Below are 66,879 nucleotides of genomic sequence, written 5' to 3' on the forward strand. Positions count from 1 at the left end.
GTGGGCTGGAAGAGGCACGAAGAGCCATCTCTCCCGGCATGCCAACTGTCACCTCTTGCTATTCTGAGTTCCGGTGTGACCAGCTAGCTGATCTTCACATGCCCATGCATGCCAGAAACCGGACAACCGGACGACCAGCACGTATGCGTATGCTGGAAACCAGAAGCTCAGCTTCCTGGTACACACATGTGCACAGGGGAGCTGCTCTTTTGGTTTCTGGTGCTCCCTCATGCGTGTGTGTGCGCTCCCGTTTCGGCACATGGTACCGAAAAGGTTCGCCACCAGTGCTTTAAGACGAGATCCAGAATCCTATTTTGGCTTGAAAACTAGTTTGGAATAAATGGGAAGAGGGCACATTATTCATTTGTTTTTGCATAAGGTGAAAGGAAAGAATCCCTGCTGATGAGATTTTTCATTTCAAAAAAGATTAAAGGAGAGAGGAAAAAAAAAAGAGACCTGATGCTAAAAGACAGGAACTGAAAATTAGAAGATGAATTGAGCCTTAGAGAGAAGCTGGAGATAAAATCCAGAAGTCTAACCCAAAAGGACAATGATGGGTGTTGATATACAAAGCATTAAAAATGCAATCATGAGCCCAATTCCAATCCGTTTTCTTTCATTTTTGAACAGCTCATAAGGGTATCTAACTTAATCTCAAAAAATCTCTCAAAAAGACAAAGGTTGAATCAATAGATTTACATCAGAGCTTAGTTAAGTTCCAAGCTCGGACACAGTGACGTCTCGCGGGGAGAAAAGACTAAAATACAGACTAACCGAGATGAATCTGGGTTGCTCCTGCATTGAATCTTCAGCTCTTCCTCCCTGATGTTTCTCTGGAAGATGCTGAATTTTCCTTCTTTTTCAGAATCTGGGCCTTCGAGGGATGAAATTTGCCGTCTTCTTTCTGGAAGAAACTACACAAGGAGTTTTCCTGGCATGGAGAACTGCATTGGCTAAAGTTTCATCAGGTCTGTGAATAGCGAGGAAAATTGTACTTATTTTAGAACGAGCATGGCTCTTTGTGTTTCCTGTGGTCTCTGCTGTAATATATAGAGGATTCTGCTGAAAGAGCCAGAGGAAGCCCAAATTCGTCATCAGAGAGGAACCAGCAGAGATTATGGGAAGTGGAGGACTATGTTTCATTACTTCAATCTCAACTTTAATCTACACTCCCAACACTTGAGGCGGGTTACCTGACACTCCCCAGATTTAACGAAAAAGGACAATGGTGTGTGTGTGTGTGAGAGAGGGGGGGGGAGAATAGGTTTTCCTCCTACTTGGATAACTTCTCTATCAATAAAGTGATTTTTAGGGGGCCCTTGTGTGTGTTAAAAAAATCAAGTGTTTGAACACAACCACTGAAGCATCTTCCTTTTAAGAAAAACCTGTGTTTCAACATTGCAGAGTTGTGGCTACTGCGGTAGTTTCAGTATTTTTAACTCCCCCTCCTCCCTCCCCACAGGATCCTTTGAGGTTGTACTTCTTCCTATGTCTTCCGTTGCTCTATTCTCAAGAAAGGGATTAAAAAGAGGAAGGAGGAATCACTCAGACTTTCACCTGAATTAACTAACTGAAACAACACTCTTAACTAAGCCCCTGAAATGATGGTGGCTTCGTTTATACCTACCTCGGTTGAAGCACTAAAGACATGCTGATCTTTATGCACGTTTTCCCAAAAAGGTACTACGTATTGCAGACCTTTTTAGAGAGAGTCTACATGAAGAAAATAATCCAGTTATGTTCTATGTCGGGGGGGGGGAGGTCAAACTCAAGGCCCCAGGGCAGATCCGGTCCACGGGGTGCTTAGATTTGGCCTGCAGGACTGCCCTGGAAACAATGAAGGAACAGCCCATAGTGCCTCCTCCAGTGAAAACGGGATCCCAAGGCCATGTTTTTGTCTGCGACAGCCTCTTGCAACCCTCTGCCATCGAAAACAAAGCTCAGGGACACAACATCAAATGTCAACTTAAAAAGAAAACAATCTTTACTACAAACTTTCTCAACCTGATTCTCGCTAGACATTCAGGGTGGTTACAACATTCAGGATTCCCTAGCAGTGGCAGCTGTGTGAGAATCCTGGGAGTTGTAGTCCCAAAGCACCTGGAGGACCTAAACTGGTGTAGGATGTTTAGGGCATTTGTGAGAGGCCAGAATTAACCAGCATACAGATCAAAGAGGTGCTCTCTTTGTATAATTGACATTAAATATAAAATTCTTTAATGCTATTTTTTTAAATCTTAACTGTCCCACAACTGCATTTCACATTGTTAAATCAATCAGAGAATCCAATTAATTGTTGTTGTTAGTTGCGAAGTCGTGTCCGACCTATCGGGACCCCATGGATAACGTTCCTCCAGGCCTTCCTGTCCTCTACCATCCTCTGGAGTCCATTGAAGCTCACGCTGACTGCTTGGAAGACTCCCTCTAGCCACCTCATTCTCTGTTGTCCCCTTCTTCTTTTGCCCTCCATCGTTCCCAGCATTCGGCTCTTCTCCAGTGAGTCCTTCCTTCTTATTAGGTGGCCAAAGTATTTGAGTTTCCTCTTCAGGATCTGGCCTTCTGAAGAGCAGTCAGGGTTGACCTCCTCTAGGACTGACCCACTCAGCCTTCCTTACGGTCCAACTTTCACAGCCATACATTGCAACTGAGAGAACCATAGCACTGACTATGCAAACTTCTTTTTCAGGTGTGCGTTGCTCCCAGTTCAGCCCGGATTGGGTGAACTGGTAGTGGCAGTACATATATCCATAAAAGCTAGTGATAATCAACAAATGCCCCATCACAGACCCCACATATTAAAACCTAGCAGCCATTGCATTTCTGTAAAATATAATGTAAGAGAAACACAGCAGCAGCATTATCAAAAAGAGACATCTCTGTATTTCACTTTGAGGAATAAGAATAATAAAGCAGTGCAATCAAACCCTCATGCTCTCATATACGTGTAAAGCATATTTAGGGAGCTACAAGGTGACTGGCTAGGATGTTGCAGTTTATGGGAGAAAAGAGCTACCCCTCAGGCAGCACAAATCGATCCAAGGATCACTGTAGAGCCAATGTGAATCATTTCCATCAATAGATAGTTAGCTTTTCACGGTACATAAGGAAATTGGAATATTCTGGGCCACAAGTTGTGTTGCTTATTTCCTCTGACCAAGCCAGTTCTTCAATGGTGACGTATCCCTTAAAAAGTAAAAATAAAAACGTAAGAACATAAAAAGCAAAGCAAAAGAAAATCAACGGTAAGAACTTCCTTGCTGGACCAAACCAATTTATCTTTTTTTAAAAAATCAAGGTTTTCTCTCTTTTCTAAAGACTCCAATTTGTATAGCTATTCAAGTTGGATAAAAACCAGAATCTTTTCTGGCTTGAAAACTGATTTGGAACAAAATGGAAGAGGGCACTTACTTATTTATTTTTCGTTCGTTTGATGTGAAGAAAGAAGTCCTGTTCATAGTCCCCCCCCCCCTCCCAAACAAAGAAAGGAAAATGAGATCAGGGCAGCTAAAACTGTTTCCGGGGAAAAAAGAGGAACAGAAAATTAGAAGATGAATTGAGTCTTAGAGAAGCTGGAGATAAAATCCAGATATCCAATCAAAAAGGACAATGATGGGTGTTGATATACAAAGCATTAAAAATGCAATTCTAGGCCCAATTCCAATCTGTTTTCTTTCATTTTTGAACAGCTCATAAGGTTCCGTAACTTAATCTCAAGAAATCTCTCAAAAGGCAAATGTTGAATCAATAGATATAGATCAGAGCTTACTTAAGTTCCAAGCTCGGACACAGTGAAGCCTCGCAGGGAGAAAAGACTAAAACACAGAATAACCGAGATGAATCTGGGTTGCTCCTGTATTGTATCTTCAACAATTCCTCCCTGATGTTTCTCTGGAAGATGCTGAATTTTCCTTCTTTTTCAGAATCTGGGCCTTCAAGGGATGAAATTTGCCGTCCTCTTTCCGGAAGAAACTACACAAGGAGTTTTCCTGGCATGGAGAACTGCATTGGCTAAATCTTCCTCAGGAAAATAATAGATCTGTAGATGGCGAGGAAAATTGTACTTATCAGGGGTGGGCTTCAAAAATTTCAGTAACGGGTTCTCTGCCTGATTGGTGGGTGGGCGTGGCCATGGTGGGCATGGCCTAGTTGGCCTCCTGGACCACGGGGGTTGGGGACATTTTTGCCCTCCCCGGGATCAGGAGGCTTTTCTTGACAAAAATGGCCTCCCCCAGGCTCCAGATGTCTTGTGGAGGCCAGAAAAGGCCCTATTTCCAGCCTTCAGAAGACCTCCGGAGCCTGGGGAGGATCCCAGCTCCTGATAAGCCCGTTTTCCCCCTCCCCGGGCCTCTACATGGGCCCTTGCATCCAAAATGGGCCATGTGGGGACTCCTGGGAGGGGCAGAGTGAGATGGGCGTGGCCATCCAGGAGTGAGATTCGGAGGTTCTCCAAACTGCACAGAACCTTAGCTAGAGTTTCTCCCCAACCCCTGCAAACCCCCAGCAGCCCCACCCCTGAACCAGTTGAAATTATGGGAAGTGGAGGGCTATGTTTCTTTAATCTCAACTTTAATCTGCCCTCCCAACACTTGATCTGGGTTACTTGACACTCCCCAGATTGATGGTAGCTAATCTCCCCTTTCTTGTAGGGTGTGTCAAATTTTCCAGCTTTCGATTTCCAAACATAAAGGGTGCTCAAAAGTTGTGCTATGCCTTGAGGATTGTAAAGATAATGTGGTTGCTTTAATATAATTTAGATGTGCTTGGTGAGTAACTTCACAAGCCTCACAACTGTTTAAACATTTTGTTTGTTTCCTCATTTAAAAGCCGATGATGCAAAAGGAACACAATATATTTATATATAACTTTTTCAGTCTTGTCCTAATGAAAGCACAAGCAAAGTCATGACAACAAGGTCAATGAGTAATCTGACATTATTTTAAAAGTCGCCGAAGACTTTTAATGTCTGGAACCTTTCATTACTTCTTTAAGGACTATGTTACTCTAGAGACTGAGATGTTAGGGGTTTTGGGGGCCTTCAAATTTCTTGGCAAATTTTCAGAAATAGTTGGCCGTTGCCCCCTTCCTGGGTCTGAGAGAGAAAGAGAGAGAGAAGACAACCCCAAAGTCATTCAGCAGGCTTCATGCCTAAGTCAGAATTAGCACTCACAGTCTCCTGATTATCAGATGCCTTAACCCAGTGGTGGGATTTAAATTTTTTTTACTACCAGTTCTGTGGGCGTGGCTTGGTGGGCATCGCAATGGAAGGATACTGTAAAATCTCCATTTCATCCCCACTTCACTAACCTGCTTTCCAGTTCCACTCTCCTGTGCAGGACAACAGCTGGGACGCCCATCAGCTAGGACTCGGAAGGCAGAGAATAGATGGAGGCAGGGCCAGCCAGAGGTTATATTTACCGGTTGTCCGAACTAATCAAAATTTCCGCTACCAGTTCACCAGAACCGGTCAGAACTGGCTGAATATCACCTCTGCTTTAACCTCTGCAGCAAAGTTGTTAAGATAGGCTTAAGATACAGAAGGATCTTGAGAAACTTGAACATTGGGCACTATTTAACAAAATGAAATTCAATGGTGAAAAAAGTAAGGTTCCACATTTAGGAAAAAAAAAAACCAAATACACAGGTACGGTACTGCTCAATAGTAGTAACTGGGAGAGGGATCTTGGAATCCTAGTGGACAATCATTTAAACATGAGCCAGCCGTGTGCAGCAGCTGCCAAAAAAGCCAACACAGTTCTAGGCTGCATCAACAGAGGGATAGAATCAAGATCAAGTGAAGTGTTAATACCACTTTATAATGCCTTGGTAAGGCCACACTTGGAATATTGCATCCAGCTTTGATCGCCATGTTGTAAAAAAGATGCTGAGACTCTAGAAAGGGTGCAGAGAAGAGCAACAAAGATGATGAGGGGACTAAAACCTATGAAGAACGGTTGCAGGAACTGGGTATGTCTAGTTTAATGAAAAGAAGGACTAGGGGAGACATGATAGCAGTGTTCCGATATCTCAGGGGTTGCCACAAAGAAGAGGGAGTCAAACTATTTTCCAAGGCACCTGAGGGTAGAACAAGAAGCAACGGATGGAAACTAATCAAGGAGAGAAGCAACTTAGAACTAAGGAGAAACTTCCTGACAGTTAGAACAATTAATCAGTGGAACAGCTTGCCTCCAGAAGTTGTGAATGCCCCAACACTGGAAGTCTTTGAGAAGATGTTGGATAGCCATTTGTCTGAAATGGTATAGGGTTTCCTGCCTAGGCAGGGGGTTGGACTAGAAGACCTCCAAGGTCCCTCAAACTCCGCTATTGTGTTGTATTGTACTCTGCATTGGTATTTCATTATTTTAAGATGCTCATTTTCCAGCAGAGATACCGCTGACACACTGCTTAAGATGTGTTTTGCAGGGCTGGGAAATGCACTTTTTGAATAGAAGAATCCAAAGTTTAGGAATCAGAAGTTCAGGAAGTTTAGGAATCACAAGACAATGCGAGCCTCTGACTGAATCGAAGCAAAACAAATGAAGAGACAAAAAGCAAATGAAGGGGTAACAAAATAAAGACGACAATGACAAATGGAAAGTAATGGGGCTGCCAGAAGCAAAACGAGCCACCAAATAAACAAGACATTGAAAGACGTCAAGTTTACTCACTGTTTCTAGGGCATTTAACTGAACTATCTGGTTTTTTTCCCCATGGGGTATATTGTGCAATATGTATGTGTGTATGTATGTATTTATTTATCTTCAATATATTTATATTCTGCCTTTCAAGCAGCGCATCTTCTTGGAGGTACAGGATGAAAAAAAAATACATTTGGCTGTACCTTAATGAAGGCACAGACACGGAGAGAATAATAAAAGTACAGTCACAAAAGACACAATACAATAGTGACAGCACTATTAAGCAATATCTGGCCCCAACAAAGTTGATCAAATTCTGATTCTTTTCCAATCCGCTATTTTTTTTAAAAGAAGGTGGCTAGACTGCAGCTTCTGAGAACTCTGGAAGAAATGAATCGCCTGGATCCCTTTCTATCTGGCTTCAGGCCTGGGCACAGTACCAAGATAGCATTATGTGGATGATGTGCCCATCTTGGTTCTCCCATAAGAGATCAATGCTCTCCAATGCCATTGATCGTGGCATTCCTCTAGATTGGCTTCGGAGGGCTGGGATTCAGAGGTGTGGCGTTAGGGTGGTTTTCCTTCCTCTGGTCATGATTCCAGCCAGTGTTAATTGGGGAGAGGTCTAGCCCTCCACCATTGCTTTGTAGGGTGCCTTAGGACTTGAGCCTCTTGCCACTCTTATTTAACAGCTCCATGAGGCCACTCGGTAGACCAGGCATCCTCAAACTATGGCCCATGAGCTGGATACAGCCTGCCAATGCAAGGTATCCAGCCTGCGGAGTGGTGAGATGAAAAGTAGCTACCAGCTTGTAAAACAACCTTTCAGATGTTTTTCACAGTCATGTGGTCCATTAAAAGTCTTTAAAAGTCTTTAAAAACAGCCTTTCAGATGCTTTTCACAGCCATGTGGTCCATTAAAAGTCTTTAAAAGTCTTTAAAAATAGCCTTTCAGATGCTTTTCACAGTCATGTGGTCCATTAAAAGTCTTTAAAAGTCTTTAAAAACAGCCTTTCAGATGTTTTTCACAGCCATGTGGTCCATTAAAAGTCTTTAAAAGTCTTTAAAAACAGCCTTTCAGATGCTTTTCACAGCCATGTGATCCATTAAATGTCTTTAAAAGTCTTTAAAAACAGCCTTTCAGATGTTTTTCACAGCCATGTGATCCATTAAAAGTCTTTAAAAGTCTTTAAAAACAGCCTTTCAGATGCTTTTTACAGCCATGTGGTCCATTAAAAGTCTTTAAAAGTCTTTAAAAACAGCCTTTCAGATGTTTTTCACAGCCATGTGATCAATTAAAAGTCTTTAAAAACAGCCTTTCAGATGTTTTTCACAGCCATGTGATCCAGGGCTGGTGGGTGAGTAGGAGAGGGGTGCCTTAAATAAATAGATTCCTTGGATTGAGCAAGTACAGCGAGGACAAAGGCAAAATGGACAGCTAAATTAGCCACGCCCACCCAGTCACATGACCACCTAGTCATGCCCACCTAGCCGGTCTGGCCCTCCAACAGTGTGAGGGACCGTGAATCGGCCCCCTGCTCAAAAAGTTTGAGGACCCCTGCAGTAGACTCGTAGCCAATATCTGCTCAAAGAATAGGCGATAGCCATGTCTCAGAGGACGAATGTTCCCAACAGCATTGTGCAACCTACAGTTACACACAAACACACGCATACAGTGCACATTCCTGACAATCCCATCCGAATCCCAGCAGAGAAGGGACACTTGCAGCTCCTCTGTAATTAAGAATGATGTAGAAGAGCCCTCTTGTGATGAAAGCTTTAATCGCCATCCCTTCTGTTTTTAGCAAACGTCTTAGAAAGCCCAATCAGCAGAAGAACTGGGTGCTACGATCGCAGCTCTAACAGCCAGACTAAACCCGAGGGCTGGATGTGTGTGTGTGTGTGTGTGTGTGTGTGTGTGTGTGTGTGTGTCTGTGTCTGTGTCTGTGTCTGTGTCTGTGTCTGCAATCAGTTGGTGAGTTTTGAGGAAGTCATAAGCAGGCTTATGAGCAAACAGTCTTCCTGGAAAAGCCAAGCAGTCAAAAGCTGACTCAAAGGTGCGCACAGACACAAGGACACATGTAATAGTAGTAGTGGTGGTGGTGGTAGTGAAGGAAGGGGAGGAGGATTATGAGGATTGGAATGGAACAGAAGGAACAGGACAGAACAGAACAGAATAGAATTCTTTATTGGCCCAGTGTGATTGGACACAGAAGGAATTTGTCTTCTGTGCATAAGCTCTCAGTGTACATAAAAGATATAAGTGATAAATCATGATCATAGTCATCAGAAAAATACATTCATCATGAATCATAAGATACAACACTTAGTGACAGTCACAGGATTCTAAATAAGCAATCAAAATCATACCAGGAAACTAAATAAAACAATATAAATCATTAAGATACAAGCAACAAGGTTATAGTCATAAGTAGAAAAGGAGATAGGTAATAGGATGGATGAGAAGAGTAATGTAGTAGTAGTAGTAGTAGTAGTAGTAGTAGTAGTAGTAGTAGTAGTAGTAGTAACAGCAGCAGCAGCAGCAATATTCTCAGTTTAGATTATAGTTCTCTCTGTTCCTGGTAGGTGCCCATCCTTATACTAACCAACAGTTTAGATCAGGGGTGTCCAAACTTGGGAACTTTAAGACTTGTAGACTTCAACTCCCAGAATTCCCCAGCAAGCCTGGCTGGGGAATTCTGGGAGTTGAAGTCCACAAGTCTTAAAGTTCCCAAGTTTGGACACCCCTGGTTTAGATGACCAATCTTAGTGATGTTGGAAGAAAAATCCAGTCCGGTTCCAAGCTGGGAAAAAAAGGCGCTGAAAATAAAATGGAGGCTGATTGGAAAGGTGGTTTCTGTTTATTCATGAGCAGAACCAACAGCAGAATGCAGCTCTGGGACACCTGACAAATTGGTTTGATGAGTACATGGATTTTTACAGGGCTTTGAGATGCTGCCAGGGGTTTTGTGCAATGTAGTGAACCTGGTGCCTTTTGCTTTTCCAATGGTGGTGGGTTAATCCTATCATGTCCCAAAGGTCCTGACCTTAGAATTTTTTTGGGGGGAGGATGCAAATTCTTAATCCCATCGCTGGAGGTGAAGGTGTTTTGTTTGTGAATTACCTGGCCTGGATTTCTTAACAGGCACAAAATAACCACCTCTAAAGACTTCAGGACCCAGATTGTCAGGGGCAATATTCTGTCTCTTTTAATAGCCCCCCAAATATTTCATTCTCTGGGGAGTGGGGCTGCCTACAGCGATGCCACTCAGTGTCTTATGACTTAGTCTTTGCATTTACAACCATCAAAGTAGCCCCATGGTCATGTGATCAAATTTTGGGTAGTTGGCAACCGTCGTCATGGTATTTACAAATGGTTGCGGCTGTCACGATTGCCATCTGCCAATCTTATCAATCGGCTTCGGATAAACAAAGTCAATGGGGAAAACTGGATTCGCTATTAACAACCGCATGATTTGCTTAACAACCATGGCAAAAAAAAAAAAGGTAGTCGAACGGGTGCAACTGCCTTACTCAGCAATAGAAATTCTTGGACCAATTGTGGTTGTAAGTCAAGGACTACCTATGAACCATGGTGGCGCAGTGGTTAGAGTGCAGTACTGCAGGCTACTTCTGCTGGCTGCCGGCTGACTGCAATTTGGCAGATCGAATCTCACCAGGCTCAAGGTTGACTCATTCTTCTAAGGTGGGCAAAACGAGGACCCAGATTGTTAGGGGCAAGAGGCTGTAAAACTGCTTAGAGAGGGCTGTAAAGCACTGCAAAGTGGTATATAAGTCTAAGCATTATTGCTATGGACAAATTTGATTGCTTACAGGTGAATGGATTGGTTGAAACCTGCTGAATGGTGTCAGCTTTGTGTGGTCATCAAAGGTTTCATAGCAACCATTCTTGTTGTGAATCATCTTCCTTGCTAGTGGCACTTCAGATTTTTTCAGAGGCTGCAGGAAATGGACTTTGGTGGAAGACATTTTTAAATGCATTAAGGGAGGGCGCTAAGTGGACAAGATGGGGAAAACTACCCAACCTTTCTTCAGATACAAAGAGTATTTGAATCTAGACGCTCTCAACTTTCAGAAAGAGCCCCATTCAAGCAATATTATTGTAGGCAGGTCGATCATATCACTCAATGCAGAAGCTTTTGAAAGTTTAATGAAAATAAGGACTAAGGATGATGTGATAGAAGTGTTCCAATATCTAAGGGGCTGCTGCAAAGAACAGGGGGTCAAGCAAGACAAGAAGCAATGGGTAGAAACGAATCAAGCAGAGATGCAACCTAGAACTAAGGGAAAAAAATTCTGACAGTTAGAACAATTAACCAGTGGAATGACTCACCTCCAGAAGTTGTGAAGCTGGACAATTATTTGTCTGAAATGGTAGAAGGTTTCCTGCTTGAGTAGGGGGCTGGACAAGAAGACCTCCAAGGTCCCTTCCAACTCCGTTATTCTGTTATTTTGAAAGGATCCCACATGGCAAAGAGAATAGAAATCTGCAGAAAGATTTGATCCATAGGAATCAGCATCCTTTTGCCTCTACCTGTCCTAACTGAAAGCCCTATCAATTGTGGAGCCAACCAGTGACAGGGAGCTGCAGCAGAGGGATGAAAGAGCCATATGCGCATTGATGGGTTTCAAAAAAATTTGGAACCTCTTCTGTAGGTGTGGCCTGCTTTGTGGGAGTGGCTTGCTGGCCATGTGACTGGGTGGGAGTGGCTTGCCAGCCATGTGATTGAGTGGGAGTGGCTTGCCGGCCATGTGACCTGGTGGGAGTGGCTTGGCAGTCATGTGACTGGGTGGGAGTGGCCAAGACGATGTCACTGAATTCTTTGCCCCAATGGATGATCTACAAAAAGAAGATACAAAAAAGGAAATTTATTATTTTGTGCACTTACTACTTAAATAAGATTGAAATAATTCCCTAAAAATAATTTTAAAAAAAGATATTCTATAAATAATAAAAAAATCCTTGAAAATCATTTAAAAATATTCTATACACAATAAATTAAAATAAAACCATTAAAAATATTGTATGCACAATAAATTAAAATAAAACCATTAAAATATTCTATACACAATAAATAAAATTTAAAACAACATTAAAAGCATAAAGGAAAAAAAATGTGTCACTCACCAGCAGGCAGAAACAGCAGCTGTCCGATGCGATGGATGCAAGCAGCAGGCAAGCAACCAGCTTTATGACCGGAAAAGATCTAGTATTATCGTTTTCTAGGGTTCCTGATGGATGCATTGCATCAGATGCAGTGGACTGTAGCATCTAACATTTTAGTTGAGCAAGGCACAACTTCCTAAACAGCTTGTGTGTTGTTATTTTTTTAGTGAAGCCAAGAGGAATGCAGCACTTGTGTTAGAAACAGAATCTACCTATCTGAGTCTGACACCAGTGAACTTTACTGGTTTTGTTCCTGTGGCAAGAAATAACACAAAGCAACTGTTGTCTAAAAATGATAAGGCTGGGTACTTACAAATGCAAATGGCAAGGAAGCCAAAGAGCATAAGGATTTAAATTGTATTCACAGAAAAGCTAAAAATTAGAATAAGCAAACCAGGATATAAAAGGAAAGGTAAAAGTGCTGCTGTTAGCAACGGGATGAGGGGAAGCAAAACACGGAGACACAGAAACAGCAATAAACAGATGGAGAAAATTATCTTTCTCTCTTTACATCACCAAACTATCTGCCAATATAAGTTTGCAAGTCAACTATCTGCCAATATGAGCCCGCCAGCAAAGGACCTCCCCGGACTTGCTTTGCTGAGCACCGGGAGATGGACGGTAGTTTGCCCAGCACGGCTGGTGCCTAGGAGATCCTAGGAGACTGGCCACGCTGCGTAAGCTCCCGTCGCCGTCCCCACCCCCACACCTGTGCTTTCTGGTGGCCAAGCATCTTAGGCAAGTCCGGGGACCTTGCAAAGGCCTTGTGAAGTCCCCGAACTTGCCGAACACGTCGGCTGTGCCGCGTAAGCTCCCGCTGCCGTCCCCACCCCTGCACCAATGCTTACTGGCGGCCAGGCATCTTAGGCAAGTCCAGGGACCTTGCAAAGGTCTTGTGAGATCCCCGAACTTGCCAACAATGCCAGCTGCCCCTCATAAGCTCTCGTGCCCGTGCTTGTTGGTGACCATACGGCCCCGCGCTATAAAAGAGCCCGGGATCCTTGCAAGGCCACAAAAGGTCAACAGACTCGCTTATAGTGCAGGGCTGCGGTAGGCTGCTCCAGCTGACCTGCCGCTGCCCCCCCCCTCGTTCTTAGTTGCAGCTTACCTTAGTTGCAGCAATAGAGAGCCAAGCATGAAAAAGGGTAAGTGGGTTTAGATAGGGCTCTTAGAGGCGGGCGAGGCAATTGGTGAGCCAGCCAATCAGTGAGAGGCGGGTGGGTTAAGCGTGGTGCAGACAGGTAGGGGGAGCAAGCGAGTGAGCAGCACCAGGATGGGTGGAGGTGAGCGAGCAAGGGACCGGTTCCACCGGTGGAACCGGTTCTAAATGGCACGGTTGATTTGTTGAACTTCTTCTACCGAACCAGTTAGAACCGGCAGGAACCCTGCACATGCGGCTCCAGAGCTGCAGGTTGCCGACCCCTGGAGTAGTTGGTGTGTTTAAACGACCTGTTTTAGGAACACTAGACTCATAAGACGCTGCAGAAGGAGTCTCCCATCTTTCTGAGTCACTGGTTTAATACACCTCTGAAACAACAAAAAATAAATCTACTTCTTAATGATTTCTCTGCTTCTGTACTTTTCCTAGAGAGCATCTTTTTTAGATTCTCTATCTCTGCTCTAGGGCCAAACAAAATGTGCAGCTTTGGAAGGCTGCAAAATAGGATTGCATGCTCTAATTACAAACAAGCACATTATTCCGGCATGAATTTCTTCTTAACTTTAAGCTTCCAGAGCTTTGATAAGGTTTGCAAAATATAATTTACACTCTGATTGAGTTTAGATACCTCTAGGCTAAGAAAAAAAAAACTTATACCAAGGCCTCTTAGCTGAGTGAAGCTTGGAACGCAAATAGCCCTAATTCTGTTTAACCCTTCTATAAATCTCTACCATATCACCTTCCGCTAGAGTGTGTGAGTGTGAGTGTATTTGTACACCCACACCCCAAAAGGTGTGAGCAGCATAAAAATCTAATAAATAAATAAATAAATAAATAAATTATATATATGTGTGTGTGTGTGTGTGTGTGTGTGTTGTATTTGTGCTGATAAATAAATAAAGGGAGACTAGTATAGATCTATTTCAAGCTATTTAGCTCTCATCAGCTAGCCATACCCTTACTGGGATTTGATGGGCTGTGTTACATATTAGGCAGATTTGTTAGCTACTAAGCCACAGGCTCTCCTCCTTATCAGCTGAGCCAGGGAAATAAGTATGTATTTGTGTTACAACCGCTGGTATGCCCAAATATGGGAGTAGTGAGCTCCCTCCCATATTTGGGCATACCAGGGGTTGTAACACAAATACATACGTGTATGTATGTATGTATGTATGTATGTATGTATGTATGTATGTATGTATGTATATTGCTCTGTGTGTGTCTGTGTGTGTATGAGCAATTTCAACCAAACTTGGTACGCAGATGACTTACTCTCTAGAAAGAAATACTGTGGGGGTAAGACACCCCTAACACCCCTCGGGGGGGGGGGTTGATCTGTTATGATACAGCCTGTTGTGCCTTCAAATGACTTCTACTGTACTGCCGCAAAATGGCTTCTACTGTAGAGTGCAATGCAGTTGCCATGGCAACGGTTTCACAGTACTCCACCAGGGGGCTCTGGTAAGGCAGAAAGCCCAACATTAGAAATTATGTTTGGTCCGGACATTTCCCCTCTATAAATAAATACCCGGACAATGCCGGTTTATAAACTAGTATATGATAATATATACTGTATATAAGGTTTCTGCTTTTTTAATTCACTGCATTGCTACGATTCATCTGCATTTTTACTCTTTTAATAATTTATTATTTATTTTTATTTATTTTATTTTAGGAAATTTCTATTGCGGCCTATTCACCCACGGCGACTCAAGGCGGCTTACAAGAATATAAGAGCCTCACATATAAAACAAGAAAACTAATGAAATGGAAGAATCATATAAATAAATTAATGTAATAGTATAAGAAAATAAGAAATTTGAACAATAAAGGGGAAAACGTGGAAGGGAGGGGTCTTGCCGAATTAATGCCTAAGGTTTTAATCTTTCACATAGATATCTGTGTATTACCCTCCCGCCCTCCCAAAAAAACCCACAAAGAAAAAAAGAAAATTAAATGATTTTCCTTGCAGCTTTCTTTGCTTCTAAGAAGCAATCAATTGCAGTCCGAAGGTCATCCAGACCTCTCAGACTTATTTAATAGCCTGATTTGCTTGAGGTCTGCTTACATGCATTACTCTAATCATTCCTGGCTTAAAAGTGATATCAAATTCCAGCTAAGGGAGAGAGAGAGAAAAAGACCAAGGAAGGAGCTGAGCTTACAGCTCTCAACCCTTTGCCTTTTGAAGTGTGGCTCTTTGCCATTGCTCATAGAATGCAAGAAGAACAAACAGGAATAGATTGCATTGGATGGGTTTTAATCATGATATTATTTCCTTCCTACAGCCCACCTTGCAACCTGGATGTTGCTACTGGCACAAACTCGATTTATTTATTGTTTCACTCTTCTCTGCCCGACTGCTCTGAACTCCATCGGGGAGGAAAAGCAAATCTACGAAAATAGATTGGTTATCATTGGCAGGGGGTTGGACTAGAAGACCTCCAAGGTCCCTGCCAACTCTGTTATTCTGTATTCGGTCAACATTGGAGCCTGTTGAAAAGACTCACTGATTACGAATGCATGACCTCTGCGCCAATGGTTTCTCTGGCAGGAAAGAGGTTTTAGCATTTCAAATGACAAAGCAGATGCCTTCGTCACAGGCGCAGCCAAAATCCAGTTCCAAATTCTGAACAACAGATGACTGAACAACTCAACGTACAATCCCTTCGTCTAGCAACTCTTTGAAGTTACAACGGCATTGAAAAAAGGATCCTCACACTTATGGCCATCGCAGTAGCCCCACAGTCAAAGTTGGAAGGGACCCTGGAGGTCTTCTAGTCCAACGCCCCCGCCCCCCGTGCTCAGGCAGGAAACTCTATACCAGGGGTGTCAAACTGGATTTTTTGGGAGGGCCACATCAGCATTTTAGTTGTCCTCCATGGGTTGACGGGAAGGGAGAAGGAGACAGGACAGACAGACTCCTGCAGCACCCTGCCGGCCAAAACGGGGCATGGGCGTGTGCGGGCAGCCCCTCATGTGGCCCGTTTTTACCCTGGATGGTCTCCTGCAGCACCCTGTGGCCAAAGAGGGTGTGTGGGGGGGCACAGGTTCCCTCCACATGGCCCATTTTTGCTCTGGACAGCCTCCTGCAACACCCTGCCCTGCAAACGGGCTGCGGGGGGGGAGGGGACAGAGGTGCCCGCCACATGGACTGTTTTGAGCCTGGATGGTCTCCTGCAGCATCCTGCCAGCAAAATGGGCCACGGGGGCGGGGCGGCCAGCCCCCAATGCATCCCGTTTTATCCTGGATGGCCTCTTGCACATACTGCCAGCCAAAATGGGTTGTTTTCGCTAGCAGAGGCACTTTGCTATTTCCTGGCCGGCCCCTTGGGCTGGATCTAAGTAACCCCGAGGGCCAGATACAAGCACCCCGCAGTCCGCATCCAGCCCGTGGGCCTTGAGTTTGACACCCCTACTCTTTACCATTTCAGACAAAATCCTTCCTGAACTACGGCATCTATGTTTGCAATGGAGTGAAATCGCGCCAACCTAAATGGCGCTATAATAATTGGATTCACGCATTTCAGCCCCGGCATTGTCTCTTTGGGCCTTGCTTGCTGCATGAAACATTTTCCTTTGCTCAAAAAAACAGACAAACAAATAACAGTGGAAAAATTAGCAACCCGGGTGTTTCTCTCCCCCCCCCCCCAACAGCACAATTTCTCTTCCTTTTGCAAACTCCCCACGAGTTTGTCTCCGGAGGGGGGCTCCCCAAAGGTTCCAACCAAGCACGGGTTCTCTTGAGATGGACCATTTTTTTAAACCTTAAATGCTCAACCTTCTGATTCGGCAGAGATTTCTTTGTCCAGAAGGATTCTCAGCAGTTGCTGGTCACACCTCTGTGACCATTAGACGCCTCCCCAAAATGCAGACATTGGGGGGGGGGGGGAAACTTCCACAGCGCTTAAAAAAAAAAAAGCATTTGCAACCACTGAATCTCCCTACTGATCTCCTACTCAATATTAATTTTTGAGCAAGGCTTTGTTTAGTCTTCCCCAGAGATGGAAAGGCTGAATCTGTAGACTTTGGCCAATGGTGTAGAACTCTAAACAACAATGAGCATCCTTTGTATCGACCTCCGCCCCCCCCCCGTCCCCCGTCTCTTGCAGACAAAAGCAAATAGTGCAGCTGTCAGAAAGGAGAAAATCTTTTTCTTCTGCTGCTAATCCCTTTCCCTATCCTATTGGGATGGAGCATTTCTGCTTAGGAAAGGGAAATGGCAAACAAGCAATTTAATCAGGGAGAGAGGCATCGTGGGGTGGGGTGGGGCTTTCGGTGGTGGGGAAAGGATTATTTGTTTATGGAAGAAAAGGTCAGCTAACTCTAAGAACCGTCTGGGACGATCCCCTATGCCAGGGGTGTCCAAACTTGGGAACTTTAAGACTTGTGGACGCAAAATGAAGCTAACTCTCAGAACTGTCTGGGACGATCCCCTAAGCCAGGGGTGTCCAAACTTGGGAACTTTAAGACTTGTGGACTTCAACTCCCAGAATTCTATGCTGGCTGGGGAATTCTGGGAGTTGAAGTCCACAAGTCTTAAAGTTCCCAAGTTTGGACACCCCTGCCCTATGCTCAGGATGGGCCGATCTGAACTTTTTGCTGCTAGATCAGAATGGATTTATTTGTGAGTGGTTGCTTGTCTTGGCTGCCTTTTTCTTGTTAGCAGTCAGGTGGGCACCTAGACAAGTCTCGCCTCTTTTTATCTGCACGTAGGTTGAGCTAAGAGGGAAACACTAGCCTGGTTATGTATTGGAGGAAAAAATTCAGGTCCAGTTCCAAGCTGGGAATAAAATGGAGGCTGATTGGGAAGGAAGATTGCGTTTATTGGTTGAACAGAACCAACACAAACACAGCCTGCAGTTCTAGGACAGTTGACAAAATGGAGTTGAGAGTGGGTGGGTTAAATAGATTCTGGATCCCTATGGGGTCACGTAGGGGTCGTGGCTGGCTCTATAGGCAAGAGGGGAAACGCAAATCCTAGGCGTTCGACTGAGCTAATCTTGTCAGCCTTTGGCTTGGCGCTTATCTGAAGTTTCTGTCTCACCCAGTCTTTCTGAATGGATTACCAAATCTGCATGTCTAAAAGCTGATTGGAAAGATGGTTTAATGATGAAGTAGAAGCACATGGTTGGTTCTGGTGCAGCTGACCACATGGAGTTGAGAGTGGGGGAAAGGTATTTATACCTTCCCTTGGCTTTGCATTTGAGCTTCCTGTTCCTGTGCAAGAACATGTATTCTATTGACTGTTGTCCGACTCCCATGGGACCACGTACAAATCCTAAGAGTTTGTCTGAGCTACATTGGGTTGATGTTTGGTCTGCTGATGCAATGAAGGGGCTTGTTGGGCAATTCCTATTGGGGCTGAGACTGGCTAATCCTACCTTTGTTCAGACCTTGCTGCAGGGAATTTGCTTATGAATGGCGCTAGCTATCTCTTAAGTGCTGACATCTGCTGTGTGTTATTAAGGAAGGTGGGGGCTGCTTTCCAAGAACATGTTTCTCCATTTCTCATCCAGGGAAATATAATATTCTTCTTTTTAAATATTTCTCAAAATATTTCATTCTTCTAGGAGAGGGATGGGTGCTAACTTTCTACACTGGTTAACATCATTACAACTAGTTGGCTAATGGAATGTCTGGGAGAAAACCACTGAGCTCACAAGAGTTCCCAGTTCAACCCTGACTGACAAACATTCTCCTCTATTAACCTGGTTATCTTGGTGATGGAGATGAAATCTGAAATTCTTTAGCTGTTCCCTTCATCTGGCAACTCTGCGCATGCGCACACTGGGAACAGGCTCCAGCTGTTCCTCTGCCTCACTGATGTCTGACTCTGAAGGCAGCTGATAACTGTCAGACAGCTCTGGCCCCCTCTCTGCCTCCGACACCAGATGGCCTTGGTCCCCTCTCTGCCTCCGACACAGAGCCTTCATCAGAGCCTTCCCCAGACTCCAAGACTGGCCCATGTTCCTCCCAACCTCCTCACTGTCTGAATCTGCTGCCAGCTCTGCAGGCTGCTGATGGGCCACAACAGTTACAAGTGTCCCAACCAAGCATCCAACTTTTAGCGGTCCTTCCCCCATCGTTTCCAACTCAAGGACGAGCAGCTTAGGAAAGCCGAAATCACGGATCGAAGGGAGCACCGTTTTCAATTTCTAGGTTTGTTTTTAGGGGCTTTTTTTTCCTTTTTCCTTTTCTAAGTGAAATTAGTTTCCTAATCCCACCAGAGGCTTAACACGTTTTTTTTTCACTGCTTCTTGCACAGTTTACAATCACCCATCCCTGCAAAGTTAACACGTTATTGAATTTCAGCCGCACTGTGGGGGAAAGGCAAGGGATGAGCACCACGTGACACGAAGTGAAAGGTGGACTCTCCCCAGTTTTAATTGGAGTGAGGGGGGGTGTAGAAACTGGATGCTTTCTGCGTGCACAAGGTGAGCCTTGAAGCTGAGTTACGGTCCACATTCAGATCTGCTGAGAGGAAGCAAGATTTCTCTAAATCCCGGGGTGTGCAAAGCAGTGTAGCAATAGCACTTAGGCTTATATACCGCTTCGCAGTGCTTTACAGCTCTCTCTCTAAGCGGTTTACAAAGTCAGCCTTTTGGTCCTCATTTTACCGACATCGGAAGGATGGAAGGCTGAGTCAACCTTGAGTTCAGGATCGAACGGTCAGCAGTCAGCAGAATTAGCCTGCAGTACTGCATTCTAACCACTGCACCACCGCGGCTCTCAGAATTGAATCCCGTGCTCCTGTAGTGGTTCATCTTGCTGAAACTAATAGACGGTCAGTCCTCGACTTACGACCGTTCATTCAGCAACTGTTCCAATAAGTGCTGAACGAAGAGACTTACAATCAGGACCTCGACATTAGGTCTACTGTAGCATCCCACAGTCACGTAAACAAAATTTGAGGGCTTGGCCATCGGCCCACCCTTATGACCAATCGCAGGGATGCCGTAAGTTGCCCCCTACCACCAAAGCAGGGATTGTGGTCGTTACGTGAGGAAATCGTGCGGGAGCCTCATTTAAGGACTGCCACGAGTTGCAACCATAACTCTGATCTCGTCTGTAGCTTCTCTTCTGTAGTGGGAATTCAAGGACTTCCTGCATAAGTAGAGTGGTTGATGCTGCTTCTTGCATTGCCTAGTCCAGGGGTGCCAAATTCAAGGTCATGGGATGCTTAGATCTGGCCTGGAAATAGCAAAGGACCAGCCTACAGTGCCTCTGCCAGAGAAAATGGAGTTTTTTTGGGGGGGGCTATGTGTTCCCCCTCCATGCTCCATTTTCACTGGCATGGGGCTGCAGGAGGCCATCACAGCTGAAAGTGGGGCATGTGGGGGGGGGGGCTGTGCGGCCGTTTTCACTGGTCAGGGTCTAGCAAAACAAATTGAAAACAAAAGGAAAGTTTCCCCTTTTGCATTTGAGCATGCAAGAAGGGACAGGAAAGGAGAAAGGGACAGAGAAAAGGCAAGGAAAAAGAAGGGAAGATGGGAAGAGAGCAAGGAAGGAAAAGTAAGGAAAGAGGGGAAGAAAGAAGGAAGGGGAATGAAGAGGGAAAGAAAAATAAGAAAAGGAGGTTATAGATGAGTGAAGGAGGATGTCTGGCGGGGGGGGGTGTTCCGGCTTCTTCTACTGCTGGTTCACTCAGGGATGCTCTTCGGATGTGCAAATGCTTGATGCACACATGAGCAGTAGGTAAAATATGCATCTGCACATGCGCAGAAGCAAAACCAAGATGGCAGCACCTATGGTGCTGCCGATAGAACCGGTTTGGGGGCGTGGCTGGCCGAACCGGTCCGAATCGGTAGGAACTCACCGATCTGGGTGATCCTGCTTTAGCACTTGGCCACCACAGGTGCCCCCGACATGAATCCTGTGTCACGGCCACCATGGCCACGTCCGCCCCGTCACCCCTGCACCACAGACCTCAGCCCTCCGAGGTAAAACACAACCCTGATGCCGCCTTCAATGAAATCGAGTTTGACACTCCAGACCTAATCCATTTGTTGCTGCAAGGCAGAAGTGGGTTTCGAATTTTTCTCCTACCGATTCGCTCGTGCACGCACAGAAGCGTCCAGGCAGGTGGGCGGAGTCTCTACTCTCTGCCGCCACTACTATTGGTCGTCCAATCTGGGCTGAACCAGGAGTAACCTACCTCTGCTCCAAGGATACTTTGGTCGGGTGTCTCATAAATTCAACAATTTGAAGACAGAGAGATCGGTCTTATTGCCTCTTGAACCTGGAGCAGGAATTATGCCCCCTGGATCATCCTTCCTGATCTTGATGGACAACAGAGCCTACCGTGCCACGATAAAGTGGCGTCGTAAAAAAACGGGGAAAAAGATCGTTCAGAGGAAATAAAATGCCACACAAACACAATAAAAGCCCAGCCCTTGATTTTCCGTCTTCCGCAGGATGGCTCCGAATTGCCCCCGAGGCAGCAGCAGGATTCTTCTTCTTCGCAGAACAGATTTGGCCCTGCAATTCAAACAAAAGCATTGCTAAAAGCAACAAGTGCTTTTAAAAAAAATAATGGTATTTTTTTAAAATAAAAAAGCCAGGGGTGGGAGGGAAGGCGGCTTGTACACATGATGATTATTCAGAGCGGTACAGGAAAGTGGCTGAGAAAGAAACAAAATTGGAGGAAGGTGGGCAATTTTTTGGAGGGGGGCAAAAAGCAGCTATTTGGGTTTTTAATGCTTTCACTCCTGGCATTACCGATCTCACAAAGAATTAGCATTGGGTAAATGGAAAGCTGTTAAACTCCCCCTCCCCCTTTGGCTGCTTTTCCTACAGTTATGCTGGGTTTTGATTTTTTTTTCCCTTTAGAAAGCCCTCATCCTGATACGAACCCAGCCGGGAGGACCTGCGAGAGGTCATAAAAGTCAAAATGGCAGCCACAGCCCCACCGAATTGAAGTTGCAGAGTTTAGCGGCATCATTAAGATTGTGTTGCTGCAATGTGCACAAGAAAAAAAAATTGGTTACAGAATTATAGCTGTCAACTTGCACCAATTTTTGGGAGATATCTCTGACAATTTTTGGAACATTATATTTAACTCACATCCTTATCGGCTTTTCACCCACGTAAGCTACAGAGGGACCCTAACCGTTTGAGAACATGTATTTTCTTAACAGGGATGTTATTATCCACTATTAATCTCAGTACTGTTTTTGTTTAATATACTGTAAACAGTGATGTCTATTGCTGGTCTATGACCGCAATGAACTTATATTCTACCCTGAGGCGTCATTTAAAAGGGGGGCTTTCATTATTTAGTTGTGGCTGCCAACTTGACTAGTTTTTTAACCCACCTGTGGGCATTCCTGCCCTCGGCCCTAAACTTGTGAATGTTGAATTCTATCTGTGTAGGGGATGTAATAAGTGCTTCTTCTTTTCTTAATCAAGCATTTGGGCAGGCAGAAGATGAGGAGGAGGATCAGGTGGAGCAAATATTGCATCCGATGCTTTTGTTTCGTGAGGCACCTGTACGAAAATAACTTTTTTGGCTAAGAAAATAGCAGCCTTTTTTTGTTTTTGGAGGATAAATGTAGTTAACTTCCTGCAAGATGTAATATTTCAGTAGTGTTTTTGATGGTCCCCTGCAGACAAATATTCCGGCTGGAAATTGTTAACACCACAAGGGAGCTAAATATAGGAAGCAAAAGAATAAGGCCAAATTACCGGAAGCTGTTTTTTAGGACTGTCATTACCCATTCCACCACTCGTCAGCTGGCGACTCATAATAATGATGTCGTAGGCAAAAGAAATTCTACAATCAAATGTCCCCCCCCCCAACGCTAGAATTAAACCCCAATACTATGGCAAGACAAGTCACACTGGACAAACTTTTGCCTGTGACAAAAGCCTAGAAAATCTAGTTGTATGTCTGGTCCAGGGGTGTCAAACTCAATTGTCTTGTGGGCGGCATCAGGGTTATGTTTGACCTCGGGGGCAGAGGTGGTATTCAGCAGGTTCTGACCAGTTCTAGTGAACCGGTAGGGGAAATTTTGAGTAGTTCGGAGAACTGGTAAATACCACCTCTGGCTGGCCCCACCCCCCTCTATTCTCTATCTCCCAAGTTCCAGCTGATCGGGAGGGAATGGGGATTTTGCAGTCACCTTCCCCTGCCACGCCCACCAAGCCACACCCACCAAGCCACACCACGCCCACAGAACTGGTAGTAAAAAAATGTTGAATCCCACCACTGTTGGAGGTTTTCAAAAAGAGATTGGACACCCATTTGTCTGAAATAGTATGGGGTCTCCTGCTTGAGCAGGGGGTTGGACTAAAAGATCTTCAAAGCCCCTTCCAACTCTGTTATTCCATTTATCCCCCCGCCCTTCTACAAAAAGTGGAGATGGGTTTATAGTACATGTGAAGGCTTGTTCTGCTGAAGAATAGTGTCTTAAAGAAAGAAAGCATGGTGGGATTCACACAGCGTGTCAAATTGTATATTGGGATTTAACCTTCAGAAAAACTGGGTTTCAAAGTCACAAGAAGCTGACACTGAACCATTATATGAATGAATATATCAAGGTATAATTCCAGACAGTGACTTTTATTGAGAGCTCAACGGGCATCTTCTGATGAGGAGTTCAGTGAAACTCAAAAGCTTGCACGCTCTAATAGAATACTTTATTAAAATATATCCCTTTAAGGGAAACATATCAGGCATGTCAAGGAGTAATAAAAGTATATTTTCCTCCCTGTCTGCAGATCCTTGAGCCATCTCATAATAGAGCTCAGCATTTTTTCTATCTTGTGCTAGTCAATTTCATTTTTTTTTTAAAAAAGTGGTTTCTTATCTCTGGCCACACCAAGGCCTCTTTCCAGAAGTCAGTTTATAAATATTATAATTTTAAACTTGCCAACGTTGAGGTCTGGAAGCTGAGTGAGAGCAATTGACATTTGCAGTTTCCTTTCCTTTCCTAACTTTTGGTTCCAGAATGCCCCAGGGAGCATGTCAGACGCCTCGCTTGCTTCTAAAGCAAAAGCCACCAAGATGACTTCAAACCAGGTGGGTGCCAGAATCTGCTCCCTCTAGTGGGTCAGTTGACTTGCTCTCCATCTCAGGGCTGTCCTTAGAGTTGGCAAATTGGGAGTGGGAGACAGAGTGTTGCAATCACGCCCAACCCTTGACTGAACCGAAGAAGGGAGCAATCCCTCCCTTTGACTGGACAGCCAGGCCAGTTTCCTTAAGCCTGGTGCAACCTTGGTTCCCATTTCTTTTTTTAAATTATACATATATGCAGCAGAGGTGGAATTCAGCCAGTTCTGACAGATTGTGGAGAACCAGTTGTGGAAATGCTGAGTAGTTCGGAGAACTGGCAAATAGGCTGGCCACGCCCCCCCTACCTCCCAGCTGATCTTCTTTTGTTGCCCTGAACTGGAGAGGGAATCTGGAAAGCAGGTTAGTGGGGTGGGGAGGGAATGGGAATTTTGCAGTAACCTTCCCCCAGGAATGAGGAGGGAATGGGGATTCTGCAGTATCCTCCCCCTGCCACGCCCACAAAGCCACGCCCAGCCAGAACCAGTAGTATAATTTTTTGAATCCCACCACTGATATGCAGAAAAAGACACACTTAAACACACACACACACACACACACACACATGCAAACAGGCCACAAGTGATAGATAGTTAGGTAGGTTAGGTAGGTTAGGTAGGTTAGGTAGGTTAGGTAGGTTAGGTAGGTTAGGTAGGTTAGGTAGGTTAGGTAGGTTAGGTAGGTTAGGTAGGTTAGGTAGGTTAGGTAGGTTAGGTAGGTAAGTAGGTCGGTGGATGGATGGATGGATGGATGGATGGATGGATGGACGGACGGACGGACGGACGGATGGAGAGACAGACAGACAGACAGACAGATAGAGAGACAGACAGACAGGATAGATAGATAGATAGATAGATAGATAGATAGATAGATAGATAGATAGATAGATAGATAGATAGATAGATAGATGATAGATAGATAGATGATAGATAGATAGATAGATAGATAGATAGATAGATAGATAGATAGATAGATAGATAGATATGCAAAAAAAAAACACAATTAGTTCACTGCTACATAGAGTATATATTGTATCAGCCCAGTGCAACAAAATCACACAGAGACACATCTGCCCATACGCAAACAAGCTACAATCAGCCCAGTGCAACGTACACACACACACACACAGAGCACACACTCACAGGGGCTGAGAGACAGACACCCACACATGCAAACAAGCTACCTCTCAAGGAACAGCTAATCTGCTTTCATTCATCTGTTCTTTCACACCGCATCCCAGAGTTTCAGCTTGATGGACAGCCCCATCCACACCACCTCTTCCTCCTCCACCTCCTCTTCTCTCCTGGAGCCCAGGTACTCCCTGTCTGGGTCTGGACCGAGCAGCGTTTCCCCTGCCTGAGCAGCCGTGGAAAACCCCCCTTTCTCTTCTTCTCCTGTTGCCGATGGCCGGGAAGGGGGACAGCTGGAAACCTTTCCTCCTCTTCATCCGGGAGAGGCAGCAAATGCCAGCGAAGTAAGGTGAGTGGAGTCCCACAAGGGTTGCCTTGTTTACACCCACCCACCCCCTTCCTGGGAGAAATAATAAGAATAAAGTGGGAAGAATAAGAAAGGGCTTTCTAAGATGACTCCCCCACTCCCAGGTTATGTCCCTTTCTGCTTAAGTATTATAGATGATGATTGTGATTATTTTGAGCTGTCCTGTAGACAAGCATTAAGCAAAAAAGCCTTCTTGAAGTATTATTACTATTATACATGCAAAACTTTTTAAAGCAATGGCTCTCTCTCATGATGGTTTTTACCCACCCCAAAAGGAAGGGGGTGTAACATTCAGCTTATCTACCCAACTCCGGATTCAATCCACCTGTTCGTGGAATTGCACACCTGCTCCTTCGGTTGGGTGTGTTTTAATGCACCCTGGAAGACACGGCTCTTCCCCCCCCCCCCAATTAATTGGTTATAAGGGGCAGTAATGCATCCGTCCATCAGAGACAGGTGGTAAAGAATTGAACCAGGGAAAAGGGGGAAAAGAACTCGGTGGACGGATTCACACAACATGCTAAGACAAGCTTGAAGGAAGCCCTGGGTAGAAACCTAGGCATTTTGTCTTTGTGTGTGGAATGAATCAATGGACAGCTCATTAAAATACGTAACAGTTTGTTTGATCCTGGCACCAGGGTTTTACTTGTTGTGTGAACACAGCCACAAAGAGCATTCTAGGTTTTACTCAAGTCTATTGTAACTCGCATTTTGGTTGTTTCCAGATTGGCAGACAGTGTCTGGTCTGATCAAAAGGGGGGTTCTCTAATTTTGAGGAGTCACAAAAGACAGTGGGAGCCTTGAATGCATATTTGGGGCACACTCGGGGAATGATGTCCAGAGTGGATGTGGTCAACCACAAAAACCCCCTTTATTAAGAAGCCAAAAGAAAAAAAAAGTTCTGAACTTTTGCTCCCTTTTTTATTTTATTTTCTAAGAATACCCCGGAGATCGAAGGGGGCCTTGGGAGAATAACTAGAAAAATGATTTATCCCTCAGGCTGTTCGGAGCACACTAGTTTGCCATTTATTTTTTAAAATTAAAATCATCTTTTAAAAACAAATAAAATTAGAGCCAGCAGGGAACTTGGCTGATGCTTAGAAACATCTTGGCACATTGTCTTCCCTCTGGATGTCACACTGGGATTCAGAAACCACAACGCTCGACAGCAAGTCCAAGTTCTCTCTTCCGCCCGACTTTCTGCGCGCGAGAGAAAGAGGAAGATGCGACGTATTAAGTAGATTACTCCTGGATTTCGGCTTCCCTGTGCAGTTCTGATCCATCTTGGTTCATTTTCACTGAATTTTAATTTGAGATCTTTGCGGTTTTCGTGTTTTGTTCTGCATTTTAACTGAATGATTGTAGGGCTCCTGCGGCCAGATGGGTGGCATATAAATTTAATAAATAAATGAATCTTCCATCGATGGCCAGACCTGCTGGATGCATTGACCTCCCCTCGATCCATGGGGGGAGGACAACTCTCATAGTGAATGTGGGAGATCTAAATTTGGCACACTAGAGCTGTAACACATTTCCTCCATGAACAAAGAGTCATGTGAAGATCTGCACTCAGTGTACACACTCCCAACATCCTGGGGTGGGGGGAAAGGCGGAAAGGACTTCATGGCATTAGTGCTTTCGGCATTTGCCTTTGGGTAGCACGAGTTGCCGGTGGGCACAGCAGCAGCACAAAAGGGCGCAAGTGAGTCTTGGGGAGCCCAGACAAGTTGTGCGGTTGCCTTCAACTCTCCCTTTTCAGGGAATTCCTACTGGGTGTCTCACCTTGTTAAGCTGAAGTTTGTGGGAATAACCTCCATAGACTCGGCTGATCCACAAGGGAAGCCAATCCTACAACCAGCCGAGTTTTTGAGGGTGGAAAAATGCGAGAAACTGGCATTGGGATGGTTTGGAGTGTGGTGTGTGATGGTAACAGAATAATAGAGTTGGAAGGGACCTTGGAGGTCTTCTAGTCCAACCCCCTGCCTAGGCAGGAAACCCTATACCGTTTCAGACAAATGGCTATCCAACATCTTAAAAACTTCCAGTGTTAAGAGCATTCGCAACTTCTGGAGGCAAGTTGTTCCACTGATTAATTGTTCTCACTGTCAGGAAATCTCTCCTTAGTTCTAGGTTGCTTCTCTCCTTGATTAGTTTCCACTCATTGCTTCTTGTCCCACCCTCAAGGTGCTTTGGGGAATAGCTTGACTCCCTCTTCTTTGGGGCAACCCCTGGGATATCTGAACACTGCTGTCATCTCACCCCTAGTCCTTCTTTCTATTAAACTAGACAGAGCCAGTTCCTGCAACCGTTCTTCATAAGTTTTATAGCCTCCAGTCCCCTCATCATCTTTGTTGCTCTTCTCTGCACCCTTTCCAGAGCCTCAGCATCTTTTCTACATGGTGACAACCGAAACTGGAGAAGGGAGCCCTAAGTCGTCGTTTTCTTTTCTTGCATATCCACAGCAGAGTCCCAAATGCACTTTTTTTTTTTCAAGAGGCAACTGGACTTTCTGTGTTTTTTTTTCTTTGAAGACGTTTGAAGCTTCTCATCCAAGAAGCTTCTCCAGCTCTGACTTTGAAGAGGAGCTGAAGAAGCTTCTCGGAGGAGAAGCGAAACGTTTTCAAAGAAAAAAACAAAAAGTCCAGTTGCCTCTTGGAAAAAAAGCCCCTTTGGGACAACCACGATCTGGATGACTAAAGAATATCCATATTATAGTCCAAGTGTGAACATTTACCATTATAGAGCGGGGTGGGAGCGGCGCCCCCCCCCCCCACACACCTCGCCTCTCTTCTGCTCCGGGGGCAGCGCCGCTCCAATCCAGCGAGCCCCGCAGCGCCACCGGCCCGCCCGCTTGGCCTTGCCGGGCGTGGGTGCCGAAGCAGCTGGGCGCGCATCGATTAGCTCGGGGCTAATGGGCCTCGGCAGCTCCGCAGCACGTGCGCCGCCGCTCCCCCGCCGCCTCGGGGGCCCCCGAAAGCGCCGCCGGCGCGGCTCGCTCCATCCCGATGCCTAATTATTAACCAGCCGGGCCGAGCGCGGAGACAGGCAGGCGTGGCGGCGAGACTAATTCGCCCGGAGAGCTGAGCCGCGATGGGGGAGCAGTTATCCTTGCCTTCCCCCTGCCCTGGGCCGGCGAACGACGTAAGGGAGCGGATGGATGAGTGGCTGCCCGGCTGGTTTCACACGATACGCCGATCCCGAGTTCCCGAATTAAAACCGCACTGCAGGTTTGCAGCGATCGGTCGAAGGAGCTGGGTTCGCGCAAGGCGCGGAACGCCAAACCCATGTCTAGCCGACTGGGTTGTGTGAATGCACCCGCTCGAGTGTTTTAGCAGGCTGGGGGAGAGTCTTGTGGGAGTACAGCTCCCGGTCCTGTTGGATGCTGCCGTTCGAGCATCCTAATTCTGTTCTGCAGACAAACGCTTCATTCTACTGCCTCTTCTAAACACGCAAAATGTAAAGTGTTGCTCTATAAATAAATCTGGTATAAAAGTATTACTATATAAATGTCCTGAGTGAGAAATTTGCTTTTTCCTCTTCGAGTGCTCCAATTGCAGATCTTCATTCATTTTTTTTAGATTAAGCTATGCTTTACTTAACTCAGGGGTGTCCAAACTTGGGAACTTTAAGACTTGTGGACTTCAAGCATGGCTGGCTGGGGAATTCTAGGAGTTGAAATCCACAAGTCTTAAAGTTCCCAAGTTTGGACACCCCTGACTTAACTAGAGCAACTAAGATGCTCAAAGGCTTGGAGACTAAACCACCCGAAGAAGGGCTGCAGGTTTTGGGTCTGGCTAGTCTAAAGAAAAGAAGAATTAGGGGTGACATGATGGCAGCGTTCCAGTACATTGAGGGGCTGCCCCAAAGAAGGGGGGGATCAAATTATTCTCCAAAGCACCAGAGGGCAGGACAAGGAACAAGGGTCGGAAATTAATCAAGGAGAGAAGCGACCTGGAATTAAGGAGAAACTTCCTAACAGTGAGGACAATCAACCAGTGGGACAGCTTTGCCTCCAGAAGTTGTGGGTGCTTCACCACTGAAGGTTTTAAAGAAGAAACTAGACAGTCCATTGGTCTGAAATAATATAGATTATATCCCTTGAGCAGAGGGCTGGACTAGAAGACCTCAAAGGTCCCTTCCAGCTCTATTCTATTCTAGGGAACTTTGGTTTGTATCGAGATAAAACATGGTTGGGTTCAGGCAGCATTCTAAATTCAAACCAGAAGAATAACAACACCGGGGCTTAATTGGTTGTGGGAAGCCGACGGCAAAGGAAAATAAGAAATAATAATAAGAAATAAGCTTTGGAAAACTCTGATGGAGCCACCCTTTCTTTGCCACTGGGCTGGCTTCTGTGTCTTTGCCAAGCTAGGTGGGGGGGGAAAAAACAGACGATGAAGGGCAGAAGTGGAAAATCAAAACCGCGAAGGGCTCTCCCGGCTCTTGAAAAATCCATGCGTTTCTTAGGACTAGAAATTTGTTTGACACCCTGCGGAGTTGATGTTCTCTGGCTCTGAATTGCTTAGTGCTGGAGTGAAACTAGCAAGTTCATCACCAAACTTCCTCCCTGATGTCAGAAGGGTAATTAAAGTGGTGTGTGGTTAAGGAGGTTGATTATTTGTGGGTTTTGCAGAACCAGTAAGATTATATATATATATATATATGGAGGTTTGCTTCACATTCAGACAGATGACAATGGGCTTCAGGTTTAGGCAGTGGAGCAAGATGTATATATAAAAAGAACCTGGCAAATATAGCCATTGTTCTTATCTCCTTCCAGATAAGATGCTTCTCCTTGTTGAGCAACATCTGAAATTTACTCCCAATGCAGAGAGGGAGGCAGAGGGAGGGAGAAAAAGAGAGGGAGAAAAAGAGGGAGAGAGAGAAAGAGAAGGAGGGAGAGAGGGAGGGAGGATAGAGAAAGAGGGATGGATAAAGAAAAAGGGAGGGAGACAGAGAAAGAGAGGAAGGGAAAAAGGGAGGAAAGGAGAGGGTGGGAGAGAAGAGAGAGAGGAAGAGATGATAGAGAAAGGGAGGGAGAGAGAAAGGGAGGGGGAGAGAGAAAGGGAAGGAGAGAGTGGGGGAGAGGATAGAGAAGGAGAGAGAGAAAGAGGGAAGGAGAGGGTGGGAGAGAAAGGGAGGGAGGATAGGAAAAGAGAGACGGAAAGAGAGAAAGAGGGAGGGAGAGAGGAAGAGGGAAAGAGGCAGGGAGATAGGGGGAGGGAGGGAGAGAGAGAGAGATCCAGCTCTCCTTCCAACCATCCCCAATAAATCCAAACTGGTTGTAACCAAACAACCCCATTTGAAGCAGTAGGGTTGCATAACAGGTTCACATTATTATGCGGACTTGCCAGCAAGCAACAAGCGGTGCTAGAAGAGATGAACATCCTGCTGGTTTTATGTCCTCGGCTCTGACGTGCCCAGTTTTGGACTAAAACTAAGTTCAGTCATCCACCATCCAGCTGCCTCTCTCTTGCCAAAAAGGGGTGATCGCACTTCTAAGGCCTGAATGCTATTATTGCCAGCCACAAAACCAAAGCCTCGCTAGGGAACCGGCTGGCTGTTGAGGAATGCGTGATCTGTCCGAGGTTTTCCAATGAAGCAGATCACCGGATCTGATCCCCTTGCAGAAGGATTTTGAGATCAGGCTAAGCCCGGGAGAGTTGAAAAGTTATCCATTCTCGTGTCAAATTGGTTATTAAAAAAATTTGCATGTGAACACTCCCTCCCTACAAATTCTCTTTGAGCCGATCTAGTTATACTTCACGCTTTTCCTGCTCAAAATGTCCCCCCCCTCCCGCTGGCCAAGTTGCAAACAGGGAAACTAAATCTCCAATCCGCTATTTTCAACCATCCAGGTCGTGGTTGTCCCAAAAACGCTTTTTCAAAAGGCAACTGGACTTCCTTGGCTTTTTTTCCCCTTGAAAAGGTTTCACTTCTCATCTAAGAAGAAAACTGAAGAAGCTTCTTGGATGAGAAATAAAACGTTTTCAAGGGTTTGGGGGGCGGGGAACCCCCTAAGAATATCCAGTTGCCTTTGACGGAGCACTTCCTGTTTTCATTGGGTTAGTCAGATCTAACTCGTGAATATGCAACCATTTTAATATCACTAATAGCGCTTAGACTTATATACCCCTTCACAGCGTTTGATGGCATTCTGTAAGCGGTTTACAGAGTCAGCCTATTGCCTCCAACAACCTGGGTCCTCATTTTACTGATCTTGTAAGGATGGAAGGCTGAGTCCATTTTGAGCCCGTCAGGATCAAACTCCTGGCTATGGGCAGAGTTTAGCCTGCAATGCTGCATTCTAATCTTCTGAACAAGCACAGTCAAAGGGGGAAGCCAGTTTCAGTTAACAACCATGTTATTAACTTAACCGCAGTGATTCATTTTACAACTCTGGCAAGAAGGGTCGTAAAAAGGGCCCAGAATTCACTGAACAACGGTCTCACTTAACAATAACCATAGCATTTAGCTTCGTAGTGCTTTACAACCCTCTGTAAGCAGTTTACAGAGTCAGCCTATTGCCCCCCAACAACCTGGGTCCTCATTTTACTTGTAAGGATGGAAGGCTGAGTCAACCTCGAGCCCGTCAGGATCGAACTGCTGGCTGTGGGCAGAGTTAGCCTGCAGTACTGCACTGTAACTGCCACCACCATAAAATTTCTTGGACCTCAAGGCTGCATAACTCTGAATGCGATCCAATGGAAACCCCGCCCCCCTCTGCGTTGCAAGGAATGGAAGCCCATCAAAATATTGATGGGGTTCAGGGTGATGATGTACTGCCGGCTGGATCTGCCTCTATATCCCTTTCTGACACTCTTTGGAACGCCCACCCACCCCTCTTCAGCTTCCAGAGGTCACATCCAGAAGCTGCTTCCGGCTTCTGCCACTTGGCAACTCTCTTTGTATTGCTTGGCAACCGAGCCCCTCTGCAACCCCATGGCAACTTTCTAGCTTTGAATAGAAGCTCATTCACGAATGTTCTTGCCTCCCTCTGCAATATTTCTAACAATGTCAGAAGGTAATACCGTAACCAGAGCAACAGAGACTGCCCTTGAACATTTCCATTACGGAAGAAGGGAAAATACAGACGAAATCGGGGCGACGGGTGGTTTTCAGCTTAGCTAAGAGCACCCCTAGGAGAGGAAAATTCAGAGACACAGAACGTCCCGTTTCATCCTCCCATCTTCAGCTGCAGGCTGAAGATGCTGACGGACGTCTGGTTTTCTTTTCTAATTTCCAACTTTCTCTCTTCCTTTGCCCGGCCCTGTATATCGAACTAAGGGATCAAGATCAGAATGCTCTGTATCTGTGGGAGAGACCCTCCCCCGGCTTTGTCCTGACTCATGGTTTGCATAATGGGGTTTTGGAGTAAGATTCAGTTAGCTGGGTTTGTTCTGACTGAGGCTTCCCAAGAGCATGACGCAAACTCCTGGTCCCGGCAAAAAAAACCTTTTATTAATTGACTGTGAATTCGGCTCATTCGCAGCCAGCAAAGTCTTTCAAGGGAGGATTTACAGTCACAGACCTTCTCTGGCTTGGAGAGCTGACAGGCCGATATCTGCGGAACCTGGCAAGGAGTCTCAGAGAGTCACCAACCAATTAAGCAAACTAATTGTCTCCTGCAAGCTCCACTCCCTTTTTGCTCTTCTTTTATTTCCTCTGGGAGGGGCCATTCATCGTCCACCTGTGGCGTTACTCCCAAGTCGACCCCTTTTCTTCAGCTGTTCCCTTTGTTTGGCAACTCTGCGCATGCGCACACTGGGAACAGGCTCCAGCTGTTTGTCTGCCTCACTGATGTCTGACTCTGAAGGCAGCTGATAACTGGCATATGGCCCTGGCCCCATCTCTGTCTCTGACTCAGAGCCCTCATCTGAGCCTTCCCCAGACTCCAGGACTGGCCCATGTTCCTCCCCAACCTCCTCACTGTCCGAATTTGGCCACAATAGGGTTTGCCCAGTGCACCAGCTGAAAACTGGTTTGCAAACCATGGTGGCTAATTGTTGGGTTTCGCGAGTTGCACTCGGTGAAACCCCAATTGACCGTGTGATGGCTTAATGCGACCCCCAAAATCTGTCGGATCAGGGAAAGTTACTGTGAAGACACCTAAGCCTGATTTTTCTTTGAAGACGTTTCACTTCTCATCCAAGAAACTTCTTGGATGAGTTGAAGAAGCTTCCTGGATGAGAAGTGAAACATCTTCAAAGAAAAACCAAAAAGTTCAGTTGCCTCTTGAAAAAAGTACCTTTGGGACACATTTGGAATACAGCATCCAGTTTTGCTCACCACAATGTAAAAAAAAGATGTTTAGACTGGAAAGAATGCAGCGAAGAGCAACAAAGAGGATCAGGACACTGGAGGCTATAAAACCTATGAAGGAATTGGGAATTGCAGGAACTGGGCATGTCTAGTTTAATGAAAAGAAGGACTAAGGGAGACATGATAGCAGTGTTCCAATATCTCAGGAGCTGTCGCAAAGAAGAGGGAGTCAAACTACTCTCCAAAGCACTTCAGGGTAGAAGAAGAAGCAGTGGGTGGAAACTAATCAAGGAGAGAAGCAACTTGGAACTAAGGAGAAATTTCCTGAGAGTTAGAACAATTCAGCGGAAAGACTTGCCTTCAGAAGTTGTGGGTACCTTTTGAAAAAGTCCAGTTGCCTCTTGAAAAAGAACCTTTGGGAAAAGGGGATCATGTGACTTTTGGATACAGCAACGGTCATAAATATGAACCAGTGACCAAGCATCAGAATTTTGATCCCATGATTGTGGGGATTCTGCAAAGATCGCAACTGTGTGTGTGGGGGGGAAACAGTCGTAAGTCATATTGTTCAGTGCTGCAGTAACTTTGAGTGGTCACTAAACGGTTGTAAGTCAAGGATTACCTGCATTAGCTAAACTGGAAAGTTGATGAACTCTCCTGGAAAAAGGCAAGATCAAATGTGGTCCATCTTGTTATCCAGAGAAAGGATATTTCTTTCCCTTCAATGTAACTTTGCTCCAGTTTATTGCAACGTAGATCTCAGCCAAGTAAGAGACCATATCTGATTTCATACCATAATCAGCCCCAGAGAGCTTCCTGTTGAAGGAAGCCACCAACGGTTAGGCTACGTATGGCCCTCAAATTATATAACAATTTGTTCACCGAAGAGTCCAAAGGTAAGCAATTTATAGCCTTCCAATTGAGATTAGATTTGGAGCAACTCTGGAGCACAGCACAACTTTGCCGTTCTAGATCAGTGTCTCTCAACCTTTGGCAACTTTAAGATGTGTGCGGACCTGCGCGAACCCCTTACAGCCCACCCCTTGGGGATAATTTGCTTTTCGGTAAAAATGTACCGTATTTTTCAGAGTATAACATGCACCGTATAAGATGCACCAAGATTTTCAAGAGGCAAATTAAAAAAAAAAAGTTTTTGTACTCTGACGACCCATAAATGTCCTTTAAAAAAAAAAGAGAGCATGAATTGCCTTTAGGAGGCTTGTAGAGTGCTCCTGGGGAAGTGGGGGTGGGTGGGGAGAGCAAAAAAAGGGCCCATTTTTTGTGAAAACGGGCTCGTTTTTTGTTACAAAAAGGGCAGGCATAGCCTTTAGGAGGCTTATAGAGTGCTCCTACGGGCTTGGGGGGGGGGGCAAAATTGAGCAACAAATGGCCCGTTTTTCACTTATTTCTGCCCTCCCCAGTACCCAGGAGCACTCTGAAAGCCTCCTAAAGGCTATGCACAGCCATTTTGGTGAAGGGGGTGGAGTTTCGGGAGGCAAAAAATGTTGTATTCAGTGTATAAGATGCACCCAGATGTTCAGCCTCTTTTTTGAGGGGAAAAGGTGCGTCTTATACTCCGAAATTCCTGGCAAACAAATCACATTGCCCGGTCTGGATAACGAATAATCACGGATCTTCATCCTTGTTCTTCTCTCTTTGACAGGGAGATGTCAACAAACCCAAGTGCCAATGGCTCCTCCTCCCAAGTGCCCGTGGAGGAGAACTCCGTGCGGGACAGCATAAAGGTTATCACAGGGTTGATATTCAGCTTTATCTTCCTGGCCGGTGTGACTGGGAACGGGATAGTCCTGTGGGTCACTGGGTGGAAGCTGCGATGGACCTCCAACACCGTCTGGTTCTTCAACCTGGCCTTAGCCGACTTAGCGTCCACCTCCCTCATCCTTGTCACAGTACTCAACTTGGCGCTTGACCTGAATTGGCCTTTCGGCTCTGTGGCTTGCAAAGTGGCCAACTGCCTCTTCGGTCTGAGCGTCTGTAGCGGCGTGTTGCTACTGAGCTCCATCAGCGTGGATCGCTGTGTGTTGGTGGTGGCTCCCGTCTGGTGCCAGAACTACCGCACGCCCCGACTCACCTGGGCGGCTTGCGGATTCCTTTGGCTGCTGTCGTTGGCGTTCTTCGTCCCCAGCTCCTACTTCTTCACCCAGGTCTCGGTGGATAACAACAACCGGAGCTCTTGCAACAACCTGGACATTTTTCAGGACTGGCAACAAGCCGAAGTCCTCACCATTTGCATTTTCCTCTATCAATTTCTCCTCCCCTTACTGGTCATCTCCATTTCCTACACAATCCTGGTGGTGACCATGAGCAAGAAGAAGCTGAACAAATCCAGCAAGCCCTTCCTGGTGGTCACCAGAGTAGTCTTCTGCTTTTTCCTCTGTTGGCTCCCTTATCACGCGTTGGCTCTGGCCAGGATCTCGATGGATCGCGTGCCGGAGAGCATGCGGCTGGTGGCCATTCCCCTCTCCAAATGCCTGGCCATGTTCAACAGTTGCATCAACCCCTTGCTTTATGTCTTTGTAGGGCAGGAATTCCAGGACGCCGTCAGGAGGTCCTTGCTGCAAGTCTTCAAGACGGCTTTCGAGGAAGCCCCTCTGGGTGCCAACCTCTGAGAGAGGTCACCAGGAAAGCTGTCAGGGTTTCCCTGGCACAAGAGGGCATTCTCAAGCTATTAGGTGGAACAGAGAGGCAAGGACTAAAAAAGTAGGCTTTTAAAAAAAGCAGGACGGAAGTGAAAATGATCAGATAATTAGCACACCACCTTGGTGCAATGGGTGTGACCTACTCTGACTTCTCACAGCAGGGGTGTGGTATTTCCTCGAGCCTCCGGGAGGGCGAAAACAGCCTCCACGGGCTCTGGAGGCCCTCCGGAAGCCAGAAATGAGCCTGTCTCTGGACTTCCAGTAGGCCCATTTTTCACCCTCCTAGAGCCTCAAAATTGGCATCCGGTTCACTTGAACTGGTCCGAACTGGCTGAATCCCACCCTTGGTTACACTTAAGTGAAAAATATTGCCCCCCTACTTAAGCTAGTAGAGTTATGCATCCGTTGTGCTGTTTATCGGCTTGACTGATCTATTTTTTCAACTTGCAGCAGCTTGTGGAGAAGCAATCCTACTTATAGGTGTTCAGATGCTCTCCTCTCCAAATATTTTGGGTCACAGACTCCTTTGGAAAATAGTGTGGGTGGTGGGGCGGGAGAGGAATTGGAGCAGTTCTCTACCTCATCATCATCATTTATAGACCCCATAATCCCTTGTGGGGTGGAGTCTGGGCACCCGAATGGAACTAGCAGAGTGTTTACTGGCCGGATGCCCATCCTGTTGCCAATGCGGAGTTATATCCAGCCGATATATTCTCATTATGCCCAGAGAGAGAGAGAGAGAGAGAGAGAGAGAGAGAGAGAGAGAGAGAGAGAGAGAGAGAGAGAGAGAGAGAGAGAGAGAGAGAGAGAGAGAGAGAGAGAGAGAGAGAGAGAGAGAGAGAGAAATATCTGCCTCTACCCAGGATCAAACTCACAGCCTCCTGATTGTGAGGCAAGAGCACCCCCTCTAGGCCAACACACCACCCTGCTGAGCAGTTTCCTACCTCCCTGTCTCAAAATGTAAATTACTGTAAAGCAAAATCTGCAGGGGGGAAAAATCCTACCACTTGGTGTATTTCTGTTGTGGTCAGTATAGCTGGACCCCTGGTTATCTTTTCTAGGTTTCATCCGATTCCAGTATTTCTCAACCTTGGCAATGTGAAGATGAGTGGACTTCAACTCCCAAATAGCATCCAAAAGTAAATCAGAGTCCGAGGCAAAGGATTCCTCAAAGTTCCAATTTATTAAGAGAACCATGTTGGCACATCTGGGAAAACCCGAATTGGGAAAGCTTCTAGGTTTTCTTACCCAGTTAAAAGTTTAAGATCCTGCCCCGACACCCACAAGTCCATCACATGGTCCAATTTTCCACTGCCATGCTGGCAGTTTCCACCCATCCAGTTCTAGCCAGGTGCAGAGACAGAGGATGACCTTGGCTTTCTAGAAAGAATGTTATTGTGGCTACATATCACCCCACTCCGTATAATTCTACCCTCCCATTTTCCCACAATAGAAAGTGAATAGTAGAAAGTGTGGCAGGCCTGAAACCTAGAGAGAAAAGAGGACTTGCAGGTCTGACACCCAGAATTCCCTATGCCAGGGGTGTCCAAACTTGGCAACTTTAAGACTTGTGGCCTACAACTCCCAGAATTCCCCAGCCAGCTCTGCTAGCTCTGCTGGCTGGGGAATTCTGGGAGTTGAAGTCCACAAGTCTTAAAGTTGCCAAGTTTGGACACCCCTGCCCTATGCAGTCCATTCATCTTCACATTGCTAAGTTTAAGAAACACCATCCTATTCCATGCATTCCTTCTTCCTCTCTTTTCATTTCTCTTATAAAAATACAAGTTTTTCATCAAGTTGAGCCTGGTGACATACATACATCAAGGCCATTTTCTGGGCATCAGATGGAAATGGTTGGCTGCTGTTTCTACCGGAGGTTTTTTTTTTTTTTTACTTCCCTAGCTAATAACTCCGAGATTCCTATACGTAAGTGTTTTTTTTCCCCATTCTCAGCAACTGTTAAGATGTATGGACTTCAAGTTCCAGAATTCCTCAGGAAGGTGGACTTCAACTTCCAGGAGTCCCCAGCCAGCTGGGGGAATTCTGGGAGTTGAAGTCCACACATCTTAAACGTTGCCAAGTTTTTTTTTTTAAAAAAAAAAAACCCCACTGATTTAGTGTCATGTCAGAGGTTTGGAACTGAAGGAATTATTTTTTAAAAATTAAATGGTTCCTTTTTTTTTTAATCTAAGTAATATAAAGCATCCCTTTTCTGGGGATCCTCTCCCATGGCACCTCTTTTTCTCTTATGTAGCACAGGATAATTTTTCATTTTTTCAAAGCATGCTGCAGAGTTTCTCTGTCTGCACCTATGGGGACTTTATAAACTACTTTTAATCAATCGCTTGTCAATTAAAATAGGGAGCCCTTGTTTTGCACTACTTGAGTAATTGTTCGGGGGGTGGGGGGGGGAAGAAACAAGATATATGCTGTGAGTTATTTTGAAGAAAGTTCTCAGTCTAAGGCGAAGGTTTGAGTCCATGACATTATTTAATCAGAAACAAGAGTTTTGTCTTACTATCAAGGAAAACTTGCTCACCTTCTAAGTTAGCATTCAGATAGGGTTACATACCCTACATGGTCAACTCTCCTTTTAAGATACATTAAGGGGGGCTTTGCATTGCTTTCATCCTTAAAACTCTTTTGTGTCTTGGTCATATTAGTAGCAAGAGCTCTCTCTCTGTTCCTGAAATGTTTTGCATTTGTAAAGATCACCAACAAGAAGCATACTGTACCCTGGCTACCATTATCCCATTCTTCACAATGTCCTGGGGTGAATAACCACCACGGATAATTAGCTCACTAAAAAGCAAGATAGTGTCATCCTTTCTCTAGAATGGATAGGACAATCTCTTCCTTCTGCTTTTAAATGACCCCGACATCAGTTACACCAAGCCTTTTCTACTTTGTGGAGAGCATGGAATGGGAAAAAGGGACATTTTAACCTTTCTAATTTGTTACTTGGAGGGGGGGGAAATACACTCACTCCATTACCAAGGTTAGGTGGCCTGCTCTTGAGGCTAGGGAAACGAGATTGGGAAGGTGGATGTGACGCACCCAGTGAAAAGAGAAGAATCAGGACTTTTTGAACAAAACCGAGCAATTTGGAGTTGTCTGGATTTTCCATTGCATAGAGGCTTCGAAGACCATTTATGACTCTAGGAAGATGGAAAGCCATCTTTCCAGAGCTTTAGAGAACTGCATTTGCTTTCTGGATGCCTACAGACCTCACTCTCTCCATTCGGTTTTTGACACAATCTCTCTTACTTCAGATCAAGTTTCCTACTGGGGGAACAAAATGGAACTTTTACCAGTACGCATAACTAAAACCCTAAGTTGGATTGTGCAAGAAAGCGAATTCCAACTAACTGGCAACTAAACTTGGTGAATGGAACAAGATGTCTTAAATGAGGGGTCTCGTCTCTGTGGAGTGTTTCAGCGATGTGGCTAGCATTGTGTATTTTGCATCAAGCAGGGATTCGGGCTAAAAAATTCTGCCAGTTCTTTGGACCCCAGATTGATTGTGGTGCAGGGGGAGGCATAAAACAGATATCTGTGGCTTAAGATAACAAAATTTAGAGAACGGGAACAAATTTAGAGACAGTCACCCTCTCCTGCCATCATCAAACTCCCTACCACGTCTTATATCCTACTGTGCTTGGGGGACAAACCACGTGTATTTTTAGGAAAAGAATGGACATTATTTTTTTTTAAATCTCATGTTTACGCACCACTTTTAACAGCTGAAGTGGCCCAGCATGTAAAGCTTAGTTATAATCGCAATATTGACTTAGTTATGTTGTCTGAATTCAACCTGTTTGGTTAGCTTACAGCTTTGACGTATCTCGCAATTGCAGATGTGTTTAGTTACCAGGTTTGGCATAGCCTAAGATGTAAAATTAAGTCACTTTTTTAGGGGGTTGTCTTGACATTTTTATACTTTTCTCAGCCTAGCTGAGAACACTTCAGCATGTCACTTGAAGGTAGAGTGGAGGCTCATCTTATGTGTATCTCAGCCATCATCTGGAAGAGGGGTGTCCAACCTTGGCAACTTTAAGACTTGTGGATGACAACTTCCAGAGCTTTGTTGGCTGATGGATTTTGAAAGTTGACATCCAAAAGTCTTAAAGTTGCTAAGGTTGGACACTCCTGATCTGGAAGACCAGTGGCACACCAAACACCTGTCCTGTTACTACAATTGCCATAAGCCCCTGCAGGCAGCCACGAGGCACCAGGCATTCTAGGATGGAGAGAGATAATCTTTCTCATCATCATCTCAATATCGTAGTGCCTCCCCAGGAGGGGTGAGAAACAACTATCCTCTGATGTAAATTCATCGTCAGAGCCCGTTGTGGAGAGGCATAATGTTCTCTGCAATGTAAAAAAATATCCCTTTTGATTAGCCCAACGGCTGCCAATCACACAGGATGAACAAAAGACAGTCATTTTAGTAGAATCACCATTCGCGGCTGAATTAAGAGCAGCAGGATGATCAAAAACAAAACCTAGTGAAGTGAAGCTTTCTGAGTATGGGTAGGAAGCTGCCAGAAAAGCAAAACTTGTTCCCTTCATTAAAAAAGGCATCTAAAATCTTATTTATACAATGGACAGCTTGTAGGCTCGTTTCCCATCTCCAGATATGGGTGGCGATGGGGATAGATATCTTGGCCAGATATCTTAGCGACCAGTTTTAAAAATTCAAGGGAAGAAAATGCTTTAGGTCTTTCTTTTTTTGGTATGATTGGTACCAAAAATACTACTTTGGGTATTCTTGCTTCAATCTTATAAAACATGTTTATGATGGGGAAAGGAAAACTCTGAGATATTTGCTGCTTCAAATTTGGCGATGGGGCTACTTACAAAAAACAGCAAAATACTGCTCAAATCATATATCCCTTTCCAGTTTTTCGACCTGCGGTGGATGACCAGTAGACAATTAAGAAGATAGGTTAGGTTGTGGTCCTTCTCAAAAGAGGCCTATGTGTTCCTTTAATGCAGTTATTTCTCAACCTGAGTTGCTTGAAGATGTATGGATTTCAATGCCAAGAATTCCCGTTGGTTGAGGAATTCTGGGAGTTGAAGTCCACACATCTTCAAGCGGCCCAGGTGGAGAAACACTGGTTTAATGGTTGTTAGATGCTCCCGAGGGAAAATTCCAAGCATTGTGAGAGTGGAAACCTTTGCATTTAGAACGAGTAAAGAAAAACTGGCTATAAATCGCTAAGCGTTGGATGTGATGTATTTCTCTTGGGGAAACGTCTGCTTGCTTTGAATTATGCTGTTTGTATATTTATAAATAAAGCAAGTGGGATGAAGACATCAGAAATCTCCTACGCCTTCCCACCTAGACGCAAACAAACAAACCTGGAATGGGTGGTGGGGATCTGTTTAATATGTCATTTCTTGAATTAAAAACATCCCCAGGCTTCTGGTTGTTGATACTGAAACCTTTGTTCTCCATGTTCCTCATCAAAGGAACACAAATAAGCTTCTGAGCAAACCACAAGCACAAATCAATTCCAGGCAAAATGCTGGAAGATCCATTGAATAAAGAAGCAGAACTGGCTGGATTCATGTTAAGGATGGCACACTAACTTTCACTGGAAAGCTCCACCCATTAAAAAGAAATTCTACGCTATTCTCTTCACAAGTCAATCCTGCTTTCCCCACTTCTCACCAGCCTAGCTGTTAGCACACTGTTCGTTTTAACAACGGAATCTGATCAATTAAACCCAACTACAATAAAAGGTAGATCCTTTCATTATGGCCAACGATGGAACGAATGAAACAATGCAGGTTTTTTTTTTGTTTGGTTTGCCAAAAACTTGACTGGAATAGAAAAAGCAGGCAGAATAAATAATGTAAGCACTCAAGGCATAAAAGATGTGACTGAAATCTTTCCACATGCTGAAGGACCTGATCCAGCTCCCAAGCAGCTCGACTATTCTCCAAAGGTAGGGTTTTTCACTTGCTTTCAGATGTGTGGACTTCAACTCCCAGAATTCCCCAGCGAATTCTGGGAGTTGAAAGCCTGCAGGGTCCTTGCTGCTGAAGTTGGTTGCTTTCTTGCAGATGCGGTGGCACTGACGATGCTGTCTAGTATGGTAGTGAAATGTCTACAAGCAAAACAACCAAACTCTGAGAACATCAAGGGCCTACTGTTCGATCCTAAGGTACAAATATCCTCTTCTATCGGTACATCTGGAAGTGGCCAAGGTCAAAGAGCTCTGCTCCAAGGAAATTAGCCTTGATGAGAGCCAAAGCTGGACCAAATGCAGTGCTAAAAGTTCTCCGGAATGATAAATTTTTGGAAATTTTAACATTTCAAAATAGGAGCCAGAGATTCAGGAACAGTCCTAAACAGGAGCTGTAAATAAACTACAGAGATATTGGTGCAGGGAAGATAGCGAAGCAAAAAATGCTGTGATTATGCAGGCAAAAGAAAAACAGAACCCCATACAAGGAAATCCAATGCATTATAAGCATGCAAGTGATCTGTCTAAGAGAAGAGGGATCCACTGTCTTTCTTACATAAGGAACGACCGAACTGTAACCCAAATACCTCATTGTTTAATGGAAAGAGATCTTGCACAGCCTGACCCAGTTCCTGTCAACTATCACTTTCTAAGATAAATAGGGAAGTGATAGTCCTCTAAAAACAAAGCTGAATTATAGGAAGTTCTCAACTTTTGCTTAGTGGCCGTTTGATGTTACAATAGATCTCCAAAAGGTACTTATGACCCATTTCCAAAGTTATGAATCCACAGAAAAGCACCTTATAGCAGGGGTGTCAAACTCAAGGCTCGGGGGACAGATCCGGCCCACGAGGTGCTTGTATCTGGCCCACGGGCCAGCCTGGAAATAGCAAAAGACTGGCCTGGGGGGTGCCTCTGGCAGCCAAAACAGAGTGCAGGAGATTGTGTGCATCCCCCCCCCCCATGCTGCAGGATGCCATTCAGGCCAAAAATGGGGCGTGTGTGGGGTCACCCACACCTCATTTTGGCTGGCAGGGTGCTGCAGGTGTCCGTCCTGGCTCCCCCACCCCAGTCGGCCCGTGGTGGAGAACTACAATGCTGATCTGGCCCTCAAAAGAAATCCAGTTTGACACCCCCTTCCGCATAGCAAACAATGCATTCACTTAATGACCAGCCCAATTAAGAGTCATGTCGATGACTACCTGTATACACTCCCTTCCTATTTTGCTCCTGGCTGTCTTGGCTAGAACTGAAGGAAGATTTGAGACCGGGAATATCTGGATGGCCACTGGTTTTCCTCCGCCCCCCTCATTTCAAAAGATTCACTGACCCAGCTTCATTCTTTACCAGCCTTGTTAAGTAACGATCGAGCATTTTATTAATCGGAGAGAGGAGGAAAAAAATAAAACAAGTGTACATACATATACACACAAAAAATTCTGACGTTTTTAAAATGACGTTCCCGTTAGTGGGAGCGAAGGGAGAGAGAGAGTGTGTGTGTGTGTGTTAGGAGATGAGTGGTTAGAAGAATACACACTTCTTTCAACATGTCCAGTGCTAGTGTTAGAGAGACAACCAGCGAGGAACTCAAAAGGTATCGGAAGGAGGAAAGCTTGGGACACCACTAAGGCAAAGCTGGAAGGGAGGAGGAAGTTCTCTGGGACAGAAATCAGCGCCCCCATCAATCAAGAGCCCACAGGAATCATCCAATCACTGCTGGAGAAAGTGACCCAATGTCCCCTCTTTTCCCGCCAACAGATGTCTCTTTCATCAAAGAGCGCCTTTTCGTTTTGCACCACCGGAATTTGGGAACGGTTCCCTGTTTGGAAGTTCAGTGGGAATATGGGACTAAATTTAGCCTGGAGGTAGCATCCCACTGTGATGAGCCAAAGCGATTTGGGTTTTCTTTTTAAACTCTTCAGCCCGTGTCAACTGCTCCATGGCTTTCTTTCTGTCTTTCTCTCTCACTCACTCTCTCACACACACACACACAGACACAGACACATCCCCATGCGCCAAATAGCTACCTCCTTCCAGCAAAGGCCAGGGAAAGGAAACCTATCGTAAACAGAAAAAGGCACAGGAGAGAATCATGCAGAGGGAAGTGGGAAAACACTGTACAACGAAGCCTGATCAACCGAGAGAGTCCAATCAAGGACTTAACTACCCTTCTACCTTCTCTGGAGCAAAACAAAAACCGAGTCAAGATGCTGCTAGGTTTGATTTTGAGTGAAGGAAAACATTCCCATTGAACTGATACTTCCAACGCCAAGCAAGTCGGAGGGAGAAGGTGGTGGCTTTAATCATCAGGATGAAAAAAAGGTAAGGGACTAAACAGGCCGAGCATGGACTGGGAGAAAAGCTCAATGGGGGTGTGTGTGTGTGTCATGCGGAGTTACACGCTCCATGGCGGTGGCATTCCCATGCAAACTGTGGCCCAGAAGTGACAGGAAGCCTCAACGAATGGGTTCTGCCTCCCTTCCCCTGCTCTGTCTCTCTTGCAAGTTTCACAGAACTGGGGGGGAGGAGGAGGATGTCACCTGTGGCCCCCGGATGGTGGGAACAAGTTGAACCTGACTATTATGAGAAGGGGAGAAAATATAACAGCTGCCCAAGAAGGTTCTGAAAACACAGAGCTAAGAGGAGGAGAGAAGAAGAGGGAGGTGGGGCTCCCGAGAGGACCATAGTCAGCCGTGGCCTAATTCCATCATGTACATCCAAGAGGAGACGGGTGGGCTGGTCATACACATGCAGGGAAAAGGGAGAAAAAATGGTTGGCCCAACAGCATCCACGTTGGAGAGACAACAGAGCCAGGTCCCGGATTCAAGCTAACGTCAACACTGTATGGGAGAGAGAGAGGAAAAGAGGGTATTGAATGTTCATAAGTTTATGAAAGCTAATAAACCATTTCATTAACGGCTATCAATTCAGTTGTGCCGGTGCCCATTGTACACTGTTACTCACAAATCATCACCATCGTCATTTAACCACCCTGTAATCCAGAGATCTTCAAACTTGGCAACTTTAAGACTTGTGGCCTTTGGGAGTTGAAAGTCCACAAGTCTTAAAATCGCCAAGTTTGGGGACCCCTGCTATAATCCCTTGTGGGGTGGAGTCTAGGCAACTGAATGGAGCTAGCAGAGTGTTTCAATGGCCGGATGCCCTTCCTGTCACCAATGCAGAGTTTTGTTCAGTAGATATACACTCATTGTGCCCAGAGAGAGAAATACCTGCCACTACCTAGGATCGAACTCACAGCCTCCTGATTGTGAGGCGAGAGCTCCACCTCTAGGCCACTGCACCACTCTACGGTTACTCACAAAGGCTAGCATTAATTTGAAAAGGGGACTTCCAAGCTCAGAGTCTCCCACTGTATAGAACCCAGCAAATTAGGTGCTCGCTGGTTGGTCCCTGCAGGGTGCAAGTGGGACCTTCTGCTACAACTTCCACATCACCTCAAACATATAACTTGCCCTCAATCCCTGGATCCTGAGTAACAGTGTACCTAATGCTTCAGGAAGCTTGCTGCTCAAAGAGTCCGAGGAAGCCAACCCTGAAATATCGGGGGATTGAGCTGTTGAGAAGATTCACATCTTCTAGGAAACTCTTGCCCAGGCCTGAGCTTCTGCTTATGCGCTTTCCACAAATATTTGGTTGGCTGCAAAGGGAAACTAGATGCCGACTTTGAGGTAATTCTGGGAAGTAATCCTTACAGATAAAATTAGTATACTTGCTGCTCAAGCTTAGGCCCAAAATCACAAGTGCCCCCATAGGTTTCCCTCTCTAAAGTGGCTACAAAGGAGCTGATGAAGGAACCTCTCCGGGAAACCTTCTGCTGGGAACAGCTAACAGCAGGAAAACAAAGGACCAGGTGCATTCAAAGAACAGGCTAAATGCCACCTGAGTTTGAAGTCACCTTGGAAACAGAAATTCAAAGATGACGCCTAAGAAAAAAGAATGTTTATGTCCATCTTCCACAGGGCCTTCCATGGTAAGAATTGAGGTCTAGTGAGAGAAAGGGAAGGAGAGAAGGAAGAAAGGAGGGAGGGAGGGAGGAAGGAAGGAAGGAAATAGGTTTCACTAGGGACAGCACACTCACCAGTCAGCGCCTCCTGGGCGAAGTATTTGACATCCACATCAGGATCCTGGGTAAGTTTCTCTAGCACTGGCTTCACTTCGTTCTGAAGGGTGCTGTAGGTGAAAAAAAGGCAGGCAAGGAATGAGAGGAGGAAATAGGCAGAAGACAAGGCCTGTATCTAAGGTTCTCCAAAGCCTCAGTATGTCCACTGTAGCAATAGCTATGGCACTTATATACCGCTTTACAGTGCTTCATAGCCCTCCCTAAGCAGTTTACAGAGGCTTCAACAATCTGGGTCCTCATTTTACTGACCTTGGAAGGATGGAAGGCCGAATCGATCTTGAGCCTGTCAGGATCGAACTCCTGACGCTGGGCAGAGTTTAGCCTGCCATGCTGCATTCTAACCGCTGCGCCACCACGGTTTCTATCTCTTCATTTCCTCCCACCCCAATAATCAAGATAAGCCCCAAACCCGGATGGCATCAACAACAGCCATTGTTCCCCGTACCTATTATCCAAGATTGGTCCAATTTTTTGAAGTGACTTGGCTACATTGAAGCGAACATTTGCTACTGCATCTCCGGCCATCCTCAATACCGTGGGAAGCATGTGCTTGGTGGTGATTTCCTGGCCACAGACCTCTGACAGCACCTAGGAAAAGAGGAGCCCTGGAGGTAGATCAGTGCAACTCGGATCTGAGGAGTTCTTATTATTGAAGAGGTTTGCTGTTTTGGAGCTGGGCTTACGCTGGGCTCGTTCTGCAGCTCTTTTGATCCAGTTCCCTAACAAGGCCAACTCTTCGCTCCAACCAGAAAACCCCAAATCGCACCAGGCAGGGCAAGGACGATCCTTAACTTATCACGGTTCCTACGCTGACTCTTCACAACCAGCGCACGCGCCTCTTTCCGCCTTCCCTCAATTGGTCTGTCCCGCTTTTTCTCCTCGCTCCCAACTCCCTTCCCCAACTCACATTGATGCAGAAGAGCGTGGTCATACGGTGCAGGTAGTTGGGGTCATTGGACATGGCCAGCACCTTGGGGATGATTGTGGCGTGGGCCCAGTCCTTGCCAAACTTCTCCACAAGCTTCTTAAGGTTGCTGGTGGCGGCTTCTCGGATGGCATAAACTGCAGGAGGGAAGTAAGGAAGCACAAGGCAGATTAAAGCTACAGCACAGATTCTAGAACAGCAATACACAGAAGGCTAAGGGAGCCAAGTTCTTGCTGCAATACCCAAGACTTGATTTGAGGTATACTTGGAGCAATCACGTGGTTTTCTGTTTCAACAGGTGAACTCTGCATCACAAACATATTCAGAGCTATGGGAGAGTGTCCAAGATTATGAAGAAAAAAAATAACTGCAAGATTTCGTTTAAAAACAATCCTGTCTCTAAAATGCAGAGAAACTTCGGGGCTGCAGAAATACTTTTTTTAATTAGGGGTCCTTGATGCTCTCTGAGCTTGCTTGTTTTCTTGCAGAGATTTCATTACCTTAGCTAGGTAACATCATCCGTGGTAGTCGGAGAGAAAAAAAAAGTTCAGAGAAGAGCAACTAAGGTGATCAAAGGCCTGGAGACTAAAACATATGAAGAACGGCTGCAGGAACTGGGTATGTCTAGCTTAAGAGAAAGAAGGACTAGGGGAGACATGATAGCATTGTTCCAATATCTCAGGGGTTGCCACAAAGAAGAGGGAATCAAACTATTCTCCAAGGCACCTGAGGGTAGAACAAGAAGCAATGGGTGGAAACTAATCAAGGAGAGAAGCAACTTAGAACTGAGGAGAAACTTCCTGACAGTTAGAACAATTAATCAGTGGAACAGAAGTTCCCTCCAGAAGTTGTGAATGCCCCAACACTGGAAGTCTTTAAGAAGATGTTGGATAGCCATCTGTCTGAAACGGTATAGGGTTTCCTGCCTAGGCAGGGGGTTGGACTAGAAGGCCTCCAAGGTCCCTTCCAACTCTACTATTGTATTGTATTATTGTATTGTATATGAAGAGCGGCTGCAGGATGTGGTTATGGCTAGTCTAGAGAAAAGAAGAATGAGGGGTGACATGGTAGCAGTATCCCAATATTTGAGGGGCTGCCGCAAAGAAGAGATGGGGTCAAATTATTCTCCAAAGCACCAGAGGGCAGGACAAGAAACAATGGTTGGAAATTAATCAAAGAGAGAAGCAACCTAGAATTAAGGAGAAACTTAACTAACAGTGAGGACAATTAACCAGTGAAACAGTTTGCCTTCAGAAGTTGTGGGTGCTTCATCACTGGAGGTTTTTAAGAAGAAACTGGACAGTCACTTGTCTGAAATGGTATAGGTTCTCCTGCTTGAGCAGGGGGCTTGACTAGAAGACCTCCAAGATCTTGTCCTGTCCTGTCCTATCCTTCATTCCAAATTCTATCCTATCCTATCCTTATTCTCTAATTAGGGTAATGAAACATCTGCTAGAAAACAAGCTCGTTCAGAGAGTACCAGGGACCCCCTCATTTCAACCACGAGCTATAAATATCCTCCTTTATTGGAGAGAGTGTGACTGAGTGTGCTTTTCTTGTGCATTTGACACTGGCCAAATTACTGTTCTTTGGTGGAGTCCTATCTATACATTTTCTTGGAACTCAGCATGGGAAACCAGTTCTATTTTATGCCACAGGCAACATTTCTAATTGAGCCGACTTTATTCTTTTACAGTCTGCATTACCTCTTTCCTACCCAACTGGAACTGATGGTAGATGTACCTGAAATATAATTGCGAGAACTTTGCTACAGTTGGCTTCCACCGGAAATTTATATCCCCATTTAATGCTGTAGCTACTCTGTACCCATCCCAGAAATAACTGAAACCGACAGTGAATTTCGAGGTTGAAAATGAGCTTTTAACCATGTTGTATAATTACTAGTCAAAGCTTGAACTCACTGCTGGTAGCGCATTATATTAGGCGAGAATGAGACCAAAAAGCGCAAATTCACTGTTATCATTAACATGCTCGAAGTGGTACAAAATACAATAAAAATAAACTGAAAATTATATGAATGCTGCATGCTGAATAATCAAAGTTTGAAACAGGGGAAAAAAACAAGACGAAAAAGCTACAGCGTTGTAATTTTTTTTTTTCCTAATGTACTTGCATTAAATCTGAATTTAATTGCTAGAAAAGATTATCCCATTAAATACCGAAATGCGACTCAACCTCTTTTACTTTAGTGCTAAAAGCCTTCAGTGATTCATTTTCTCAGCTGGAGAAAATTGCTGACACAATGGATCCCATTAATTCTGAAATATGCTTTCAGTGCTCTAGATCACTAGTTGGGGAAAAGCACTGAATTTTAAAAATGTGGGCTAAAAGCCAAATAACTACTTTAACTTGTATTCTCCTCTTGAGCTACAAGCCTCTTTCTTCTATAGGTAATTGGGATGAATTGCATGAAAATTTGGTCTGGTGATTTAAGGCGCCAGCTTGGAAACCAGGAGACTGTGAGTTCTAGTCCCATTTTAGGCATGAAAGCCGGTTGGATGACTTGGGGCCAGTCACCCACTCTCAATCCAACATACCTCGCAGGGTTGTTGTTGTGGAGAAAATAGGGGAAGGAAGGAATATTAGGTCTTTTTTATCCCAATGAAGTCGGGATAAAAATCAATTAATCAAATAAATCTTCAGCAGCCGAGATGAAAGAAAGCGTGCTTCTATTCCTATGAGACATTTACATTCATTTTTTAAAAACCTGATTAATAACCTCCATTAGAAACGTGTGGAAAAGTTTTCTAAGGTGTTTACAATAAAAAAAGTTATAAACAATGAAATAGATCTACAAACTAAATATCTAGGGCAGGGGTGTCCAAACTTGGGAACTTTAAGACTTGTGGACTTCAATTCCCATGGCTGGGGAATTCTGGGAGTTGAAGTCCACAAGTCTTAAAGTTCCCAAGTTTGGACACCCCTGATCTAGGGCATTTTGATATATGAAGATTTAGCAGATGAAAAACCAGACAAAAGAATACAGAAACCAGTCTTCCCTACAGGTATTATTCCAAGGATTCCGTAAAAGAAGAACTTTGTACTAAAAGTTATTCACTGCGCTGCACTTTCTAGGAGCCACTGATAGCATTTTCTCAGATGATCTCACATTCAGTACGAAATACGTAAAAAGAGCTGCTAACTCTTCAAAGATCCCATGCAACAACTCCAGAGTTTTCCATATAAGCCTGATTGCATGATATCCTCCATCCAGGGAATGGAGAACTGAGGAAAAGCTTCCGGTCCAGATGAAGCTGCAGCTGGCATCATAGCTAAAACTAAAGATGCCATGAAGCTATTAATGCTTCTGGGGATAAACACAGAATTAATCACCTCTCTCAGAATTAGATTCTGGTGATTTCAATACTCTATTTACGACCATCATGGAGGCTGCCAGTGGTCCATCACATGACCGACCTGATTTTAGGACCTTTATTTTTGCAGCAGTTCTTAAGCAAATCCATTGCTTGCTATGTTTTTTTTTTTTTGCCAAATATTGGAAATAAATGCCCATTTCCCCCCAAAAAACATTGCAAATTGTGGTCATTTGACCACAGGAATGCTACAAGCAGCCATAAACACAGGCCAGATGCCATGTGCCCCAAATATGGTTGTATAATTGGGAGGTGAGGGGGGCAGGGCAGCCATTAGAACTTTGGAACCAGGTTGTAAGTACCTTTTGGGTGTCCGCTAAGCAACCGGTTGTAAGTGAAAAACTACCTGTAAAAATACAGCCGTCTTCAGATTTGGTACTGTACCTTCCTTGACACTGTATCGGGCAACTTAGAAGCGATGTGCCCAATTGTGACCAAATGTTACAGGAGGTGATTGGTAATGGAGAAACTAACCAATATCAGTTATCAGGATTTGAGTCTTACCGTGATCCACTAGCCAGGCCATGCAAAGGGAGTTTAGCTTCTCATCAAAGAATTCCACACCCTGAAGACAGCAAAGCGACAGCAAATGAATCAGCGAGGATTACAAATTACGAGGTTACAAATAAGGTTATAGAATTCTCGTTTAAACAAACAAACAAACAAAACCAACAGAACAAAAACAAAAAAAGAAATCTGGAGAAACAGACTTTGTCCAATTAGCAGGCACTGCAGGGCAATCGAGCAAATAGTCATTGAACTTGGGAGACTTTGACAAAAAAGCCCTGGCAGAATTAATCACAGAAAAGCAGGAACTCTACGAGCACCTGTGGCTATTCACGTTCTAACTGATTGACTAATGTCCAGGTTGCTGAGTAAAAAGCTCAAATGTTTACAGTTCTTTTCAAAAGGTTGAAAACAAAGCAAAACCCACACTCACCAGCTGTCCAGCTAACAGGGGCATGTACTCAATAATAGCTAACCGCACACGCCACTTGGCATCCTCTGCCAACTCCACAATTGCTGGCAGCAGTGACTGAGACAACTGCCGGATGCCGATCACTTCATTCACACAGTCCAGGTTGGAGATTATGTTGAGTCGGACTTCAGGGCACTGCAGAAAAAGAGCAGACGAGAATGGGGAAGAGCTACTGCCTCAGCTGCCATTCTAAAATGCTTCCTGTTGTGCTAGTTTAAAGAGAAGTTCCTAAGAACTCAGGTAAGATGAAAAAAAGGAACAGAAGTTAAAACTTTCAACTTTCTGGTTAGCTAAAAAAATGGCAATACCAACGTAACTAGTTGCAAGGTTTGGGGGGAAAAATCCTGTACAATAAAGTGCAGTTGATACTATTCAGAAAACTATTCATCCTAGGACTAGGAAGTATCTTCTATGGATTATCTAAGATCGTTTAACTAGTGGTGATTATTATACATGCCTCACTACTAAACTCAAGTGTTTTTCAACCCTGGCAACTTTTCAAATCTGTGGATTTCAACTCGCAGAATTCTGGGGGTTGAAGTCCGCACACCTATAAGTGGTCAAAGTTGAGAAACGCTGCACTAACCAATATATTTTCTTTAATTATTCTTACTAACTAATCTCAGTGTAGTGAAGCCATCTGAGCAAATAACACTAATGTTCACCTCCAAGAGTTAACCACAAAGCCTCTTAAGTGACCTCAAAAAGGGGAAGGAGGAATACTCACCTCATCTTTGAGCTGGGCCAGGAAGAGAGGCAAAAGATGCTCAATTGTATTGTCCTTGCCCAGGATAGGGGACAATCCCATGATCACGGATGCCAAGGCTGATTTCACGTGCTGATTGGCATCTGATACTAGTTCCTAAATGATAAAAGGACGTATTTTAAGACACCACAAACTATGTATGCAATGCCTCCAGTCTCACTGCCTTTATACACACCATTGCTGTCAATTTATTTGTTGATTGTAATAAATAACTGGAATATTGAAATACAGTTCCATAAGCCAATGTTGAACTTCTACAATCAGGCATTCATAGAGGAAGTCAGCCAGATTCCTTCTACAATTTGGTCACCTTGTGAATGTTAATGTCTTAAGAGGCAGAAGCAAGCAACGGCTTTCCTTGTGCTCTTTATGGACAACTCCTCAACGCCTTCTTCAGCCTTCCCGCAAGCATGCCTCTGATTGGGCCAACTAAAACTATGAGCTGATGCTTATAAGGGCTGCTCAAAAGTTACTAGAGAAGGTGGCTTCCTGGTACGTACCTTGATACAGGGCAAAATCTGAGTCATTATGATATTTTCACGGCAATCGGGAGACAAATTCTCACAGAATTCTTGGGAAAGAAAAATGGGAAAATAAGAATTTCAGTGCAGATTTCACCCAGGTAATATTTTTTTTCCTAATTATCAACTGAGTACTTAAACCTCTCTAGCCCAAGAGATGCTATACTCATCTGCGAAACTATACATAAAAATATTCCTGAACTCTGTTCTGAAAACTTAAAGTCTTCCTACAGCTGGATCCAGACAATTTCCTTATGTCTACACAACAAGCGGCTCCTTAAAACAATTACACATCGAGGTTCATTTAATAAATCAAATTCTTCTTTTCTTGCCCAGAAATCCATCCCTTTCAGAAAGCCTTTATACAGGTAGTCCTTGAGTTAAAAAGCCAAATTGGGACAATAATTTCCACTGCTAAACAAAGCAGTTGTTAAGTGAGTCACGCCCAAGGTCTGACCTTTTTTGTCATGGTTACGTGAATCACACTGGATAAGTGAATCGTAAGGTTGTTAAGCGAATGCTTCCCCCACTGACTTTGCCTGTAAAAAAGCCAGCTAGGAAGGTTGCAAAAGGTGCTCAAACGACCCTAGGGACACTGCAACTCTTGTGAATACAAGCTGGTTGGCAACCGCCCAAATTTTGATTGCGTAACTATGGGGATATGGCCATGGTTTCAAGCCATTCTTTTCAGTGCCACTGTAACTTTGAACAGTTGCTAAGTGAATGGCTGTAACTCGAGGACTACCTGTACAGGGAAATCCTATTGTTCTGACCCAGGCTTCCCAAGAGCATGAAGCGAACTCCTGGTCCCCTTTTATTAATTGACTGTGACTTCTGCTCATTCACATCCAGCAAAGTCTTTCAAGGGAGGATTTACAGTCACAGACCTTATCTGGCTTGGAGAGCTGACAGGCAGATATCTGCCAAACTTGGCAAGGAGTCTCGGAGAGTCACGAACCAATTAAGCGAACTAATTGTCTCCTGCAAACTCCACTCCCCTTTCGTTCCTCTTTAATTTCCTCTAGGAAGGGCCGTTCATCATTTGGCCTTACTCCCAAGTTGACCCCTGCTCTTTAGTTGTACCCTTCGTCTGGCAACTCTGTGCATGTGCACACTGGGAACAGGCTCCAGCTCTTTGTCTGCCTCACTGATGTCAGACTCTGAAGGCAGCTGATAACTGGCATATGGCTCTGGACCCCTCTCTGCTTCCGACACAGTCCTCAGACTCTAGGACTGGCCCATGTTGTTCCCCAACCTTCTCACTGTCCGATTTTGCTGCCAGCTCTGCTGGTGGGCCACAACAACTATGTAAACATCAAGACAGTATTGATAATGATTAAAAATAACCTTTGACTTTGCTAGAAGCTGCCGCTCGCACTTCAGCTTCACAGTCTTTCATGAGATTCTGGAAGGCCGGGACCAAGTCAGTTTTTGTGATTTCTGGCCCAACAGCTTTCTGGAGCTATAGGGGAAAAAAAAACCAGTCCCAAAACTGACCATGCAAACACTCCAAACAGCACAACATTCCTCCCCACCAGAAAGAATTCTACCCAAAAACTCTTGGTCCACAGAACTGACAGGGGTGGGCAGAAGAACAAAAGCACCGATACATTTTTAACATGTAATCTCATTTAGCTTTCAAAAACGAAGCCAATGTAATCTTCAAAATACACAAGTATTTGTACAAACCTCCGTGAACTTCTCAGCCACCATGTAACGGACTCGCCAAGACTTGTCCTCGGCTGCTTGCCGTAACGTCGGCATCACCAAGGACTCCAAGTCCTCCTGAAGCAGGAGCTGAGCAATATTGACGCAGGCCTCCACAGCCAACAAGCGCACAGAGTCCTGTGTGCAACATGGGAAATCTTCCTCACCAAGAGCACAAGGGGTAGGGTACAGCCCACCCCTCAGATTCAGCCGGCTCCCTTTATCACCCCAAAGCTAACACCAGGCCATACAGACCTGCTCGTCAGACGCCAGGTTCGAAAACATGGGAATGATCTCGCTTTTGACATATTCCAGTTCCAAGACCTTGGCAAACTCGCCCAGTTTGGAAGCAGCAGCTCGCCTCACCATTGGAGTATCGTCTGAACACAAGTTTCGGAAATATCTGCCAAAAAAAAAAAAAAAAAGGAATGCAGAAACTTATTAACTGCAACATAATAGGACAGGAGGAATCTCTCCTCTTTTGATTATTCAGAATTTATAATGGGGGTCCCAATTTTGATTGCAAGGCATTTGACTTACTGGCGGAGGTCAGCTTTAACTGAACTGGAAACTCGGGGATAACAGACGCTGAAGAGGCCACAAGCAGAGGTGCGAGAGGTGAACCAGTCACCCCCCGCCAGGCGCTTCACCAGGGGCACAAAGTGAGCCTCAAGGTCAGCTGGAGAATGTTCATTGGAGGTTGCCCTCAAGGACTCCACGGCCTTGTCCCGCACCACCGTCTCCTCGACCGTAGCAAGGCTTTCGAGGGGGGGCTGGAGAAAGGAGGAGGAAATGGCGTATTACGCATGCATCTTGCATGAACAACCAAGAAAGGAAAAACAAAGAGCTCTCTGATAATTTAATTACTGTTTTGTCCATTTGGGTTCACCACAAGAATTTAAGTAATTCTGTTCTTTTTTGAGAAGAGGGCAAGGAAGTCTACACAGGGAGCAAGGAATAGGATTGAAAAATAGGATTTGTGCATCCAAATGGGAAAATGTTACATTCCAGTCATACTGTTCTATCTGGGTGCAATTCAAACATTTTGGGGAAAAAAATTCCATATATTAAATCCACCTATGATATGGAGTCGAACAATGAACACAAAATATCATTTTAACACTTTTATTAATTTGGTAGGGAATAAACATTTTCTTTACTAATTAACCCAGGGGTGTCCAAACTTGGGAACTTTAAGACTTGTGGACTTCAACTCCCAGAATTCCCCAGCCAGCTGGCTGGCTGGGGAATTCTGGGAGTTGAAGTCCACAAGTCTTAAAGTTCCCAAGTTTGGACACCCCTGAATTAATCAAACCATCTAAGATTCTAAACCACCCAAGCTAACTTATCAGCAGCTTGTTATCCCTGGACATTTAAAAGCATGCATGCCCCAATTTCATCTTTTGAAAGGAACAGAAGTGGTTTCATTTTCCCTCTGTTAGTCACTCTTCCTGAGCCCTTCACAGAAACTGGTCTATAACTTACCAACAAGCAGTGAACATATTCCGGGCCCCCAACCAAAGCTGTAAATGTTCCCAGCTGTTCTGCCAGAGCAAGTAACACTTCATCCTCATCATAAATAGTGTCTGCAAGAAGTTAAAAAACGAGAAACCAACAAAAAGGTAAGACAAAGCCTGTATATTCTTAGAACAAAATATGGGAAGTGCCAATTCCATTTTATTTTATTATCCTTCCATAGGTACAGGGAGAACTGGCAGGCAGCCAAAATGAGTCTCTGAATAGCTGGAATGATATTTATTTTTAAGTAATAAATAGCACTGAGTTTAAATGAATATGAGAACATAGATTTTAAGAAATCTAAAGAGAGAGATTTGAAATAATACCAATGAACCATGGAAGCACCATGTCCAATTTAACAGAACTTCATCAATATTTCACAAACTGTCCTGGGAAGATCCAAGAAACAATACTGGGCAAAATTTGAATAGTTTAGAACATAGAATACTCTATACAACTTCCAAGGGTAACCTTGGTGACACTGCTTACAGGATATGATTCCATACCTGTTCAACTACAACTTCAATCAACCTCAGGCCAGCAGGATCAATGGTCAGGAATGGAGCTATTGGGCAAAATGTCTGCCATGCTTCATGTTAGGGGAAGTCTGGCATACAATTTCAGGCTTGATTTTATCGTGAGATACAGGTGTAGGTCCAGGAACACTGCAATTCCACAAATCTTTCTTTTTTGTTTGGTTAATGAATAATGATGATTAACTTACTTAGATATTGTTACTAAAATAAATGACTGGAACAGAAATGTGCCCAAACTGTCTCTAGGCTACTTTCACATTCTATTTCCTATCTTGCCAAGTATTTTCATTTACCTGTGAGAAAAGGCAAGAGTTCGCTGCGCGTCCTCTCAACGCCCAGGGCCAGTGCAATGGTAGAGAGTTTCTTGATGCTATTCAGACGAAGCTGCATATGGGAGGGAGAAATGCAAGGAACAGATTCACACAGATGAACCTTAGGAGAAAACTGCCACTTTTGTCTGAATGCTAAATACTGACTTTGCAGATAACTGAAACTATTATGGCACTAATAAAGCACTCAGTTTTTGGACTCTTCTTCATAATTCATCCACAGGGCAGCAGGTGCCCCTTTGTATATACTTATTCAAACATACAAATCTGTATTGCTCTGCTCATCTACAGTATATAATCACTGATACATATAGATAAAAATAGTATGTATGATTAACATAAACCATAATTTTAGGAGAAATTACTAGAACAGTTTTGTTTCCATTTTATAAACAGGTGTCAGCTCCTTGCCTGTATGTCTAGTGTATGTTGACTTTTCTGAATCTTTCTGAAAATTATGACAGTAAGAACTGTCAAGATCTCCAACTGAATAACCCTGATCGGGACATAATGAATATTAATCCTGCATCCAGCAGGATTTCACCTGTTTGCATCTGGTGACTAATGCATAATAGTGCTTTTATTCTGCATTTACCCGTGATACGTTAAGCACCCTTAAGATCAAATATGTATTATCTATGTAAAAAATACAGACTGCTCCTCTAGATGACCCTTTAGCACTATCGTGCTGTATTGCTCCCATTCATTTCCAATAGGCACTGGATTCCTTTCCAAGTGAAGCATGTGTATTGTGAGAGTAAACTGGAAAATAAATGGCGATGGTGGTGGGGCATTATCTTCAAATAACAAAATGGTGTTTTTCCTCCCCTCCCGCTGATGGGTTATTCAATTGGAGATGCCCAGTTTAAGGTTCAGATACATACAATTGTATCCCATTCTGCTGAATTAGTTCAATTTCGAGAATCTGATTGATCATCTATGACCTATTCTTGCTGTTTATATGTACATTGTGACATATATTACACAACAATACATTATATATACACTCACACTTGTCCAATATTCCATTCTATTTCTATTCTGATAGAATAACTGTCTCACTGCCAAGGAGGTTCATTTGCTCAAATTCATAATGAGACTTACCAGCTTCCAGAAAGAACTGCACCCCTCTCAAGACTCAATTTTATCCCCTGGATCCCTATTTGCTCTTATTTTATTGCCAGGGCGTGTTTCTCAACCATGGGGCAACTATAGGATGCATTAACTTCAATTCCTCAGCTTCTCCAACCAACAGTCCTCGCATCTTACGATTGCCAAGCTTGAGAGACACTGACCCAATAGACAGACTGGAAGCATTTTACAGCAGGCTGGATCGTGCTGGCTGGCTGCCCACCAGAATGAGCGTGTCTCATCCCTAAAGCTACTCCTGCAACAAGAGAGCCCTAGATCGTTGTTGTTTTTTCCTTGCACATCCACAGTAGAGTCCCAAGGGTGCTTTTTTCAAGAGGCCACTGGACTTTCTGGGGTGTTTTTTCGAAGACGTTTCGCTTTTCCTCCTTTAGCATCTTCAAAGAAAAACCAGGCAGTCCAGTTGCCTCTTGAAAAAAAGCACCTTTGGGACAAGGTGGCTGAGGCTTATTTTTTAAATTTTGTATTCTGCCTTTATTATTTGGGACCTTTGGAGACAACCAAGACCTGGATGGCTGAGAACTCTCCACCGACATTTAGCTAGTAGATGGGTTGGCCTTCAGAAATCGTGGGCGCTCCATCACTGGAGGTTTTAAAGAAGAGACTGGACAGTCCCTTGTCTGAGATGGTCTAGGTCAAGGGTCTTCAAACTGGCAAGTTTAAGATTTGTGGACTTCAACCCCCAGAATTCCTGAGCTAACATGACTGGAGGAGGAATTCTGGGAGTTGAAGTCCACAAGTCTTAAAGCTGTCACATTTGAAGATCCCTGGTCTAGGTTCTCCTGCTTGAGCAGGGGACTGGACTAGAAGACCTCCAAGGTCCCTTCCAGCTCTATTCTATTCTGATCTGAAACATCCACAGCAGAGACAAGGACTGGGCCAGCCTTTTCTCAAACAGAGACGCCCCAGAAAGCTCAGGATTGTGGGAGAAGAAGGGCCACACATCTGGAGGGCATCCACCCGGAAGCCAGAGGGGTGGGGAGGGGAAGGGCTCCACCCCTTCCTCAGCCATCAAGGGCTGCCTTCCACCTCGGCCTCCTCTATTGACAACCCCTCCCTTACCGCCTTTCATGCAGAGGGAAGGAGGGGAGGGGGCTAAAACATCCCCAGCAAGGAAATGCCAGAACCAGGAAACCCATCCTAGCACCTTCACCGATTGGCTAGGAAGCTTGAATCGAGCTGGGCAAGGACCCAATCAGAACCCTCCGCTCTCTTCCCCAAGTACGCTTCATAAAAAAAGACGACCTGCCTCCCTTTCTTCCACCATCACCACCCCCGCCCCCCCACAACAGAGAAATGAGTGGCCCAACCAATCGCGCGGCTGCTTGCATTGCCGCAGGAGGGGAGAAAGAGATAATACGGCCCTTCTCATTAGCCACCCCCTTCCTCTTGGTCTTCTCCAATGAGACCTCTCGCGACCAATCCGGCTCCGTTTCTCAGGGCTCCCATCCGGGTTTCTCAGATAAAAGACCGCTCCTGATTGGTCATCGTGCCGGGAGCTGGGTTCTTGGGGTTGAAATATTCTCCCCGCGGCTGGTTTTTCCCCCACTCAGCAACAGCTGAACGCCCGTCGAATCGGGCCGTACCTGAACGTCCTCGTTCCGCAGCTCATCGATCAACACAGCGATAGGATAAAGGGAGTCATCTCCGTCGGCGGCCGCCATCTTAGCTCCCGGCTTCTCTTCTGAAGACTGCGCGGGGTTCTCACTGTTGCCTTGCAGGGGCGGGTGAGAGGCCATTGGTTCCTTGGGTTGTCACTCTCTCTTATACGAAAAGCTGATTGGATTCTTTTTAGACGAGTTCCCCGTTTCCGATCTTCTAATTTAGCATAGCTGTCTATCTGTCACTGGCTTTCTTGTTCTTCATTGGACGGATGTTTCAGAACTGCGCCACCCACAAAGAGATTTGGGAAATTAGGTTCTTTATGCCCGCCTCTCTTTCATCCCAATTGGTTAGATGGACTATATCCCCGCCTTTTTCCGATTCATAATAGGATCTTTATTCTCTATTCATTCTGTCATAAGGCTCACAAAGGACTATGGAATAGTCCCGCCCCTGGAATGTAATCTTAACTCCGCCTCCCGATTACGGAGAGGCGATTAGGCAATGCTTCTGAGAGACAGCTCATAATAACCAATCCCAGAGTGGAACCAACTTTCCTTTCAGCTGAAGCAGAGGAGGGCGAGTGTGTGACTAGGTTGCCAAAGCAACTTTGCCTCTATTCTTCCCGTTGCGGTGACGTCAGGATAACTTGTGACGCAAGCTTACGTCATAGATTTATGACTTCACCTCAGTTGGCCGGGGCTTGGTGCAAAGACATTTTCAATGCCCATTTGCCAATCTTATTTTCTTTCTAAAATGGAATTGTGGATTCAATGTATGAATGATTGTGTACACATACACACACACACACACACACACACACACACACACAAAATATCAAGAACTTGCTACACACATTAAAACTTCATTGACTGTTAATGGAATTGTCTAGTTGGAGGAGTGTGTGTTAAATCTGGATTTCAACTTCTCCCTTCTTGAAGGAGTCCTTTTTCCATGGAAACCCTGTTTTGGCTTGTAGACATCAAGGGAACCCACTTGATTCTACTGTTGAGTTGTTCTTTTCTATCTTCCTATTAGATTAAATCCCACATACTCTATCTGGAATGTTAAAAAAACTGGTTTAACATTTCTTGCTAGTGTTGGAAGTTAAAACCCACCCCTCTCCTAGAGAAATGAAATATTTTGGGAAATATTAAAATGGCAGACTATTTCCCCTAAAAAGAGAAGTAGAAACTCAAGAGAGGCAGAAACTGAGCTGCCCTCACTGTCCTGTCCCGTGATTCCAATGAATATGCAGACACCGGCTTGGTTGTCTGCCACGACTAATTACATAGATAAAGCCACCCCTTGGCTAAGAGCCTAGAAAGCTATCTTCAAGAACCCAAGATTAAATTTACGGAATGCTTTCTCAATGGCTAGTAAAATGGACTGTTGTTTCCTGCAAAGATTCCCCTCCCGTTGCTCCACCTATAAACTCTTTGGGAGGGGCCACAACCTTAGCCAGCTGTCCCTACTTCCTTCTATGATGTCTCCTCTACAGCTGTTCCTTTCTTCTCTCAGCTCTACGTACACGCACATCAGGGACAACCTCCCTCTGTTCCTCCTCACTGCTCCCTGACTCAGATGCCACCTGGTGGCCAACAGGCCTCTCTAGTTCCTGCTCTGACTCCAAACACCCTCCAGAGTCTTCCTCATCCTCCAGAGCAGTCCCATAATGGTCTGAGCTGTCAGAGTCCACCAACAGCTCAGCTGGCCGCTGCTGGGCCACAACACTTCCTCTTTGTCAGTGGGCCATTAAAGGCCTGAGCCAGTCTATTCTACTTAACAAAGATTCCCCCCCTTTAGCTCCTGGGTGATGGGCCTCAGGACATGATAGTATTAGTTCTTTACCAGTGGAGGGTTGCAGGCAGTACACCCAATATGGGCGTACCAGAGCCTGCCCAGAGCACCAGGTACCATTCCGGTACAGTGCTCCGGAGGGTCCACCCGCCTGCCAAGCTCCTTACCTGTCCTTTAAGCCTTTGGCACTTCTGTGCATGTGCATGGCTCGTATGGCACCTGCGCAATGCTCCAACGAGCAGCTGGAGCGTCGGGAGGCTTGCAGAGGCGTCGTAGGCAGGTACGACACATGTGTGTACTGTGTGCATCCATGTGGGCAATGCCGGGCCCGTTCTAACCGTACAGGTTGGAACGGGATCCGGAGCCCACCACTGCTCTTTACCAATAATAATAATAATAATAATAATAATAATAATAATAATAATAATAATAATAATAAATTTATTTCTTAGCCGCACCCCCTCCCGAAGGACTCGGGGCGGCGTACAATAAAACACATAAAAAACAATATGGACAATACACACACAGAATAAACGAACACGCGTACATGGAGGAGGTACGAAGATAAGAAAAGACAGTTAAAACATAGTTTAAAATCCCCTAATAAAAGTCTAAAAGTCACAAAAATTAAAAAACCCATCAGGAGCAGTGTGAACGAACTATGGTTGAGCCAGGCCAGCTACTTGAAATAGGTGCGTCTTGAGCTTTATCCGGAAGGCGTGGAGGTCAGAGGTAGTCCTAATATCCGGGGGAAGGTCATTCCACAGGGCTGGGCCCATCTCACCACATGTCACCTGGGAAGATTACATCATCACCCAGCATGTCAAGCAAGCATGGGAGACAGCCTACAGCGTTGCCCCTGCATGGCCCCCCGGGAGTCTGACAACCAATCAGAATGCAAGCTCAAGTTCAAAGCCCAGAGAGGACATGAAACCCAGGGACTCTCAGCATCTCTGTCCTTTTTTTTTCCTGCTCAGGAACTCAAGCCAGGTGATCTTGTTCATCATTAAACCATCTTTCCAAGCAGTCTCCATGTTTCCAGTATCTTTCTCCCCACTTGGAACTGATCCCAGATGGCAGTGGTGGGTTCCGGATCCCGTTGCAACCAGTATAGTGTAACGGTGCCAGGCGTCCACCATATGAATGTGCTCAGCACCTGCACATGCATATTTACCGCCCTCGATGTCCTCCGTGACGTTCCTGGACTGAATTGGCTGCAGAAAAAAGTGGATCACAGGAAAAGTGGATCATGTCCCTTGAAATACTGCCCAGCCCCTTCATCTATTTTTAATCTCCTCTTCCCATTTCCACACACACTCCTAGAGTGTGTTTATGTCCCACATTGTGTTTCCCCACAGATCTTAAAGAGCAAGAATTTCCAAGTTGGAACCTGTCAACTCTTGCTTTATGGAGTGCTGAATTGAATTGCACAATAGAGAATTCTGACGTTCGGCCAGTTCCTGACATTTTATGATATTGTCCACCTTCAGATATCCTCCTGTTGCTCCAGAAAAAAAAAAACTAAGCTGCAGTAGCAAGTGGGAGAACACAAAGAATTTGCTTTGAAAGCTTTGGGTCTTCATAGTTCTGATGTTCAGAAAGTTCATAAATGGTGGTTCCTTTCTTCCATCTTTCTGAACGGGTGAAAACGAAATCATGTCTCAAGCATAATTACACTGGATTGTGAAATGAGGTTTAGAAGTCGCAATCCACAGACATTTCAGCCCATTCCTCCTTCAAGACTCTGAACTTCCCTCTTCTTGATTTCTACTCTCTCTAAAGGAAATGACACATCAGATGATTGTGTCCTTGCGGTGTGCGGTTGATATATTAATAAATCAGAACATTTAATCTTGGGTTTTTTCTTTTTCCTTTTTATTAAATTTTTATTGAACAGTTTTTTCCATTATTTTTAAAAACATAAACATCATCTATGCAACATTTCTACATCGTTAAATATCCATTATGCTCCTTTTATTCGTACATATATACATATACATTTTTACACATTTTTCATTTACTCCTATTATTATTTATACTTATATTTCTTCTATTCACGTTACTTTTTCCATGTACTTATTTCTATACAATACATCTTATATCCTTCTACGTACATATATTTCTCTTATACTTCTTATTCCGTACTATTTTATATACAATCTACAGTATCTTACATTTTCCCCTTCTTGTTGATTCTGCAGTTTTATGATTATTTTCTGATAACTTAATCTTTATCTCTCCCTTTATTGCTTTCCTGTTCTTTGCATCTTTCCTCTAGTCATTTGTAACATAAATTCCATACTGAAGAGTACTCAAATTCTTCTTTGTTTTTAATTTTCTTTGTAAGTCTGTCCATTTCGGTGCATTCTAGTACTTTTTAAATCACATTTTCTGCTGTTAGTGTATTTTTGCCTTTCCATTTCTGTGTGTATATGATTCTTGCTGCCGTTATTACATGTTGTATTAGGTATTTGATTTTTTTCCCTCATAACTCTCTGTAATTATTCCTAATAAAAATAATTCCAGTTTTAATTGTATTCGTTGTGTAATTATTTCTTTCAGCCAGTTGATTTTTTTTCTTATTTACAACTCTGCGTAAAGCTGTTACAATGTACAATGCAAGTTTCAACAAAACCCAGGTTTTTTAGGATTCCTTTTTCTGCATTGACAGATACCCCCCCCAAATGAGGAGGGGCTTCGATTACAATTTTTATTTTATGTGTTTGTAGAATTCTAGCCTGCTTTTAATCATGTTATTGTCCTTGCATCTTATAACTGTCAGATAATAAATGGGGAACTCATCAAATTTGCAGATGACACCAAGCTGGCAGGAATAGCCAACACTCCAGAAGATAGGCTTAAGATACAGAAGGATCTTGACAAACTTGAACATTGGGCACTATCTAATAAAATGAAATTCAATGGTGAAAAGAGTAAGGTTCTGCATTTAGGCAACAAAAACGGAATGCACAGGTGGTACCGTGCTCAATAGTAGTAACTGTGAGAGGGATCTTGGAGTTCTAGTGGACAACCATTTAAATATGAGCCAGCAGTGTGCAGCAGCTGCCAAAAAAGCCAACACAGTTCTAGGCTGCATCAACAGAGGGATAGAATCAAGATCACGTGAAGTGTTAATACCACTTTATAATGCCTTGGTAAGGCCACACGTGGAATACTGCATTCAGTTCTGGTCGCCACAATGTAAAAAAGTTGTGGAGACCCTAGAAAGAGTGCAGAGAAGAGCAACAAAGATGATTAGGGGACTGGAGACTAAAACATATGAAGAACGGTTGCAGGAACTGGGTGTGTCTAGCTTAAGAGAAAGAAGGACTAGGGGAGACATGATAGCAGTGTTCCAATATCTCAGGGGTTGCCACAAAGAAGAGGGAGTCAAACTATTCTCCAAGGCACCTGAGGGTAGAACAAGAAGCAATGGGTGGAAACTAATCAAGGAGAGAAGCAACTTAGAACTGAGGAGAAATTTCCTGACAGTTAGAACAATTAATCAGTGGAACAACTTGCCTCCAGAAATTGTGAATGCCCCAACACTGGAAGTCTTTAAGAAGATGTTGGAGAGCCATCTGTCTGAAATGGTATAGGGTTTCCTGCCTAGGCAGGGGGTTGGACTAGAAGGCCTCCAAGGTCCCTTCCAACTCTACTATTGTATTGTATTGTATTGTATTGTAATATGGCTAGCCCTCCACTTATGATCATAATATGGATTAGAATCTCTGTTGCTAAGCAAGGCAATTGTTAAATGAATTTGTGACCTTTTTTTTGCCACAGTTGAGTGAATCACTCAGTTGTTAAATGAATCCAGCTTCACCCACTGGCTTTGCTTGTCGAAGGTTGGCTGGGAAAGTCACAAATGCTGCTCACAGAACCCCAACAACTCTTCAACTGTTGTAAAACCTTGTCAGTTGCCAAGTGCCTGAATTTTGATCATGTGACTCTGGGAATGCAGCAGCAGCAGTTGTAAAAGTGAGAAACAGTTGTAAGTTACTTTTCTCAGTGATGTTGTAACTCCAGACGGTTGCTAAAGGAACGGTTGCAAGTCCAGGCTTACCTGCAATATCAGACATTACTTCACCAACAGACTCCCAATTTCCAATGGATGACTTTGGAGGAGTCATTCTCTCAAAGTCCAACACTTGCAAAACGGCAGCCGGGGGAATAAAAAATGGATTTTCCCGTATGTGCCACTTAGACTCTCAAGAGGCAGAATATGCATGCAGACAATGCAAATGTTGTGGTACTGCTGGATTCTTCTTCCTTCTTTGCAAACATTTTTTCCGCAGAAAGGAGAAGTTTCTGCTCTTTGTCAAGGGCAAAACTGAAGCACCATTGTTGAAAAGCCTCACGGCAGTGGTGAAATTCAAATGGTTTTACTAGGGGTTCTGTGGGCGTGGCTTGGTGGGCGTGGCAGGGGAAGGATACTGCAAAATCCCCATTCCTTCCCAACTCCAGGAGAAGGGTACTGCAAAATCCCCATTCCTTCCCAACCCCAGGGGAAGGATACTGCAAAATTCACATTCCCACCCCACTCCAGGGGAAGGATACTGCAAAATCCCCATTCCTTCCCAACTCCAGGAGAAGGATACTGCAAAATTCACATTCCCACCCCCACTCCAGGGGAAGGATACTGCAAAATCCCCATTCCCACCCAACTCCAGGGGAAGGATACTGCAAAATCCTCATTCCTTCCCACTCCAGGGGAAGGATACTGCAAAATCCCCATTCCTTCCCAACTCCAGGAGAAGGATACTGCAAAATTCACTTTCCCACCCCACTCCTGGGGAAGGATACTGCAAAATCCCCATTACCTCTCCACTCCCCTGAAGGCTCCGGAGGGTGAAAAATGACCCTACAGCCAAACCGGAAGTCTGTTCCTGAACTTCCGGTTTGCCTGTAGGGCTGTTTTTTTTGCATTTTGTGAAAAACGGCCTTAAAGGAAGGCTGAAGTCAATTGGCCAGCACACACATGTGCGCTGGAGTTGACGGGGCAATGGCTCACATGCCCTAACAAATGGCTCCGCGTGCTACCTGTGGCACGGGTGCCATAGGTTCGCCATCATGGATATAGA

The 66,879-nt window shown here is 44.7% G+C and overlaps 2 protein-coding genes across 2 annotated transcripts; one reads left to right on the forward strand and one right to left on the reverse strand.

The window, feature by feature from the left end:
• The first annotated feature begins 25,269 nt into the window (after positions 1 to 25,269).
• Positions 25,270 to 37,183, forward strand: LOC309397080 (C3a anaphylatoxin chemotactic receptor-like). Its single transcript, XM_081962802.1, has 2 exons — positions 25,270 to 25,511; positions 35,455 to 37,183. The coding sequence occupies exon 2, from the start codon at positions 35,459 to 35,461 to the stop codon at positions 36,419 to 36,421; it is 963 nt and encodes a 320-aa protein (XP_081818928.1). The 5' UTR covers positions 25,270 to 25,511; positions 35,455 to 35,458; the 3' UTR covers positions 36,422 to 37,183.
• Positions 37,184 to 43,765: 6,582 nt separating this feature from the next.
• PPP2R1A (protein phosphatase 2 scaffold subunit Aalpha) lies at positions 43,766 to 60,206 on the reverse strand. Its single transcript, XM_081962833.1, has 15 exons — positions 59,980 to 60,206; positions 57,209 to 57,299; positions 56,347 to 56,447; positions 55,402 to 55,634; positions 55,117 to 55,264; positions 54,844 to 54,999; positions 54,502 to 54,616; positions 53,134 to 53,204; positions 52,595 to 52,729; positions 51,829 to 52,002; positions 51,393 to 51,453; positions 47,476 to 47,630; positions 47,014 to 47,156; positions 46,527 to 46,618; positions 43,766 to 45,267 (listed from the first exon to the last, which is right to left on the reverse strand). The coding sequence occupies exons 1-15, from the start codon at positions 60,130 to 60,132 to the stop codon at positions 45,251 to 45,253; spliced, it is 1,845 nt and encodes a 614-aa protein (XP_081818959.1). The 5' UTR covers positions 60,133 to 60,206; the 3' UTR covers positions 43,766 to 45,250.
• Between the last annotated feature and the right edge of the window lie 6,673 nt (positions 60,207 to 66,879).

Source organism: Natrix helvetica, assembly GCF_964273705.1.
Source record: "Natrix helvetica genome assembly, chromosome: 9".
NCBI lineage: Eukaryota > Metazoa > Chordata > Lepidosauria > Squamata > Natricidae > Natrix > Natrix helvetica.

Bases quoted from the DNA above. Each gene is read 5' to 3' on its own strand.
- LOC309397080 (XM_081962802.1), top strand. From the start codon at position 35,459: ATGTCAACAAACCCAAGTGCCAATGGCTCCTCCTCCCAAGTGCCCGTG.
- PPP2R1A (XM_081962833.1), bottom strand. From the start codon at position 60,132: ATGGCCTCTCACCCGCCCCTGCAAGGCAACAGTGAGAACCCCGCGCAG. The intron at 51,454-51,828 runs GTGAGTGTGGGT...TGCTGTCTTCAG, and splicing joins CCCTGTTAGCTGGACAGCTG to GGTGTGGAATTCTTTGATGA. The intron at 46,619-47,013 runs GTACGGGGAACA...TTTCACCTACAG, and splicing joins GGACCAATCTTGGATAATAG to CACCCTTCAGAACGAAGTGA.